This window comes from Cynara cardunculus, assembly GCF_001531365.2.
Source record: "Cynara cardunculus var. scolymus isolate 2C chromosome LG 10, CcrdV1, whole genome shotgun sequence".
In the NCBI taxonomy this organism is placed as follows: Eukaryota; Viridiplantae; Streptophyta; class Magnoliopsida; order Asterales; family Asteraceae; genus Cynara; species Cynara cardunculus.
In genome coordinates this window covers 19,002,413-19,063,565 of record NC_037537.1, presented here as the reverse complement: position 1 = coordinate 19,063,565, position 61,153 = coordinate 19,002,413, and the positions used below count along the sequence as shown (strand labels likewise).

At 34.2% G+C, this 61,153-nt stretch overlaps 7 protein-coding genes across 7 annotated transcripts; 3 read left to right on the top strand and 4 right to left on the bottom strand.

Annotated features, from left to right (window-relative positions):
- Nucleotides 1-862: 862 nt before the first annotated feature.
- Nucleotides 863-8,314, top strand: LOC112519881 (2-oxoisovalerate dehydrogenase subunit alpha 2, mitochondrial-like). The gene is made up of 9 exons (XM_025128193.1): nt 863-1,157; nt 2,590-2,754; nt 2,852-3,034; nt 4,957-5,114; nt 5,771-5,870; nt 5,981-6,092; nt 6,178-6,317; nt 6,689-6,874; nt 7,850-8,314. The coding sequence occupies exons 1-9, from the start codon at nt 876-878 to the stop codon at nt 8,015-8,017; spliced, it is 1,494 nt and encodes a 497-aa protein (XP_024983961.1). The 5' UTR covers nt 863-875; the 3' UTR covers nt 8,018-8,314.
- Nucleotides 8,315-12,646: 4,332 nt separating this feature from the next.
- On the top strand, nt 12,647-16,732 carry LOC112519488 (2-oxoisovalerate dehydrogenase subunit alpha 2, mitochondrial-like). The gene is made up of 9 exons (XM_025127640.1): nt 12,647-12,919; nt 13,841-14,005; nt 14,102-14,284; nt 14,903-15,060; nt 15,301-15,400; nt 15,520-15,631; nt 15,724-15,863; nt 16,043-16,228; nt 16,441-16,732. The coding sequence occupies exons 1-9, from the start codon at nt 12,647-12,649 to the stop codon at nt 16,606-16,608; spliced, it is 1,485 nt and encodes a 494-aa protein (XP_024983408.1). The 3' UTR covers nt 16,609-16,732.
- A 2,074-nt stretch (nt 16,733-18,806) lies between these two features.
- LOC112519892 (STOREKEEPER protein-like) lies at nt 18,807-20,302 on the bottom strand. Its single transcript, XM_025128207.1, has one exon. It carries the CDS (start codon nt 20,235-20,237, stop codon nt 19,047-19,049), a length of 1,191 nt encoding a protein of 396 aa, XP_024983975.1. The 5' UTR covers nt 20,238-20,302; the 3' UTR covers nt 18,807-19,046.
- A 7,880-nt stretch (nt 20,303-28,182) lies between these two features.
- LOC112519912 (MACPF domain-containing protein At4g24290-like) lies at nt 28,183-31,231 on the bottom strand. The gene is made up of 7 exons (XM_025128231.1): nt 30,956-31,231; nt 30,205-30,443; nt 29,888-30,080; nt 29,754-29,801; nt 29,412-29,598; nt 29,136-29,302; nt 28,183-29,057 (listed from the first exon to the last, which is right to left on the bottom strand). The coding sequence occupies exons 1-7, from the start codon at nt 31,229-31,231 to the stop codon at nt 28,380-28,382; spliced, it is 1,788 nt and encodes a 595-aa protein (XP_024983999.1). The 3' UTR covers nt 28,183-28,379.
- Nucleotides 31,232-32,972: 1,741 nt separating this feature from the next.
- On the top strand, nt 32,973-33,545 carry LOC112520262 (nuclear transcription factor Y subunit B-7-like). Its single transcript, XM_025128561.1, has one exon. The coding sequence runs from the start codon at nt 32,973-32,975 to the stop codon at nt 33,543-33,545; it is 573 nt and encodes a 190-aa protein (XP_024984329.1).
- Nucleotides 33,546-40,599: 7,054 nt separating this feature from the next.
- On the bottom strand, nt 40,600-42,558 carry LOC112520077 (ABC transporter G family member 5). Its single transcript, XM_025128379.1, has 2 exons — nt 41,592-42,558; nt 40,600-41,099 (listed from the first exon to the last, which is right to left on the bottom strand). The coding sequence occupies exons 1-2, from the start codon at nt 42,556-42,558 to the stop codon at nt 40,600-40,602; spliced, it is 1,467 nt and encodes a 488-aa protein (XP_024984147.1).
- Nucleotides 42,559-57,580: 15,022 nt separating this feature from the next.
- LOC112518976 lies at nt 57,581-60,792 on the bottom strand. Its single transcript, XM_025126822.1, has 4 exons — nt 60,712-60,792; nt 60,555-60,596; nt 58,285-59,228; nt 57,581-57,822 (listed from the first exon to the last, which is right to left on the bottom strand). The coding sequence occupies exons 3-4, from the start codon at nt 59,224-59,226 to the stop codon at nt 57,817-57,819; spliced, it is 948 nt and encodes a 315-aa protein (XP_024982590.1). The 5' UTR covers nt 59,227-59,228; nt 60,555-60,596; nt 60,712-60,792; the 3' UTR covers nt 57,581-57,816.
- Between the last annotated feature and the right edge of the window lie 361 nt (nt 60,793-61,153).

Below are 61,153 nucleotides of genomic sequence, written 5' to 3'. Positions count from 1 at the left end.
TTATTAGGGATTTATTTTAATTATATTATAAATTGTTGTAATTGACTAATTTTTTAAGATGTCCTTGATAGTTATTTTACATTTTTCATCTAGCTTATCAATTAGTTTTATTCAAACATGATTTCTTTATCAATTATCATCTAACTTATCAGTTAGTTTACAAAAAACACAACCTAAGTTTATTAAAATGAAATATTTTTTTCCTAAAACTGGCTTATGGTTAAATAAATAAAGCTTTTTCAATAAGCTTAAAAAATAAGTTAGCTTACTATTGTGAAAAGAAAAGGTTCATTGTTGCTTCAATGGAAGAGAATTCAGATATCTGGTCTTTTTCGGGACCAACCCTTGATCTAAAAAGTTAAGACCAATCTGAACCTAAAGAACTAGATCGATCTTATTGGTCCCAACCCTTTTCGATGCAACCCTGACTCTTTCTAATCGTCTCTAGCCTTTAGGCGTAAAAGGATACCTTTAACAATGTGTTCTCGAGAACCTTTTACAGAAGAAGGGCGAGAGAGTAGAGGAAAAGAAAAAGGTATCGTGTTCTTAGAAAATAAAATTAAGAGATAACTGAAAGGAAAAGGGAAAAAAATGTCGGTTTTCCTTCAAATGTGGGAGGAAAAACAATTATAAAATTATACATCTATCCATTAATTACAAACTGTTATAAAATAAATTAAAATATATATTTAAAAATGTTATCGTAAAAATCATCTTTCTTTCTTCAATTTATCTTCCTCCTCGAGTTCACAAATAAATAAAAAACTATTTCCTTTGGTAATGGGCAGACCACAATCACAATAAATACGCTTTTTCTTCTACCATCCCATGATTCCTTCAACAAAATCCTCTCTTTTTGCTCGTCCACCTCTCCCATGGCTTCCTCCTGCTTTTCAAAATCCAAAACTATCATCATGCGTAATCTCAAATCCAAAAACTTTTTCATGCTAGGCTTCATCAATCACACTTATTCCATTACTAATTTGCAGTTTCCTCGCCATCTTCTTCATACGATCTCATCTCCACCATTACCGGTTTCCAACTATGCAAGTTCTTCACCATATAATTACTCCATTGCTTTCTCCCGTTGTTTCGCGTCGGTCTATGGTGGAAGACGATTAAATACTGCTACCAGTGTTAGGAACAGCGTCGATCAGGTCGGTAATCCGTAATATCTTCATCATTGCAAATTTCTTTACAGTTTGCAGTGTAGTTTATTTTGGTCTTGTGACGTGTTGTGCGAATTTACTTTATTCTGATGTAATTTGGTGCGTATTTTGTGATGATCTGTAAGTTCTTTTAGCGACTGCAAATTTTTTATTCCCAATTTCAAATTTTGATTTGGCATGTGTTACTACTATCAAGTTAGTTGTAAGGACTATAATGGCTAATAGATAGCTTTGACTTGATTAGTTGATTACTTTATACAGTTCCATAAGATTTTTCTTGTTCATGTTCCGTTTTGGTTCTTTATTACATGTCTTTGATCAACGTCATCCGGATTAGCTAAAATAAGAAGGTTGGTTAAGTAATAAATTATAAGTGGTCTCACAATTTAGTATTGGATCAAGATTAAAATGGAGAATGTTAGCTTTCTGAGTATTTTAAAACTAAAAGCTGCCCACTTTTCAAAGACAAGATGTCAGGTTGACTTTTACAGCAATGACACAATTTTTGACTTGGCAATCAATATGATAATTTTGAAGATTAAAACTTTGTTATTCGACAGTTCTTTTTGATATGATTAACAAGCCATCATTATTTTCTTCTAGATGTAACAATATATATACATCATGCTTGAATCCTACAATTGACTATTTTCACTGTCAAAGTCAAACTTCACCTCGTCAGGACCACATGGATTCATCCCTACTTTGATGTTGCCGAACCAACTTTAGGCAGTAAAACTGCTGTTCAGCTAACATATCCCTATTTAGTATGCTCATGGCATTTATTTATGAACCGTTGTTTTTCAAGGTGACTATTTATGAAAGAAGAGAAACCGTAGCGGTAAGGTTGATCATGGAATCAATCATTTTCACATTGGATGAGAGGTTGTTGTCATTAGGACTACTATTTGAGATAAATATTTGTTTATGAATAACTTTTGGTTATTTTAATGCCCATGTTAGCAGTTGAGCATAACTTTATAACTCTTTTTCTCCCAACAGAAAGCTTTTTGAATTGGAAATTTTGTTCAAAATAAGGAATTGATTGTAAGTTTACAAGATTTTTTATTGCCATTTTTTCTTGCAACTTAGTTCTAAGCATTTATTACTTCCCTCTATGTGCCATTCTGCTTCCATGCTTTGCTTTTCTTTCTCTAAAATTAAAGAAAAAATACGTACTGGTATTTATTGGGATCCCGACATATGCTTAACTTTGGTCTTTAATCACTTGCGGAATTGCATGGTCATTTCCTTTATCATGTACACATACCAAGAACAAAAATTTGCACTTGACACGTACGAATTTTTAGTGAAGGGTAAGCACTACTGTTGTCTGCCTGGAGTAGACTGGGATGTTGGGCACTAGTCTTGTGTTTTGATGTACTTGTTAGTCCTTACTAATGATTCTATCTTGATTCAGTTATCTACTGAAGCTCCTTTGCAGCAAGACCTAGATTTTCCAGGTGGACGAGTTAAGTTTACCCCAAAACCGGTATTCACATCCAGTTCTACGGAGGAAAGGACCCCTTGTTACCGAGTGCTTAATGACAATGGCCAGCCAATCCTTGATGGAGATTCAGTTAAGGTAAAGTAAAAAAATGTCTTATTTGATTAATGAAAGACTGTTTCTTTCTGTTGCCTAAAGTAACCAATAAATGATCTCATGGTTTTTTAACATACAGATCAGCAAAGAACTTGCTGTCAAGATGTATACCAACATGGTAACACTTCAAGTTATGGATACTATCTTCTATGAGGCACAGAGACAAGGAAGAATATCCTTCTATCTTACCACAATAGGGGAGGAGGCAATCAACATTGCATCAGCAGCAGCTCTAAACTACAATGATTTTGTCTTCCCTCAGGTTACTTTACTTTCTCAAGCACATGAACTCTTTTCAAAATTTTAAGATGTGTATGAATGTGTTCAGTCATGCCAGAAAATATATCTGGTCTGTTATTCTCAGGCGAAATGGCATCCTCTATATCCTTTGTGTTCATCCATTTGAAGGCTTCCAAACAACACGGCAACCAATTTAAACTCCTAGGGTCTTACCCAAAGCCTATGTACAACACGGCAACCAATTTAAACTCCTAGGGTCTTACCCAAAGCCTATGGTGTATACATGAACTAACAATATATGAATCAGTATAGAGCCTTTCAGTCTCAATTCAGAAATATATTTTCAGTATCTGTGTTTTGCTTGATACATTGTCGCTCTGATGCAATCCAAGCCTGAACCACTTCCTGAAATCATCTATTTCTTTTTATTGTTTATCCTTTCATACAAAGAGTTCTATAAAGAAGATTATTCAGACCAGTTACTAGTCTTCAGTTATTTATTTTTGTTTGTCAGAAGCAGAGGCACACATTATCAAAGTGAGAAACACAATTGTGCATTCCAGTTAATACTCGACAAAATGAAAATGAAGAACCATCTTTTTTCTTTCTGTAGCTACTAAAGGTGCTTGCCTCTTTTATTTCACTAAAAACAGAGACATTTGATATGAGTTTCAGCTTGTAAGTCACTAGTAATGTGTTCTCTTACTCCTAGATTTCACTTCAGTAAATAGTTGATATAGATTTTAATCTTTCATTCTATCATCACCTTTTATACGCTGCTCGAAACCTCACTCTTGTGACAATTTACATCCTTAGACACCCACTCATGTGCTCCTTCAATGTTTCAAGTCTTTATGTACCAAAGAACCATCTAGATTGATGTTAAATACTAAGCATATAAACCCATTTTAGGCATGGTGTAATGACGGGAATGGTACATAACAGAAATTGCATAACCTTTTTCTTCTATGCTTGTTCTGAGTGAATCGGCAGTAGATATCATCTGAATCTCATAAAGAAAAATAAATCTCAGTCTGCCAAATATACATGGATCTCATGTGTTATGATTGTCTCTTCATTATTTCATCAATATGTCCTTTTCAAATTCTTGGCTTAAGAGAATATTTGGTAGTCAAATTTTAAATCTTGATGTGCATAGCTGAAAACTGATTGTTGACTGTGTAGTTATCAAATCATGTTATTTGGAGAGAAGGGATGAAAAAATCTATGTAGAAGCTTACAGCTACTTCAATTTCAGCAGCTGATCATTTACATTCCATCTGTCCCATATGAGTCTACTTCACAATTTTTCCTTTTCTTGAAAAGAGTCCTATTTCAAATTTTAACATCAATATAATTTGATTATCTAGATTACCCTTCTCTTATTAGAGATCACTGAAGTGCCATTATGTTAACTGTATTTAATCATGTTGGCCATAAGAATTGTATTTAAATTCTTTTTAGATTATAAAGTGATGACTTTTTTTAGGATGTTTTAGTTTGTTTATCATTCACCCTTGAGCAATCATAAATTAGCATACATAATAGTCTGCCTCAAGTCTTATGCACAGAAGAAAGAAACAATGTACTACCATTGATATCAATACCTCCGAGATATTCTTTTATTGGAAGGGGAATTTAGAGAGCGACAACATTTGTTGACTCTGAAATGTTGTCAGCTAAGTTTAAAATTGTCAAGACTTGTATTTTACACACCTGTCTCTTGATTCTCTAGAAAGCTGCTTATTTTATATGTTTACTTGTTTCCTTCTTCCTGGATGAGCCTTTCTCATTACTTGATTCATAATAGTAATAGTTTATGTGTGTATTAATTATTTACATCCATGTCAATGAACAGTTAGTTACCTACAAAAGTCTATAGCTCTTAGCTTCTAATAAACTCAAAGTTGGAGCTGATGTGCAAAATCTGATCCTCATATGCAGTATAGGGAGCCTGGAGTACTTCTCTGGAGAGGATTTACTTTACAAGATTTTGCCGATCAGTGTTTTGGAAACAAAAATGATAACGGAAAAGGACGGCAGATGCCTATCCATTATGGGTCTAGAAAGCACAATTACTTTACAGTGGCATCAACTGTAGGGTAAGATATGAATTTTACTTTCCATATGCCAATTTTCACTTATAATTTACTCCCTTTATCACATAAAGGAGTTAAACCTTGCTTGTTTGTTGTGTTCACTTATAGCTTCTCGAAGCCTCAACTTCTCTTAGATAACATCATAACCAGAAAAGGCTTGAACAATTTATAGAAAGGGATTATGGGGTAATGATCTCTCATCCCTATAATCCATAGATTATCGATCACCGTCCATGAGACAGAAATAGAGCGAAAGAACCATTTTGTCTCCACTGTACCTAGAATAGAAATGGACAAAGAGTGCTGTATCCATTCTATATCTGAACAAGATTTTATAGCTAGATAAGATTGTTGGATTTTGATGTTCTTTTTGTTAACCATGGGTGTCTGAGCCAGCTTGCTTACACCTCGACTAATCCCATGGGGGCCCAGTAGAACAGCCAGGAAAATCTCTGGTGGCCTTGCAGGCACTCAAACTGGTGACCTTTAGGGCAGAGCCCCGATGAGATTTTGCTGTTTGATGGGGATGAGATGGTATGCACATGAAGATGGTTGATCACAATAGCCTGTTTCATTGATAAATATGTCTTTGCCATCTGCTAAATTTTGTTTGATGTTTTGCTATATACATAAAGCTTATGAGTGTTCATGTACCCCAGAACACAGATTCCACACGCAGTTGGTGCTGCCTATTCCTTAAAGATGGAAAAACAAGATGCATGCACAGTCACGTATTTTGGTGATGGAGGCAGCAGTACGGTAAATATGACCTCATAATGCTGTAGCATTTTGGAATTGCATCATCATTTATCATATAATCATTGTAGTTATCTTTTTCTTATTCATTCTTACACACCAATTCATCACAGGGAGATTTCCATGCTGCTTTGAACTTTGCTGCGGTTATGGAGGTCCCAGTAATTTTTTTCTGTCGAAACAATGGATGGGCCATTAGTACCCCAATCAATGATCAGCTTCGAAGTATTTATGCCTCTCTTCCATGTGCTTTTCCACTTCTCCATTTCTACTTAAATTATTGACTTTTGGGGCATTTGTTCAATTTTAGGTGACGGTATTGTTGTAAGAGGGAAGGCGTATGGAGTTCCTAGCATCCGAGTAGATGGTAATGATGCTCTAGCTATCTATTCTGCTGTTCATAAAGCACGCAAAATGGCTATTGAAGAACAAACACCTGTTTTAATTGAGGTTTGTTGTTACAGTTTTGCTGTTACTTATTTTGGTATCATAGTTTGCCCATAATTTAACTTTTGAGATGAAACCTATTACTCATTAGGTTTGAATACTAAATTGATATCAAATTCTCAACAAATTAACACAAACATTTTCACAAGTAGCATTTGCTACCGAGTCCATTGTGGTTATCATACTTGAATTCAAATAACTGATCTCAATTCAAAGGTTCGTTACTGGTCTCCATTCCCATTTTGTGTACCCAACTTTATTTCGTCACACATTAGGTAAATCGGATCTTACAATCACACAACCTCTTTCTTATTCAAATGTTACTTAGAAAATTAGATTGTTTGTTGTCTGATGGTATACATACCCAATGACAGGCCCTCACATACAGAGCAGGACACCACTCGACATCAGATGACTCAACCAAGTACCGTCCAGTTGACGAAATAGAAAGGTGGCGAGGTGATCAAAACCCTCTAAAGAGATTTAGGAAATGGATTGAAACCAAAGGCTGGTGGAGTGATGAGGCCGAATCAGAACATCGTAACGGCATAAGGAAACAGGTAAAAAGCTTTGATCTTCTCTCTTTAAGCACCAACCTTTATGCAGAATTCTTTATTTTCATTTGGTACAACACCTTTTATATTCTTAGTAATTCCATCCTTGAAGTTACACACCCTTCACATTAGAATGTTCATCATGCTCCCAACATTCAAAGATATATACACTTTGACTTTTAAGGTCAAACCAATTACTTTTCAGATTCAAAATCAGTATGGACTACTTCAAGGGCCCGCCTCATTTGGAATCCAGAGGATTTGAAATGGTGTCTTTGTTTTGTAGTTGGAATGGAATTGAATTCAATTCTTTATTAAAAAAAATTATAAAAATAATTAAGTTACATTTTTATTAATTGATTATTACAAAACAAGTGTTTTTATCTTTTTCTAAAGATCATATGAAAACCTACAAAATACCAACTCCGTCATGGGGTAAATCCCATGTTTGTGGGGTTTTCATTGAAATCTCAAACTTTCTTTTAAACCAAACATGAGATTGAAATAGAATCCAATTTCAAATCCCACCAAATCTCGCAATCCAAACGGGCCCTAAAATCTTAACACTGGCATGGTTTCAAGTTGAGAAATTTGTTGAAAATTTAATATGGTTATAACTTTTTTCTCAAAGCAGGAATAATTTTAGTATGCAATTTGTGAGTGAAGTTTTGTTTTTCTTACCTCAATTGTCAAAGTGTTCCTCTACACATTCTACCTTTGTATTGAATATACCGGGTTTGCTTAGATTGTTTTAAGATTGGTCTAATCTTTCCACCTTATGACCCCATAACACTCAATTTTAGAGAACCGAATCCAATATTTTTTGTATTCAAATCTTACACGCTTTTGTAGTTTATCATCTCAAGAAAATTGGTTGTGGTCTTATATTTCTCTATACTCAAAAGTCGAATATGGACTTCTCTTTGAGGAATAGGCCTTGATTTGCATTCATATAACTTGTGTAACTGATAATGTTGCTAGTTATCGCAAGCGATTCAAGCTGCAGAGCGGGTGGAAAAACCTCCAATTTCAGACATATTCAACGACGTATATGATATTCCCTCTAAAAACCTTACCGAGCAGGAGGCTTTTCTAAGAAGAACCATCCAAAAACATGCACAGGATTATCCCTCCAATGTTCCCATGTAAAGCGATCAAGTCATGTATCATCCCACTAATTATAATAGCATCAGGATTCTAGATCGAAACCATTTTACATATCCATGGCTTCCAATTAGATTCGTTAGCAAGTTGAATCTCACACAATGATTACTACTTGTTAAGATTCATGCATACAACCCGTATAGCCCGATAGGTGAACCTAAATGGGGTTTATGGTCTCCACGAGCACTAGGTGTAGCACACGAGGGCAGGATGTCGTGCTTTCGTCTGTTTCGTCAAGGAAAACAATCTTTATAGTTTTTAATAATCATTGGTGTTCAGTCCAGTTTGTCTACAAGTAGACTAATTGTTTGAGGCTTTGAATTTAACAGATGGTAAATTTCTAATATCCCTGTGAGGACTCACTAGCAACCAAACTCAAGTACTTACATGTTTAGCTACTCCTAAGAGTTAACAAGTTTAGAGCATGTTTGTTAGCAGTTTAACGATTTAACGAGGTTATTGGTATTCACAGTTTATTCAACCAGCTATACATAACCAATTGATGATGGTTTAATGATATAGAAAATTGGTTTATTCAAAAGTTTTTAGGGCAAACTCTATGCAAAAAGCCAAGTTTTTTCAAACGTTTATCTCTCAATTAAAAACACGTTTATTCAATCTATAAAAAACTCACTCAAACAAAAATCTTCACAAACTATTAATCTATATAGACAACTTTTATTTATATAACAAACAGTATTATAAATTTGATATTGAAACAATCTCATATTGGATCTATTTGACTCTTTCCTTTTATGGAAAAAAACCATCTTAAATAACGTGTTTAAAAAAAGGGAATGTAAGTAATATACATCACCTTATATGATTTATATCTAAGCGAAGAGAAGACTTTATATAAATTTATGCTAAATTATGTAAATGCATTTTTTAACATTGTTTTTTGTTATTAATTTATTGAAATAAGTATAGTTAATGAAATGATTAATTAATTAAAAACCAGTCGCCATCGCCGGCTGCCTCCTCTTTGGTCATGTAAAGATCCGAAACCGTTTTTTAATATATATTTTTGTTTGCTTAACTTTTTAATATTTGTTATACGAGGTTCGAGAATATAGAATATCGATGTGATGTTGTGAATAATTTTTTTAAATTAGTTTTTAAATTAATAATTATTTTTTACAAATATAAATAGAACGAGTGTTTTAAATGATGAATTTTAAGGTCTATCTGTTACATCACAAGAATTAATCGTGTTTTAATAATTTGTTGTAATAAAAAATCAATAACAATTTGAAATATATATATATCTTGCTAACAAAATTAATCACATTGCAAAACATAATTGGTTTCATTATATTAACATTTATAAGTTATGATTTTATTGTATTGATGATAAGTTTTATAAAAAGTGAATTCTACCATGAGTAATGAACCTACTTAGTAGCTGTTTGCCAATTGCTAAATGGTTTGGTACAGAATGATTAAGTGGTCAGAATGATTTAGAGGCTCTCATGATATACTGCAAAATGAAATATAGTTGTTTGGTAATTGTGTACAATGAAATTAGGGCTCTTAATGGTTAAGGAAGATCCATGATACAAAATCATTCAGATGGTTTTAAAACCATTAAGAGACATATTTTTTTTTGCCAAACAAGATTAATCTCTTATTGATTTAGATGTTGCCTCTTAATAAAAATATTAAGAGATAAACAAACAACCCTTTATGATGACAATATTCTATTAAATATAACTACTTTTTGACAAGATATTTAAGACATGCTTTTATATGATAAACCTTTTTAGAGTAAATTACATTCCTGGTATTTGTAGTTTGACGTTTTTCCCTACTGTGGTCTCTCAAATGCGTTTATTTCACTGCATGTCCTTGTGGTATGCAAAAACGCAAGCTTCAAGTCCCTCATGCTAATGCCGCCTACTTAGTCGCCAATAATGATCTCACACGCCTAAAAACATAAGGGTAAAATCATCCACTCAACCTTTCAGCCTCTCTCGCTCGTAGATATCCTCCCTCCAACCATTATTTCACCCTTCCTCTCTCTCTCTCTCTCTCTCTCTCTCTCTTTGTGTGTGTTACGACTTTTTCTCCCAACAAAGGTCATATATCCCGATCACAACTCAAGATCACCCATGAAATGATGCAGCTGTTGATCAGATGCAATAATTTGAACTTCATGGACATCATCAAACCCAGGAAAACGCCTTTATTATTATTCAAGAAAGTTAACAAAATTTTCATCTTTTTTACAATTTTAGGGATTTTCCCTAATTGTTCTTCGTGTCTTTTTAAATACGCAAGGAGTTGTGGTTTCATTGATTGGTTTGACCCAACATTATGTGATCGCTCGAAGATGATTATACATGGATTGTTAAAGTCGAAGAACAAGCTTGAAGAAGAAAATCACATATTAGAGTTGTTGTTGTATTTCACTTGGTTGTCAATTGGGATTTTTTTTTTCTTTTCTTAGGTGATCTAATTGGATGTAATAGGTCAGGTTTGGGTTGCCACTATTTGTAGACATTTGTTGTTTTGTACTGTTGTGTTTTGTGAAATATGGTAAATCTTACCTAATTTTGGTTTAATGTAATGAAAAAGCTTTCATTTATATGTAACATGGTTTAATGTAATGCAAAAGCTTTCATCTTAATGTAGTACAGAACTTGATGCGTTTTTCAGAATCCATGTTGTTGTTATGAGGTGCAAATAAGGTGAAGGGTTTTCTTGGAGTTCCTACGTCTACTTAATTCAGGTGAAGGGTTTTCTTGGAGTTCCTCTATCACAACATTAGTACCCACTGGACTCGACAAATATTTAGCACATCCTGGACGTTTCCTAAGGCTTTTAGACCAAAGTTTAAGTCAGAACCAGGGATTTTAAAGTGATAATAAGTGGGTATTGGGTGTCTATAGCCAATTTCATTCATCGTTGCATTCAACTCGTGTACAGAAAACTCGTATGTGTCTACGAGGTCCACATAATGAAATTTACCATCTTGATAACACCTGCCAAGAGCCTTAGTGAAAAACCCTCCATGATGAATCTTCAAGCCAACCAACATAGGGTACAATCCTGTTAAAAAAATATTATTAAATACCACAAACAGATTGAAACTGAAATGAGGAAAAACCTACTTTTAAGTGCATTACATACCATATATTTCAATGTAATCAGTTGTATCCGCCTTGCTTCGAACTTGTGATGATGTACAAACCATATTGTGGCAATAAATGAGGAAGATGAACCTTCCTTCACTAATGGAATGAAGAATCGATGAAGAATAAAAATTCTTGGAAGGTTTCTTGAATGAGAAGATGAAGCGAACCTCCGATTTTTAAGGTTTAAGGACGATAAATGAGTTTAGGGTAATCGTGTGTGTCTTAACGCAAATGAGAGGGAAAAAGTTGAATGGACGGTTTTACCCTTCTCCTTTTGGGCACATGGGATCATTAATGGTTAATAAATAAAAGACATTAGCATGAGGGACTTGGAGCGTGTGTTTTTGCATACCGCAAAGACAGACAATATAATAAACACGTTTTAGGGACCTTAGTCAAACAAACGTCAAACCATAGGGACCAAACCATACAATGATGAAGAAATAACCAACCTGACTTGGGGTGAGCAGCGGAACCGAGTCCCCGGCTACAGAATCGGAACCGCCGGTTCCGGAACCGGAACCGATATGAGTGGTTCCGGTTCCAATTCTTAAAATACGGAACCGATTGAGAATGGTTCCGGTTCTCAATTTTCCGGAACCGTTATCCGCCGGGTACCCGGTATTTTTCAATAAAAAAATAATTATTATTTTTTAATACCAAATTTATATTATGTTTACATCTTAAAAGCATGTCGTCATCTTCATTCTTCATCTAAATTCTTCATGTAAAATGATTCGTATTTTTTCAAATTGTGTGTTCACTTGGATTCATAGTATGTAATCATTAAACTTTGAACAATTAGCATTATAGTATGTAATCGTTAAACTTAGAACATTTTCTATTAGTCTATTATGGTTTGTAATCGTTAATCAATATTTGTAACCATTATTCTGTATAATTTGTATTCTTGCTTATTTATTAGTGTTTTGACAATATTTTATTTTTCTAAATAACAAAATTTTAATATTTTAGGAAGCGGGTACCCGGAACCGGAACCGGTTCCCGACGGTTCCGGTTCAAAAAATTTAAGAATCGCTCTAATTGGTTCCGATTTCGGTTCCAATATCTCAAGAACCGTCTGTTTCGGTTCCGATTCCGATTCCTGTCAAAAAATGTGGATACCCACCTATGTTCACCCCTAGACCTGACCACCATCATGTGATGTAAGACCCAATGAACATATGCAATGAATTAAAGGCTTTTCATTTAAGGTGAAGAGTTAGAGGTAGGGATGACACTATAAATATCAGTCTAAAAAGACGAAAATGCCCCTCATGTGAGAGGCACGTTTAACGGATCTTAAGTTAACGGAGTCAAAATATGGACCTGATTCGTAACAAAAACAAAATTTGCCGTCTTAAACAAATATGATGTATTGATGACGCACGGTTAACGGGACAAAATTTGTCCGTTAACCATGCCGCTCTCCGATCTCAGCTCTCACTTCTTGTTCTTGCTCTTCCACATTGATCCCATGGCTTCCTCCTCCTTGACAAAATCCAAAACTTCCATCATCCACCATCTTAAATCTACCAAATTCCCCTTGTTATACTTCACAAATCACACTTCTTCCATTCGTAATTCGCACAATCTTCTTCATACAATCTCATCTCCACCACTCCCGGTTCCGAGATGTGCAACTTCTTCACGAATCAATCCCTTCATTGTTTTCTCCCGTTGTTTTGAATCTGTCTGCGTTGGGAGACGATTGCATTCTGCCGCCAGTGCTAGCAACGATGTTCGTCAGGTTGGTTATTTCTTCATCATTGTAATCTGCAATCAACTTCTATAGCAATTTCTTTTGTCTTGTCTTAATTGGTGCAACTTTTGATTCGATATGTATTGGCCAAAAAAATTGAATAAAACCTCAAAATCGGTGCAATCTAATTTAGTTGCAACTTGTAAGGATCATAATGGGATATAGATTTTTATAATTAGGCTCTGATTTGGTTCTTTATTACATGCTGTCTGTGATCAAATTCATCTGGATTAGCTTCAATGAAGACAGTACAAGTTTGACTTTTGAGGTCAAACTAGTATGCGATCAAGATTGAGATATAGGATTGCTTGTATTTTGGGTATTTCAAACTGAACTACATCGTTTAAAAAGGAAGATGATGCAGGTTGAACTATATGGAAAATGGGACGATTTTGTACGGTATTTATTTTGATTTTGAAGATTAAAACCTTGTTATTTGAAAGCCCCCTTTTTTCCTGGAATTGATGTGTTTGACCATCAAAGTCAAACTTCATCTTCTTAGAAGCAGAGGCATTCATCCCTTCGTTGAAGTAACTGAATCAGTCAATCAACTTTAGGCAATTAAAATGCTGTTTCTGCTAATAAAGCCCTGGTTCATTTGCTGATGATATCTGTTGATGAAGTTGGCCCCATCATTGTCAAGGTGGTATGGAATCAGACCTTTTATGGTTTTAATTTAACATGTGTAGTTTAGTAATTTCTCAATCTTGTATCATCTCCCTTCTATTTGTAATGTATTTGTGTTTCACTCAGTCCTGCACGTCCCTCCTGCCTAATACCGTGCCAAACATGGGACTGCAAATCTTGTACTGTCCCGACTCATCCTGTCGCACGTACCAAACTCACCCATAGGGTACTAATCTTTGTTTTGACATGCTTATTAATCCTTATGAATCTATGTTGATGTAGTTTCCTGCTGAAGCTCCTTCGCAGCAGGTCCTAGATTTTCCAGGTGGAAAAGTTAAGTTTACCCCAAAACTGGCATTCACATCTGGTTCTACTGAGGAAAGGGTCCCTTGTTATCGAGTGCTTGATGACAGCGGTCAACCAATTATCGATAGTGATTCACTTAAGGTAAACCAAAAGTAGATTTAATTAATTAACGAGCCTCTTTCTTACTCTTTCCTGAAGAAACTGTGAAAATGATCTTGTGGGCTTTTGAATATACAGATTAGTAAAGAACTTGCTGTCAAGATGTATTCTGACATGGTAACATTGGAAGTTATGGACACTATCTTCTATGAGGCACAAAGACAAGGAAGAATATCCTTCTATGCAACCACAATGGGTGAGGAGGCAATCAACATTGCATCAGCTGCAGCTCTTCACAATGATGATTTTGTCTTCCCTCAGGTTCTTTCCTAAAAATGTAAACTGTTATTTTCATAATTATAAAGATATGTATGCGCGTTGTTCAACATGCCTGACAAATTTTGTGGTATGCTGATATCATGTGGCATCTTAAATGAATTCTTGACAGGTTTTTTGCTAAATCCATGACCTTCTGACAGGTTTTTGTTAAATCCATGGCTGTCTAATAGGTTTAAGAATGTCAATGCTTAACAAAAGAATGTCACTAACATGCACAAGAATACCCAAAAACCTGTTAGAATGTCATGGTCTTGACAGAGGTTATTTAGAAGAATAAAGGAAGCGAACTACTACCACCATTGATATGCATCTACTTCTGATTCTGAGAAACTAATTTATTGAGCAAAGTTAAATTAGAAAGAGAAATGATGGTCTTTTTACGCATCGATCATTTGATCTTTGACAAAGTTCTTTTTTTTTGTTTGGTTTTCTTATTTCTTTTTTCTGCCCGGATAAGCTTTCGTATTACTTGATTCATAATGGTAACAATTAAGTGTGTGTATATACTGTTTTCATCTACCTCGATGAAATCATCAATACCTGGTAGCTTCTCTTAAATTTGAAGTTGGAGCTGATATCCAAAATCTTGATCTAATGCAGTACAGGGAGCCTGGAGTTCTATTATGGAGAGGATTTCCCCTACAAGAATTTGCACATCAGTGTTTTGGAAACAAATATGATAATGGGAAAGGAAGGCAGATGCCCATCCATTATGGTTCTAGAAAGCACAATTACTTTACAGTTGCATCAACAGTTGCGTAAGATATCAACTTTAATTCCCTCTGATTAATAATTTTGTTTGGAGGGTAACATGTATGCAGACTTTACCTCTATCATCAGAGACTCATAGTTTTGTTGAATACGTAACATAAACTTGTGTGTTACATGAGTAGCAGGCATTCAAGAAGGGACCATTCTTATTCCTGTGACCAATTGTTTTTGTTAGATAATACCAAATTGGTCGATGCTTTATGTATTCCAATTTCCATGTACTCCAGAACACAAATCCCGCATGCAGTTGGGGCTGCGTACTCTCTGAAGATGGAAAAGCAAGATTCATGTGTGATCACATATTTTGGCGATGGAGGCAGTAGTACGGTAAATACACAATATTCAATCCTCATAGTGCTGGATTTTGAAAAAAAGATCATTTTCATCGTCTATTCATTCTAGTTGGCATCTGCTTATTCTAATTTGATTACACCAATCGATCACAGGCAGATTTCCATGCTGCTGTGAACTTTGCTGCTGTTTTGGAAGTCCCAGTAATCTTTTTCTGTCGAAACAATGGATGGGCCATTAGTACCCCTATCAATGAACAGCTTCGAAGTATTTATGCCTCTCCTCCATGTGCTTTTCCACCTCTCCAGACTCCATTTCTACTTAAATTATTGAGTTTTGGGGGATTTGTTCAATTTTAGGTGACGGTATTGTTGTAAGAGGGAAGGCGTATGGAGTTCCTAGCATCCGCATAGATGGTAATGATGCTCTAGCTATCTATTCTGCTGTTCACAAAGCACGCAAAATGGCTATTGAAGAACAAACACCTGTTTTAATTGAGGTTTGTTGTTTCAGTTTCAAATGGGCAAAAGGGTCTTCATGGAAATAGATGCTCTACTTTTTAGAGTAGATCCACTCCCCATATCCCACCTCCAGTTGGGACAGGGACATACTGGGCTTGTTGGGTTTGGTTTGGTGATTCTTTGTTGGCTAATGGTAAAATGGTGTATTGATTGACAGGCCCTCACATACAGAACAGGACACCACTCGACATCAGATGATTCTACCAAATATCGTTCAATTGATGAAATAGAACAATGGCGAGGGGGTCAAAACCCTGTAAAGAGGTTTAGGAAATGGATGGAAAGTAAAGGCTGGTGGAGTGATGAGGCTGAATCTGAACATCATTGCAGCACAAGGAAACAAGTAAAAACTTGAACTTATGGTTCACTACTACCTACTGGAGGTTCATTCGAGAACTATAAGAACCAAATATTCATGATGAATATCATGAATATTCATAATGAATAGTTGGTTCTCAACATGTTTTATCATTTTATGGTTCCTGAATGAACTTTCACCCATCTACCTTTATGTGGAGTTGTTCATATTCATTACCTGATTATACTTCTTGGTAGCTATCGCAAGCGATTCAAGCTGCAGAGCAGGTAGAAAAACCTACGATTGCAGACATGTTCAACGATGTATATGATGTCCTCCCTAAAAACCTTATGGAGCAGGAGGCTTTTATTAGAAAAACCATCAAGAAACACACACAAGATTATCCGTCTGATGTTCCACTGTAAACCAATCTTCATCATTTCTCCATTACTAATTTTATGATTGAAGGGATTATATTTTGAACCATTGTGTTTGCGTAGCCATCGTTGTATTTTAACAATCGTGTTGATAAAGCTTGCAGATACATACAAAATACTTTTCTTTGAGGTCGGAAAACTACGTTGTGCAATTAATCATTTAACATCATATGATGATTTCATTTCAACTTATGTTTGCATACATATATAGAAGAGGTCGTAAAAGAGATAAAAGAAGATGTTGCCATGGTAATCTGAGGGGTAAAGTTTGCATCTGATTTTCAAACCAATGGGTATTATAGTTAGAAACTTCGACTGTTCAGAAATTGGAATCAAGAGAAACAACGGGTCCTAACTAGTCCTAGATCGGCCCTTGCTTTTTTTTGTTGTTGTTGAAAACTGCATCTAAAAGAACATCAGAACATTGCATTAGAAACTTAAGAACTTGCCGCGTGAAAAAATGTATAACGAATTCCAACTGAAACACTAAATATTGGCAAGCACCTTCTAGGAACTCAGCATGCTCCTTTGCCTCCATTTTCTGGGAAACCGTCTAAGCCTCAATTTGTGGGGCGTATTAGAGTTCCACATGACGTAAGCTAGACATGGACCATCAAACCTGTATGTATATATATATATAAACCTGTATAGACCCCTCTCATAAAGAGATTCCTTGAAGAGATTCACAAGGGTTCCACATATCCTGATAGAAGACTTTACAAGCAAATGGTATTTGGCATGGATCTGTTTCACAACAGCAGGCTGCTTGAAGCCATTGCTTTAATCGGAGATGGCCATACATGCGAATATGCTATGGTTTACCATTTTGCATAACCTCAAGGATCAAGTTTGACCAAACTGAATTAGACTACAAAAAGGATTGTCAAGATGAGCTTTGTATTAGAACATGCAACACACAATGTCAGGTATGATCTATGTTGTTATAGCGGTGAAAATACAAAACTGCGGTCAAGACCAATATTTGAAATGGTGGTTGTAGCGTTGGTACAGCGGTCCAAAAATAGCGGTTCATATAATATTACTTAGAACTATTATATATATATATATATATATATATATATGTATCCAGACATAAATTTATCATATGCATTAATTAAAAATATAGTTTCAACATCAAAATATCAACTTAAACAAGTTTCACAAAACAAAATAGGAAAAATGTTCATAAACGAGCTAATCACAAGCAATAGATTCAGCATCCAAGTCATCATAGTTCTAAAGAGGTCCAAACTAAAATATCGGAATATGGGTCCACAATTTCACCTCAAATATCGGTCAATTGCGCCGCTAATATCGGAAACGCAATTTTCACTGCAATTTTATCTTAGTCCGCAATCCTTATGCACCAATAGCGCCACAATTAACAGCATAGGGTCTGATGGGTAAAATGAACATTGTGTCGACGCAAATAAAAGTAAAGGGGTCAGGCGGTGAGCTATCTGCTCAATGCGGAACAAATTGCAAATCCCATCCAAGAAACTCACACCTCTCTCCAACTAGAACCCCCTAGCAAACCCATGGTGCCCATCCATGCCAAACAACAAATATGATCTACTAGCACCAAGTGGTTGACCATGGATTAAACCAATGAAAAAACAAAACTGGACCTGCTGATATGGTCAATCTTCTCTAGCACTTCAATATCAAGATGTCTAGACATGCCCATCAAGCTCTAAACCTCATTTTCATCTACATAATTCTTATCTACTTAATGGAACTAAGAGATAGATGCCTGACTCAAGAAAGCCAGCATTATGTTTCAACAAATAATAGTTCAATTGTGCCAGTTGTCTAGCCAGGAACAGAAGGTTAGGTTAGGTTTCTTTCGGTTTTTCACTTTTGCCTATGTTCTATCAATTCTACAAATACAGAAATCAATTGCCCTTTCCCCATAAAAAAGAATGACTGCCAACTTATCAACAAATAGTTACAGAACCCAGAAGTAAACCACCAAAAAGATTATAAGCAATGCAAATTTGCAGTCGCTGATATGATATTCGAAACAGAGAGCAAGTATAAAACACTAAAACAGGCACAGGCTAACAGTCATCTTTTGATGCTTTTATATGCACATAACAAACTCTATCAATCATCACTATTGCATATTGGTAAACTGAAACAAGATCAACCAAAAACTCATCAAAGTAAGGAATGAAATGAGACCATCAACAAAAACATGAAACATGTTATTTTTTAATTTCAAATGACTAATATCAAGTTCATAACTTAAAGAAAAAAGATTAACAACCATATGTTTCTAAGACAACACTACAAGTTCTTATTTAGAAACCATATTTGATTCATATTTTCCTAAAAGAAAGCACAAAAAGAAAAACACAAACAGACTACTTTTGCCCAGCATGAGGCATCATCATCATTCATTCAACAAAGAACCACAGATTACCTCAATTTCCTGATGAATTGATAGCCTCGTAAACTAATGCTGATTGCTCCTTAAGCAACTCCATTCGCATCACGTAAAGCTGAAGTTCCTGCTTCTTCAGCTTCTTCCACTTCTCCTCCAATTCTTCTCTTTTAGAAGCCTCAACCAACTCCAATCCAGCCTTCACAATCTCCTCCTGCAAAATAGGACAATCGTTGTTTCTACCATACTGAACAAACCGAGAAACATCCATGTTCTTCTCAACCTCCATTGTTGAAACTTCCTTCTCCATTTCCACCCCATTTGCTTTCAGCAAAGCAACACCAGAACTAGTACTAGCAGCATTACCCTTAGCAGGATTGTGATTCTGAGTCTTTTTGCTCTCTGTTCCACTGGTGTGACTATTACTACCCCATATCAATTTCGATAATTCATAACCCTTCTGTTCATGACTTTTGGAAAAACTTCTATCTTTACCATTCTTCTCTCTACTAGCATTATTCACATACTTTTTCTTCAACCTCCTAACTTTGTCAACCAATTGTGCTCTACTAACATCAACATGCAAGGACTTCTTGATAAATTCATGAAATGCACCCATATCAGCAACAGGATTCTCACCATTTTTCTCAGTTTTATAATCAATCATACCTTTCAGGATAACAATCTCATCATCCTCGCTCCACAACCTCTGAAACAGCTGTTTCTTTGAGTCTTCATCCGCTGCCGTACTCTTCTTAGCTTTCTTGGAATCTTTTTCTATAGCCGGCGCCGTAGCAGGCGGGGGTCGCTTGCCGGTCTTCGCCGGAGATGGCGTTGAGCTAGTTCTGGATCCGGACTTTTTGGCTGATTTGGATTCTGGATTCGTCCCTTCTTCTCGTTCCATAGGTTTGGAAGAGATAGGTTTGATGGTAGGGTCAGCCACAACCGGCTTCTTGGGTGGTGAATCGGAATCGGTATCAGAATCCGACCCCTCCGTGCCCGATGAAGATAGATCTGGAGCTTGGGGTTTCTTAGCGGATTGAGGAGCTGCAATTACGGGTTTCTTGGGCTCCTGTTTTTGTTTCTCTTGTGAATCTGAATCGGACACTTCTTCTGATTCTGAACAAGACGTCTGTTCATCTTCTGAACCAGAGGCTTCTTCCTCCTCCTCTTCCTCCTCGGAAGAAGATGAATGATTAGGTTTCAACTCAGGCTGGCGATTCTGCGCCATTGTTTTGAGAGGATGAAGGTTTCTAAATCAGGGTTTGTAAAGCGACAGGAGGAAGAAAAGGAAAAGGGTGCCAGCTGCTCTTACGATCTCTCCAGGGTAGTCCCCCTACGTAGTCTTTATAATTTTATGTTAATTGCCCCTCAATTATTTTCTAATGACATTTATACCCCCTGCATAGGGTATGAAATATTGAAATTGTATATAACTAGTCCTCAATTATTTCTTAATGACATCTAGACCCCCTACATTTGGGTACAAACTTTTTTATTGGAGTAAGTTGTAAATTTCTTCACATACGAATGTAATTGATGAGTAGATATTAGATATTAAATAAATGACTTCCTTAGATGACTGTAGCAACTCTATCTCTGACGATACCTGAAGAAACCCTTTGCACTTTCATCGTAGCAGCCAACCATCACCACCGCCAATCCCCTCCCTCTCTTATATATACACAAACAAGGCTTCATCTCTGACGCTCCTGTCAAGAACAGAAACTAAAAACAAAAATGGGAACGTAGTGGTTGTGTTTTGTTGGAACATTGGACGATTGTGGAACGAGAGCAAAGGTTGAAGAGAAGAGTGAAATGAGATATATAGAGATCGGGCTGCATTTAATTTACCATGTTGTGAGGTAAGCACTTGTTGTCGTTATTTCTGCTTATCTTATCGGGTAATATCCTCGACCATCAAATAGATCGGGTAAAACGATAATCTTTCCAAGTAAGAGGCGTAGTAAAGACTGATAATCTAATTTGATGAATGAGGGAGGAGAAAACTCTTATCTGATTAGTGATGTAAGTGACACATGGTAAGCACTTACCTGATAAATGGTTGACAAACGATCCCTTAATTGATTTGAATTTTGAGATTTTTATAGTTTGTGTTGGTTTCCTTAGATTTTAAATGATTAATGGCTATATCTGTCTCCTTAGAGTGAGTTTTCGGCCCGGAATAAAGAAGGAAAAGAAACTGCATGCGGGGTTCACCAAAAAAAATGGGGGAGAGAGTATAGTTCGTTGTAGGGAAGCAGGGTTTACCCAAAAAAACAATCGAGTTGTAGGATCTATGTTGTGTGTATATACATTATACATACACACACGCATATATATATATATATATATGTGTGTGTGTGTGTGTGTGTGTGTGTGAGAGAGAGAGAGTGAGTGAGAGTGAGAATATATAACAAGATGAAGGATCTTAAGAAAATAAGAGTTAAAATGAGAAGCGTAAGAAAGGATATGGATCATGAATCACTTTTAAATCTCACACTCATCACATGAATTGCACTTCTCATGGGGAATGATGCAAAGGTGGAGATCCCTTCTCACCCTTCTTACCGAAACTTTTATTCTCGCTGGAATCCAACCCTGTAAAAACAAAATACCTAAATATTTTTTTAAACTTTTAATAGAATCTAGTGAACGATACTACAACAAAATTGGGTTTATAAGAAGCCAAAAAAAAATTAAGCGTCTTAATAGACTGCTTTATAGTACTTAATTTATATGATCAAAAAATAAATCGTCTTATCTAAAAGCATTGTAATAAAGTTTATATGATGCTTTTGGATGTTTTAGCAACTATTTTAGGACATTTTTAGTTCAAAAGGTTCTATTAACAATTTTATAGGACATTATTTGAACAAGTGTCCTATAAAAGGATGAGTTTATAGGACATTTTCTCAAAATGTACAACAAAATTGTTAATCCAACGATTTGTATTAAAAAGTATCCTAAAAAACTTGTTATGACGTCCAAAAACGTCCTATCAATTTTTTACAACGCCTAAAACTTTATATTTTGGGCATAAAAATTAAGTCCTACAAAATCGTCTATTAGGACGCTTATAAATTGATGACGTCCTATAAATCTAATTTTGTTGTAGTGCAAAGATATAAACCGTTAAATGTATCGATGACATTAACGAAGTTGTAATGTCAGGGATTGGTTATTAACTTAAGATTTCACAATTTTATGACGAGACAAGTTCAAGATGACCGGTTTTCACAAGATTTTATTTGAATTTCGTTCTCAAAATGGTATGAATTCACAAACTTACATGTTTAAGTGGTTTTTTTCAACTTATGTTTAATTAACCAACTTCTACGAGCCTAATCTAGGATTATTTTTCGTTTTTGTAGTCGTAAAGTAATGATCGAAATTAAAAGAGATTATAATCAACGATGGACGGAAATTCTTTTTTGTCCAGAAAAGGAAAACCCGGACAACTTAAATTTCGATCCCCCACACCCCTCCAAAAAGAGAAAAATGCAATGCAATTAATCTGAAGCATCTCAAAAATGAAGACGTTGATGTTTATTTTGTAACATGTTAGGTTTAACGTCAATTTACAGATAAATAATAATATACAATGAGGTCACTAAATATTGTATTAGGTTCAAATGGGTCCCTCAATTATAAAAAATAGTCAAAGATGTCCCTCAACTCTCAAAATCAATGATCATTCAAGTTAAATCCGACAAAAAGAAAATTGTTGGAAATTGGTAAATGTACCATTATACTCTTCGATTTAATTTCTAAATGTCCTAATGGATTGTTTTATAAGACTTAATTTATAGGACCGGGAAAAAAGTAAAGTGTTCTATCTAAAGATGTTGTAATAAGTTTATATAACGTTTTTTGGCACTTAAACTTATTACAATCCCTTTAGACAAAACCATTTATTTTTTTTGTTCTATAAATTAAGTCTTATAAATAAGTCTATTAAGATGTTTATAAAACTTTGACGTCCTATAAACCCAATTTTATTGTAGTAAAAGTAGTATTCATATGTCATCCACTGTAGGTTTAATTTTTTTTAATGTTTTGACTTCTAAACATTTTACAATTCGATGTAGTTTAGTCATTTTAGGGTTTTTTTTTACCAGATTTGAAGTAAAATGACGCTGATTTAAAAATTAGATATCCTTTTTAACGTTTTTATAGATAAACAATTTATTTGAAATTTCTTGCAAACCTTCTTGCATTTTTTTTTTGTTAACCATGAATGTCCGTGCTCAGATTACGGAATGCTATCTAACTCGAGGCTTAATTAAACGATCTCCAATAAGGATACCAAATCTTAAATCAAATACCAAATTTCACCTCAAATCACTCAAACGGAGACACTAAATCTTACAACAAACTTGGTGTAACGAACCAGTTACACACTAAATTTGGTGTAATTAATAGTATTACACCAAATTTAGTGTGTTACTTATTCATTTTATATTAAATTTTATACCAATTGTAGAAGATAAAAAGATATATCATACATTTTGGTGTAAGATTTGGTGTCAGTCGTTAAAGAAGATTTATTAGAGCATCGTTAAAGGTAGGTTCTTAAAAGTAAAAAGTGTAAATATCTTGTAAGAACAACATATTCGTTAAGTTTATGTACAAAAACTTTGGTTCTTACCTCGAACTCGATGTAGAATGATATTTAGTTAAGTTGGTGGGGGTTGTTATTTGCACCCCCCATAGATTTAAGATGCAAGTTCCAATATTAAAAATCAAAGAAATGTGTGTGCAAATTCCAATATTAGAAGTCAAAAATATATGTAAACAACCTTGAAAATGATGACACCCTTGATTTCTTTTTCTTTTTGATCTATGACATGTATGACTAGAAATGGTTAAATTAAAAAGGTTAAAAAATTTAATTTTAACAACATAATAAATTGATGCAATAAAAAATAAATATTAAATATCAAATGCGGAGAGGACAGCCTGCCGAAGAGGGCAGAAAGCTACAGCGGCAGGAGGCTATCGGACGACGGCAATTGAAGGAAGAGGGAGGGGCAGCGGCTGTCGGAGAGGGCAGAAAGCTACAGCAGCAGGAGGCTATGGGACGACGGCGATTAAAGGAAGAGGAGGGNGGGCAACGGCTGTTGGAGAGGGCAGAAAGCTATAGCGGCAGGAGGCTATGGGACAACGATGATTGAAGGAAGAGGGAGAGGCAGGATTGCGACCGAGGTAGGAGACGTGAAGCGGACTTCATTTTGATTTGTTTTAATTATAATGATGATTTGTCAAAATAATTTCCACATAATATTTGTTTAAACAATTTTCTTCCAAGTCATATTAAATTACCTGTTACCTATTCAACAGGTCAACCATGTCCTTGAATAAATAAAAAGTTTGATAGAGACTCTTAAATGAAGATTTTAAAAATTGGTTCCCCAAAATAAGAATAAGGTGAAAGTTAGTTCCATTTTGATACAATTTTTCCTAATAAAAATGTAGACATACTTAAATATATTGTTTATATAATATAATAAAAATAATAAGAAGAATAAGAATAATCACTTAACAATTTGAAATTAGTCGCATTTTATTTCTTTTCTTATTTGTTATGTTATTTTCAGTATATTTATAAATCTAAGGGGCTGTTTGGCAGTTGCTGAATGATTTAGTGCAAAATAGTTAAGAAGTCAGAATAGTTAAGAGGATCAGAATGGTTAAGTGCTGAATAAAATAATGTTGTTTGGTAACTGTTCTCTGAATGACAACAAATTACCATTTTAACCCTCTGCCTATTTGCAACTGATTCTGCTTTGCTTTCGATTAGTTTCTGCTAGACAACAAGTATCTATATAAATTGGACATCTATTTTGGYTGATGATATCTTGCTAGYAAGAAAGAATGGCATCCAAYCTTTACCAYWTATCATTATCACTTGATCAAGAAGTTCATCAAYGAAGCATCATAGACAGAAACAAGCCACTGTTTCCTAAAATCATGTATCCACATAGACAGAAACCAACATGATTAATTATACTACAATTAGGAAATAGTACCCAGATTAACCTGCTTATGTTTAAAAACAGTACCATGGGCTCAAAGCCACTGTTTCAAGAAACCTCATCGTGTGATTGCAAGGTTTAAACATAAAATTGAAGGAGGCGGTAGAGGAAGCAGATGTAGGGAAACGAGGAGATCGATTTTAGGAAAATACCTTAAGCAGACGACGATCGTCAAAGGAGATGGAGGGAACGACGACCGTCGGAGGAGATGAAGGGGAACGGCGACCGTGGAAGCAGATGAAGGGGAAGTAGGCGACTGTGGGATTATCGCTGTAGGGGCGGCGACCGGAGACAGGCGAACGACGATGGAGGGAAGAGCGGCTGGAAGAGAGGGTAATTTTGGAACAATAGGGAGATGCAAAGATGGTGGAGGCGACAACCGGCGACGGAGGAGACATAGACGGTGGAGGCGACCGGCGATGGAGACGGTGGAGGTGACCGGAGACGGTGGAGAAGACAACTGGCGTGTCTGTGGAATGCGACGTGAAGGCGACGTGAACTCGGTGAAGGCGACGGCTGGAAGGAGAGGAGATGGGGGAAGGGTAATCTTGGAAAAATAAGCCTCTGAACCATTAGGCAACCCATTAGATGCAAAATGGTTAAGAGGTAATTGTCACTATTAAGAGGTTCTATTTTTTTTGCCAAACAGCCTCTGCCTCTTACCGATTAAGAGGTTGTCTCTTAGTGTCACCATTAAGAGGCAAACAAACAGCCTCTAACTTAAATAAACAAATAGATAAGTAAAATATTGAAAAAAGTGATATGTATTTTACTATTTCTATAAAAAGGGAAGTGTTGTATTTTCATTTACATGTAACCATTTCAACATTCTCTCGTTACGATTTCGAACTTGTTAATGGCTAGTTGGAAAGACGAATTTCAATTTTATCGAGATTACAACGCTGAGGTACTTTCACTTACTATTTTGCAATCTTTTTACTTGTTAGTTTGTAAAATATAGTTTTTTATGCATGTGTATGTTTAGGAATATGATATCACAAACCAAACAACTTACAGTGATGTATTTTCATTAATGAGGTATTTTTATTTTACTATTTTGTGACATATTTTCACTTACTATTTTTAAATATAGTTTGTAATATAGGAATATGATATTTACACAAACCAAGCAATTCAAGATGAAAATTTGCATTTTTATAGGAATTCCAATAATGAGGTATTTGTACTTAATACTTCGTCATATAATTTTCATATACTACTTTTGAAATATAGTTTATTTTTTCTATATCTGTATGTTTAGAAGTATAATATTTACACAAACCAAACAATTCAAAATGATGATATTCACGCATTAACATTTTCCACCGACAAGGTGTTCAAATCTCGTCAAGATTTAATCGATTGGGTGCAAAAGTTGGGACGTTCCCTTGGTTACATTATTGTCACGAAAAGATCCAAGACAAAACAAAGTGGAGACATGTCTAAAGTTATATTAATATGTGATCGTGGTGGTAAATATAGAGGTAATGGTAGTTCTAGTAGACATATTAGAACTAGAAAAATGAACTGCCCATTCGAGTTAGCAGGAAAATATTCGTCGAAGAATGACTGTTGGACGTTAACAATGATATGTGAAAAACATAATCATGAACTTGCAGAAGATATGGAGGGTCATCCATATGCAATGCGATTGACTGAAAACGAAGTCCGCTTGGTGGAAGATTTGTCAAGGAAGAAGGTCAAAGCATGTGATACTCTATCAACATTGAAGAAGAAAAATCCAGATAACGTGTCTACACTCAGAACAATATACAATGCACATCAAAAGTTTTGGGAACCGGACATGAAGGTAGAACTCAAATGCAAGTTGTCATGTCATTTCTGCAGCAAGAAGGCTATATGCATAAGGCGCGTGCAAATAACTTTAATCAGTTGGAAGATTTATTTTTCATTCATCCAATATCATTGACATTGTGACGTGCATTTCCACATGTGTTGTTGATGGATGCCACGTATAAAAAGAACAGATATAAGATGCCCCTTCTTGAGATTGTTGGTGTAACATCAACTAATATGACTTTTTGCATAACATTTGTTTTTATGAATAAAGAAAAAGAATCCAACTATACATGGGCATTGAATTGTCTCAAAAAGACAATGGACGGATGTGCATCCCCATGTGTTATCGTGACCGATCGAGAGTTGGTTTTGATGAAAGCATGTAATAATATATTCCCCGATGCTAAACAACTACTTTGTAGATGACATATTTATCAAAGTATTTTGAGAAAGTGCAAACCATCAATAACGTCGCATCAATCTTGGAATTTCTTTTACAAAGCATGGACGTTATTAGTTGAATCTCAAACAGAGGAAACATACAAGTTCAATTTAGCACAAATTGAAAATATATTGCTCGAGTATCCAGATATTACTTCTCTCTCTCTCCTTCTTTATCTCTCTCTCTCTCTCTCTCTCTCTCTCTCTCTCTCTATANTATATATATATATATATATATATATATATATATATACGAGTAAAATTAATATTACTCGACTATCCAGGTATTACTTTTTCACACGATTTTTCATAAAATAAAACTCATGATTTTTTATATTTAGAGTTAGTGTTTATTTTTTTTGTTATTCTATTTAATCCAAATGACTTATTATTCAAATTTATACGTATTTGATTAAAATAAATTTGTCTATGCGTATATGTATTTTGATTGAAATAAATTTGTTTAAATTTCAGACGTTATTGATTATTTGAACGAAATATGGTTGAAACCATATACGCAAATGTTCGTATCCGTTTCGACAGACCGATTTCTTAACCTTGAAAATCACACAACTAACATAGTTGAAAGTCAACATTCTAAGTTGAAACTTGAAACTATACTTGGATTCGAACCAAACAACTTTACGGGCATTTCTGCATGATATTCATCAACTCATTCACTCATAACATACGTCAATCAAAGCAAGCTTCCAGCAGAACAAAAATGTCATCAAACATCGATATAACAAATCACACTCCCACCAGCTACATGGTTTTGTTTCATTGTATATGTTGGAATTAATCTTCAAAGAATTTAAACGGTCGAAAGATCTTGGCTTAGTTTCAGAATGATGATGTAATAATTAAGTTATGATAAATAGCAGATAAGAACCCATAAAAATACAAAAATAGGTTATTATAATCGGATCATCATTTACAACAGAATAGACGTATTTATGCATCATTCACGTACGCCTGCTTCAAAATATACAAAAAAAACTTAGAATAAATTCTAAGTTTCACCGATCAAATTAATAAAAAAACAAGGTTTAAAACCATGACCTCCTGAACGATAACGACTCGTTGTAATGATATTACAACGAGATCTCGTCATCAGCCGAAAACACAGCCAAAAGCGAAAACTTGACACGCATTGATATCTTACTCTTATCGACCATGAGCCTAGCGCCCGATACAACCCAATAACCCGGCAAATCCTGAGGCCCTCTCGTTAATTCCGTTGTATCCACAAACTTCAACAGCTTCTTTCCATGAGCCGACACCGGCGGCCCACGTGGCAACGCCGAGTTCACGTTGATGTCTTTTGGCTGCGGTGGCGGTGTTTGAACGCTCGAAAACCGAGTGGACATCAGGGTCGAAACGATCCCTGATTTTTGACTCAGAACCGGTGAGCCATCCCATTCGGGTTGTCTCACCACTGTGGCCCCCACCACTTTTGCAAAACGAAGACGTAAGAACAGGACTCGTTTTAGACCGGTGTCGCTCACTTCGAACTCGGCACCGGTGACAACCGCGAGTTCGTCTTCCGACTCCACCGGGGCCGTGCATATGTGTGAGAAGCTTTTCCATTGGACCTTCTCGTGGTACCTTCGGTCACCATAGCTTGTAGCTGAGTTCGTGTATGATCCGAGCGTGACGTTGAAGCTTTTCGGCATGGATGAGAGGTGCTGCAAATGGATCGCTAAGCAATCGTTTCGCTTTCCTTCTAAATAAAGGCGAAGGCCCGTCACCGGCTTGTCTCCGACATCCACCTGCCAGTTTTATCATCGGAAAAGCTAATCAGTACGCGATAACCACAAAACGACAAACAATTATACACAAAACATTACCTGATTGGTGTTAACGTAGAGCTTCGGGCCCAAAAATCTGAACTGTAACGATGCATTGTTTTGCTGTTTCCCCTCGGGACCGACTGCAAGCACGCCGAACTCTGGTGCCCATTGCTTCGGAAGTTGAAACTCTAAAAACTGCTGAAGCTCTTCGATTGGTGGTTTATCTGCATGACACAAAAGGGTATTTTAGACATTTGACTAACGAATCGTCAAGCATTATAACTTCAATGGCACGGACCAAATAAGCGTAAATACATAGATGTTTGTACTCACATCGTATATAAAGATTGATGGCGTGAGTCAGGAATCCGTTGCCATCAATTCCGCTCAATAACGATGTGATTGGAACAAACGACATGGAGATCACTTCGGGTTCAAGTTGAACCGTTTGACACCATGTGCGATGGTCGAGGTTTTTGCCGTAGCTTCCTCCTCTCCTTCTCCAGAAAAGAGTTACATCCTGCAATAGAGCAATTGAAAGAAACACAAAACAGAATGTCAGTCCAATAGCCAAATGCGTATACAAAATGCACTGTTAGAACATTTCTGAGCCGATTTTGTTGTAGTGATAAGCCCGTAGCTTGTTAACAAGGGGAACTATGGCTAAACTCTAACCTCGACTGCCGGATCCAGTGCGATCAAGCCATAGTCATTCCTTTCAAGCTGAAACGAATAATTCCATTTTGAAAACCGAGCAAGTTAAATATATCGAATTGAAAAAAAAAATAGGCAATAACAATGTTACAAACCGGCTCCAAATCACGGGTTTTTCTTGGGGCATCGTTGCGCTGTCCACTGAATCGCTTTTCCGCTACATCCTTGAGCTTTCTTTGCACCTCGTCGGACGGAAGAGTTGACGAATGTTGTTGCTTCATATACACGACGTCTTTTCCTCCCATTTTCACACCAACAATCACATGAGTACCAAACTTTTCGATAAACCTAACGAAATGAAAACAAATATCAAGATTTTTGAAAACAAATTGAAATCTCTGTGATCGGTCTATTTGATGGTGTAATCATTCAAATGGTCGAACCACGACGGATGAGCCCGAGTTTTGCTTACTTGGCCAATGCTGCAGGTTCCCATGTAGATGGAACCGCGTTTTTTACTTGATCACTTAACGTCATTTGGGATTTCTCAAGGGTGATGCTGTAAAGCGTTATGAATACGCCATCTATCGCGAGGGCTTTCGTGTTGGCTGCATCTTTTTGCCAAGATCCTGTGAACTCGAATGCAGCATTGAATTGGCCTGTCGGGATTCGTCCGGAGAGCGCTACATCCTGGTTAAATTGTTCCGCCATCTACAAAAACAAGAAAACCATATGTCAATACAACAAAATCGGCTTTATAAGACACCAAAAATGTCTAAATGTCGTCATAGACTGTTTTATAGTACCAAAAGTTCATTAAAACATATTGACGTCCAATAATCTGATGTTGTTGGTATATTACTCTTAAAAGGCACAGCAATCGGGCAGTTTTGAGGTTAAACAGTTATGGTGATTCTGTTATGTTTCACAGAAGAACACCCACAAACTCAAAATCAAGAAATCTTGATGGGTCTATGGTCATAAACATGAAGATCATCACAATCAAGAACAGACAGGTTGACTTTGCTGGTCAAACCGATTACTCTGCAAATCAATAGTTGGTATATATCAAGAACACACGAAACAATTCAAACCTTCATTTTTTAAGAATCTTCCAAAAACAAGGTGTAATCATGTCAAGGATTCTACGAACTTTCCCAAATCAGCAAATAGATTAAGATTATACTCATATATAATCACGAAGAAGATTGATGTTCAGATACCTGCTGAAAAGATAGAACGTCTGAGCTGAATCGCATCCTTTCACCTTTATCACAGTTAATCGATTTTGATACATTTTGAATCAAAATCCCACCAGGAATCACGATATCCCTAACCTGTTCATCATCTATTCCGATCAATCTCGACTCCGGCGACTTCCCTTTACAGTACTTCAACCTCAAATCCTCCGCCACATCGTATCCCAACCCGACCGCCGCGATCGCCGCCTCCGCCGCTGCCTTCAGGCGCAACCCCACCTCTTTACTACTACTTCCCATCAAAATTACTTCAAAAAACCCGCAAAAGTTAGCTGAATCCGTAGAACTTTTGCCCTCAATTTCTTCGGTCTGAATCAAGAAACAGTCAACTGTGTTTCTAGATGTTTAATTGACTCAGAATTAAAATAAGGTTTGTAGTGGGAGATGATGAAATGGGTCGTCAGATTTCACATGTTTTTTATTGGAATTATTGTCGCGTAAATTGTTGGTACAATCCGCGGAAATAAAGTCAGAAAGGAAGAGCGGGAAATGATAGAGAAAGGTGGTGGTTCTGGACGCCGGCGGAAAGACAATTTGATGGTAGTTGAAGATTCCTTTAAACAACACACAGCAATCGCATTTAAACCCATATTTATTGTTCATTTGAGTTAATTACCAATTTAATCTGTAATTATAATTAATAAAACATAATTACAATAATCTGACATGGGATTTATGCATCATGCCATTGCCCTCATTTTAAGCTCTTTATGCCAACTGCATCATGTTCATCTTTCATCTACATTAAAAAACATTTATATTTTAATGTATATATATATATATATATATATATTATATTTTAAAGTATTTGACAAAAACTCTTAAAAACTATTTTTTATGTATGAATTACTGTATATTGATGCATATTACTTAAAATTCAAGATTACAAGTAAATTATGCATAAGTACAACTTATTAAAGCTCTATGTTTGAATTCGTGTAAATAACTGCGTATAAACATAATTAAATAGAGGATAAACATCTCATTTTAAAATATAAAAAATATAAAATATAATTAGGATATTTATTGAGTTCTAATAAAATAATTAACTATTATCTTTATAAGAAAATTATATTATTAAACCAAATATAAATTACTTCGTTATTGAACGTAAATTAAATTATAATAAAAAATTTGAATTAAAAAAATTACACAAAAAGTAAGAATTTTAAATAGTTACTTTGATACTAATATCGATATATTTTTGTCAATTTTTTATAATATTTTCAATTTTATATTTTATTAAAAAAATAAAAACATCATCGCTTTTTCAAAATTACATAAGACCATACTATAACATTGACTGAGATAAAAAATAAAATGATATATTAAAATCAAGATATATCTCGATACATTACGCAAGTACCCTTCTAGTGTATATATATATATGGTTTATTTAACAATTTTCATTCTTACAGTTTCGAAATTACAAGATAACTATTGCAGTTTGCAAAAACATTTGGATTTGGTCCTTTGTTTTCGACGGTTAAATAAGAGACATTTCCATCATTTTATTGATTTTCTTTTTATTATTTATCCAATCAAAATTGATCTTACGATTTTGGTCCATATAGTTTTTGATTGGATAAAAAACAAAACAAAAAACAAAAATGCCCCTCATTTAAAAGACAACCATTGGAGAGAGCGACCAAATCCGTGTGTTCTTTTATAACCATGATCGTCATCTTATAATTTTAAAACTGTAAGGACGAAAAACGTTATTTTCGACAAAACTTGTAGTTTACTTTATATATAGATATACTACTCTAGATTATAGGTATTATAGTTAGATCTTCGAATTACAGTTAAATTACTAAACTACCCAAAAGGAACGAGTCCAATGGACTAAAATCTAAGGTTGGTCAACCTCTTTACCTGCCTAGTTTTAAGCTTTTCATGCCATTTAATCTCTTGCCCTTGTAAACAAAACCAGCAAAAGAAACCTAATTAATCCCCTCTAAATTTCCAAAACGAAATTCAAATGGAAGATGTAAAAAATGGTAAAAGAAGCCCAGAAAACCCTTCTTCCAAAAACAACAATAAAGAACAAGACCGTTTCCTCCCGATAGCGAACGTCGGCCGCATCATGAAAAAAGTGGTCCCGGGGAACGGAAAAATCTCAAAAGACGCAAAAGAAACGGTCCAAGAATGTGTCTCGGAGTTCATTAGTTTTGTGACGGGTGAAGCCTCGGATAAATGCCAACGAGAAAAGAGAAAAACAATAAATGGCGACGATATAATTTGGGCGATAACGACGTTAGGATTTGAGGAATACGTAGAGCCACTCAAACTGTATCTGGTGAAGTATCGGCAACTTGAAGGCGACAAAGTTAGCAACAATGTACCTAAACAACAATGCATCGAAAGACAACAACAACATAGTTTGCCAACTTATAAGAATGTTTATTCGTCAGCCGCTGCAGCGAGTATTATGTCGCAACCGCCTTTTGCAACGATTTTCGAGCAGACGTTTGCGTTGCCGTTTTCGTCAAATTCGATTCAATCACAATTACACCGTCAACAAGAAAGCATTGATTCGGTTGGCCAATGGTAACTTGATCTTCTTCTTCATTGTTATTCATTTGTAATTGAGTTTTTTTTAATAGAAAAATAGGATAATAGAGAGAATTTTCTGAAAACAATGTGGTTTATTCTTTCAAATATAGCCCATGGGATTGTTCAAGTTTGTATAGTTTCAAGAATTTAATACTAAGTTATAGAATGTACAATTTGCTAGTTTTATATCATATTCCTTATTGTTTATATGAGTGTCGAAGGGTGTGAACGTTTATCGGTAACTGAAAATACGTGCGTCTCTGATCTCTGCAAACGGGCGTGGAAATAAGGTATGATCTTTGAGGTTTTGATTCAACGAGATGACTTATAGAAAGCATGTTATTTTCTAGTAAAAAATGTTGATGAAAGTGGATTTTCGATATGGGTTCTCAAGATTCTAAAATTTCATGGAATTTGGTTAGATTAGGGATTTTTCATATAAAAGAGAAGAACTTTTTAGAGCAAACCTTAGCGTTCGAACTCAATTCATGCATCTATTCAAAATCATATTAGAATGTTTAACGATCTTAAGTCTTGGACCATGGTCTTGAATATTTAGTGACGCTAAAAAGCTTGTAAATGGTTCGCCAGATACAATCAACCTCGACATTTGAAGCTGCTCAACCACTTCATTTTTAATATCAAAGAACCCAAATTTGGTTAAAGCAAGCTCAAATTTGGGTGAAGCAAGATGGGATTCCATTGAGGCAAGTCTCGCAAACATCTCAGTATGGCTGAATCAACCTGAGGAGTCAGTGTTATGTCGTAAATTCTTAGAGTCATTCCTAGTGCTCGAGACTCTAGACCATCCTCGAATATAGTATGATCATTTACCCACGATCTGTTGCATAATATTTAGATCATCGAAATGGGTTTCTGTTGATCTGGTCTACTGCTTAATCTCTACCATATTCTCCTACACACAAGAAAAATGAGTGTATATATATATGCATCTCAATGATTTACAAAATGATAAAGACATGCAAAAGAATTTGTTAAATGTAACTTACATATGAAGTGCGAGAATAGTCATTAACTCAACCCATTTTTTTCTCTATAATGCAACTTCCGAAGAAGTCTCTATCTCTTTGATAGGAGGATCATTTGACAATCCTATATTTCATAAATGGTAGAGTGCTCACAGTACCATTTAATTCATATATATTTGTTTCCCCTATTATCATAATTTTTTCTTGACATAGCCTACAACATATATTCAAATTTATTAATTGGAAACCAAATATGATACGGTACATGACATCAAGATAATAGAATAACATAAAATAGTCAAAGTCAGAACAGGGGTGAGCCTAACCTCCATGGAGTTCAGGAGTTCAAAGTGTTGATGACATGTTGTATATGAAATTTTATATGGATGCCTACTTCAAGCAAGGACTAAGATGACATTCACAGTTGATCAAAACGACCTAGAGGTCCCTAGGTTGATAGCAATAAGAAGTCAGGGCCGACCCTGGCTATAGGCCGTGAAGGCAACCGCCATGGGCAGCAGATCTCTAAAGAGCATCATTGTCTCCGTCCATTTTTCACTGGAGTATGCTCAATTTAGGAGGAAAAATAATATGTTTTCATTTTTCATGCCCTAGATGCTCTCTCGCTCTCGCTGTCAATCTGCATCATGCCATCCTCTCAATATCATATACAATAAGCCCTCTTGCTGATTTTGGTTTTCCATCTACCCTTTCTCTTATTCTCGGTTTCGATTTTCCATCTACCCCTCTCTTATTTCATGATTATGATTTACCATATGCCCTCCAGATTGAAATAGGCGATTATGCTCCAGTCTAGGTAAATAGATTAGGAACAAGTTTTATTATTTTTAGTTTTTTATACCTCCGATTTATTAGAATTTATGATTCTTCTGTAAATTATTTATGGTTGTCGTAAATTTTACCAAAATTTGTTTGGTTTGAGGTGTTGTGGATTCCAGATACAAAAAAGTTACCGCCTTTATTCATAAAAGTTTAATTTTTATAATATTTTGGATTAAAAAATTAAACCTATTTATAAAGGTTAAAACTTTATTGCTTTTTATCCATCTAACTTTGATAAATTTTTTCAACATCAACAGACTAGTAACAATGTATGTGTGTTTGTGTTTTGCAGAGAAAAAGTGTGTTAACAACAGCAAAGTGTGTGTGTTTGTGCATTTTTCCGGTGATGATTAAGAACCATTTATGTGAATAAATTAAAAAGAAAATCACAGATTCTTCCAATCGACTTCCATCTCTTTCTTATATACAACCCATAACGACGGGGAACAAGTTTTATGGCTTCCCTCCTCGGACGGCTGCATGCCTACACCACCACAAACACTTGGGGACTAGATTTGTCGTCGGTGATGGGCGGTTGAGGTGGGGAGGGAAGGGGTAGGTGGGGAAAATCGAAACCGAGAGGGATGGCGTTGGCTGTTGGCTTGATGGAGATCGTTAGATGGAGATGGGTGGTAGTAACCGGTGCCCCGCTCCCGATCAAAAAGAGCGTGCAGGATCTCGTGGATATGAATAGGGGGAGATGGAGGACGAAGCGGGAGGGGCATTGGTCGGCGATGGAGATCGCCGATGATGAGAAGGAACGTGGGTGATGAAGCCGATCACTTCAGAGGTTATGTATGAATATGTATATATAAGTATAATAATATATAATGATAATAATGTGTTTTTATTCTTTAAAAGAAAAGTTCAAACAAAAGGATTTGATTTTAAGAACACAAATTGAACGATGAATCGAATGATGAGGGTGAATTGATCACACATGAAAAGAAGATAATGATAGCGATAGTGATACAGTGATGATGATAGTTGTTATTTAACATTGGGCTACATGATTCGAACTACAAAGGAGATTGAGGTTGACATGATATATTTCAACGTCAAACATGTATTAAAATATTAAATAAAACATACAAAATTACAAAAACTAGGGGCATAAAAAAACCAACAAAACGCAATGTTGTTTCTCGTGACATGTTTGGTTTTCGGATTAATTTTGATCCACGTCTATATATTTAACTTTGAGTAAATTATAAATTTTGTCCCTGTGATTTACACAAAATCACAGTTTACCTCCCTAAATCAAATAATTATAGGAAATGTTCATATGCTTTACATCTTCACAGGTCTTTAGTGCATAAACCCAATACTGTTAGATTAATTTCAAGGTTATTCTAGTCATTTTATTACTTTTTAATGTTCTATTAAAAACTTACTTTTTATTTAATAAATCGTAGAGATCAGGAATGTAATACAGAAATCACCATTACACCACCCCACCCATCACTTGTCTCGCTCCCGTACGTTGCTCCATCTCCAGCCTTCCTCTCTCCCTCTTGTGATGCAGAGTGTGATTTTGTGTAAACCACATGGACGGAAATTCTAATTTATTCTTTAATCTTTAAATTTTAGGTTTTCAAATAGACTATCATATCACTACAAAACAAAGGAGTATCACAGATGTATTCATAAAATTGCAATTTAACAATAAAATTGTTTAATCATAAAAGATTTTGTCGTTAATAAAATTAGGGTTGTAAAGAGTTAAGTCATTACCAAACAAAGACTTGACTGACGAAAAATCCATCAGTAATCCGCGAAAAAATCTATCATCGGTGAATTACCGGCATATCTCATCGTCGTAGAAAGTGTGGCCGATGTGTGATTATCGGTGGATTTTCAATCACCAACAGAAAAAATATGTCGGTAATCTGTCGATGATGGTTAATCCGTCTGTAATTAATAGCTGAAAAATCCATCGGTGAGGTGTTTTGTTTTGTAGCAAGTTGAGCTCGAGCTTGAATCGTGTTAATCTAAGCTCAAATTCAATTTAATAGCTCAACGAGTTTTCTTGATAAAAGTTTGTGCTTGATTCAAGAGATTGAATAATTTGAAAATATTCTACAAGATTTTGCTTGAAAAGGCAAGATTGATTTGAAAGCTTAAATAACTTGAAATTCTTTTTGCTAAAACGAGCTCGATCTGAACTCGGCCCATAAATATACACAGACTTATCATAAACTATATGCATATTATGCGTACAATTTGAGAAGCCCCATGAAAATATAAAGTGAGTTCTTACAATTCGAAACTCGACTTGTTTTATGTTTCAAACTCATATTTGTATTCAAACTTTATGAATTCGACTAAGTTCAGTAATTGAAGTTGAGCACGAATAATCTGATAAGAGCTCGACTCGTTTACACTGCAAGAACAAAATAGAAAAATATATACATTGATAATTAAAATTACAAATTTTTAAGTAACTAGTGACTACTAAAACTTATAAAAAGTATGAAAAAATGTCTCAACAGGCCCTTCAACTTCTGCAAATTTTCCATTTAAACCACTCAAGTCGGTTAATTACATCAAATATATCAAAAAGATCCAACATAGAAAACACCACTTCTTTATACTTATTTAGGGTTCGTTTATCAAACACTTACTCTGTAAGTGCTTACCGGTAAAATTTAACACTATTAATTACTTATCGGGTAAGATTTTAGTCCATCAAAACGACATCGTATGCAACAATTCACCCTGTAAGCGCTTACCGTGGTAAGAGTTGTCGCCCTCACTTACCGGGTAAGACTCATGGTCTTTGTCTCGCTCTTACCGGGTAAGATTCTTAGTTCTTATCATATTCATCCGGTGAGGTAATGTGACTTGATAAGCGCTTACCCGGATAAGTGTTTGGTAAACGGCTCCTTATTGGTTAAAATATAAAAAGAACGAACTTCTACTACTTAATTAACTAAAAGTTATAGCGATTAAAAGAATAGAAACAAAAACTTTAAATTAAAGCAAGAGAACAAGATAACAAAACGAAAAGGGGCGAGGGGGAAGTGAGCATACAGGAAGTCGACAATAGGAGAAGGGAGGGACAGAGGTAGAACACAAACGGATTGGATCAGCAGTAGTGGAGGGGCCCAACAGAATTTTATACTTAAAACTTTAATGAACTGCAGATGTTTCACTCTATCAGGGGGAAAAACCTAGAGGCCAAGCCCCCTATGGCCATACGCCCCTGGGGAGGGATGGTTGGACGAAGGACATCGGTGGTCCTGCTGGGTTTTTGATGTTGATGGTGATATATGATAGGTAGAGGTGCGTATAATCAATCAGTATCATACAAATATCGATTTTATTTCCAATTCAAATTTTCATTCATTTCGATAATCTATAAACTTAAATCGAAGAAGATAATGATCATTGACATACAACCTTTTGTAGCGTAGTTTTTGTCATCGGGAGATGCTACAAAAATGAAAAACCAAAAAATACTACATAAGTTGTTAAATTATTTGATTTAATATATATGATTAAATAAATGGTTAGATAATATTTTTTAAATTAAAAAAATTTGAATAAAAATAAATAATCAAATCAGTAGTTGTCTTTCCAAAGATATATAGAAGTATTTGAGACCCGTGACCCTGACCTCGGTATCATCCATCCTTTATTTACAATTTTGGACGCATATGTATAATTATGTAATAGATAATTAAGTAAACTACAAATTTGGTCCCTGAGGTTTGATGGTTATAACATTTTTGGTCTCTATGATTTCATAGCTCCAAGTTTGACGTTTTGGTATATAGAAATAACCGGATTTGATCCTTCCTGTAGCGACCGTTAGAAAAATCTGTTAAGTAAGGGGTATTTAGGTTTTTTTTTGATTTTTTTTTTGTTTTTTTTGCATTAAAATCTAAAAGCCCTTTAATTGGACTCACTAAAAGTGTGCCATGTGTCCATCAACTTCCCTCAAAGTTCTCTGTCAACCGCTTAACATCTATCGATGGTGAACCACCTCTGGTCATCTTCTCCGGTCGGAACTTCATTACAGTCACACACTAAAAGTCAAAATCCAACCAAAAACTCATATCTAAACCTCAAAATCAAACCAAAAACACAAATTAAGGGCTCAAAATCCAACCAAAAACTCAAATCCAAACCTCAAAGTTAGCTAACTCAAAAATCCTAATCCGAATCAAAATTAAAAAAATACCCCCAATCTAAAATCATATAACACAAAAACCATATGAAAGAGAGAGAGAGAGAAGACTACGATTTTGTTCAAAAGAGGTGTAACTTGGGAGTGGGGGGATTGAAGGCTACATATATGGTTGTCTTTGTGCAAATAGAGAGATGAAGAGAAAGGATGCACATTGGTGGAGGGATAGAGGACCGGAGATCGACCGAGGGAGGGGTACACACCGACATGGGGATTGGGGGTGTAGTCGAATGGATTCATCGTTGAGGGTTCATCGTTCTTTGTCTTTCTCCAAATACACACCACAAGTTCGATGGAGTGGCTGATGGAACCTGTTGGAGATGATGATCTGCAGTGAGGAGTGCAGGGGGGCGCTGGGGCCGTTGGGTGGTGCATTTGTGCTCCAACCATATTCTTCCACATAAGGAGACTAGTGGTTGGGGTGAGGGGACGAAGTAGGCGACCAATGTCGGGGTGAAGGACGAAGAAGGCATTGGGGTTGACCGGGAGTCACCGCAGTGTAAAAAGACCAAAATACCCCCTCCTTTAACGGATTCTTTTAACGGTCGTTAGAAGCAGAGACCAAATATGGTCGTTTTTGCATACCCTAATAACGAAACAAATTTGTAATTTCAAAAACTGTAGGGATAAAAACATTATAACCACGAAAGCATAGAGACCAAGTTTGTAGTTTACTTTAAATAATTTAATTATAATCATTATGTTTGGTTTTAACTTGTAAAAAATTTGTTCTAATTGTAAAAACCAATTTACAAAAAACACTCCATATTTAGAAATCTTTTAACATTAAATGTAATAAATACAAATTTAACATTAAAAATGAAATAATAACATCATTGTAACTTAAAAGATTAAATATTATTATGTTTATCTGAAATAAATCAGAATGATTAAAAGCAGTATATGAAATATTCGGTTTTTGAATAGCGTAACTTAGCAACAATAACGATATAAACGAACCCAAACTTTGCAATTAATTTTGGATAAATAAGATTAATTAAAAAAATGAAATTAAGAAGGGCAACTTTTTAAGTCCCCTTTTGGGAGCATCTAACCCTTAAAATCACATATGAAATAAACCTATAAACCAAAATAAAACACACCATAATCACAAAGTTCTTCCACTTACCCTCTTTTCTATACCCTCCTTGTTCCCTTAACAAATCTTCACCGGTCACCAAACACTTCCCAAACAATTCCTCCAAACACCGCCCTTCACCACCGCCGGAGAACTCATTCATCAACAACCCTTCAAACGGATACTTAAACAATGAGATATAATGCATGAAAATCCAATACTTTGGCATACCTTTTTCCGACACAAAGTAACCGGAAAACAAGAAAAAAGATCCCATCACGCCGGATATTACCGAGTTTCCGATGATGAAATTTGGTACCAGTGCGCTAAAGCACACCACCACTGAGTTTGCTGTGTAGAGGATTAACCAGATCAACAGGAGGAACCTCGAGAATGCCAAGAAACTATGGTTTAATCCCACCAACCAGTACAAAGGGGTGGCGAATAGAACTGCCAAGATTAGCAAAAATGGTAAGTATACGAGCCCATTTGCGATTGCGTATGAGGAAACTCGATAGCTTCCACATGAAGTTTCTTTCATGAGTATTTCCCTTTCTTGCAAGAAAACTGGTAGAGCTTCGACGGTGGTTGATAGCAGAAATGTTAAAATGAATGCAAACAAACCAACCCTTTCTTCGGCTCCCATCAAGTCCATGTCTAGATTGTAAAAGATAGAGCCTAGAATCAAACCAGATACAAGCATCTGGAGTGTTCGACAAGCGAAAAGCTCTTTTGTTCGAGAAATGTTCTTCCAGAATCGATGAGTCAAGATTACTGTTTCGTATAATCTTGAATTTGCAAACCCATCTTGTATCGTTCGTTCTTGATCATCTTGTTCTTGCGTTTGCTGTTTTTCTCGATCTTGATCTTGCTTCTCGTCATGATCATGGTCGAGGTCAATTACTTTTGATTGTTGAAAGAGTTGTTGCAAAGTGAACTTACCTTGAGTGATTCTGTTAGTTGGAGCAGTAGGTTCTTGTTCAAGATTTGAAGTCTTTTGGTTCTTTTGTTCTTGTATCGTATCGATGGAATCAATTGCAAACTCAACGATGTTAACATGGAGAGGTGGCTCGAGCCCAATGAGCCGTAGAGAGAGGTTGAGCTCATCGACTGTTCCCTGGTGCAAAACGGTGCCATTCGCCAGGAGTAGTATGGAGTTGAAGAGCTTGATGATTCTGAATCCTGGCTGGTGGATGCTAAGGACCACGGTTTTGCCTCTGGTCTCCGCCATGGTCTTGACCATATCTATGATCTGGAACGCGCTGTTACTATCCAACCCAGAAGTGGGTTCATCCAAAATCACCACTTCTGGGTCATGAACCACCGCCACGCCGATAGAAACGCGCCGTCGCTCTCCGCCTGAAATCCCACGAACCCGATCATCCCCAACACGTGCATTAGCCACATGGGTCAACCCAAGTTCCTGGATCAACGATCTGACCCGAGAACTCAACTCTGGTTTAGGAAGTTTCAGCCGGAGTTTAGCAGTAAAAACTAGGGTTTCTTCGACGGTGAGAAGAGGGAACAAGGTATCCTTTTGCGTAACATACCCCGAAATCTTCTTGAATCTTGACTTGTCCACCGGTTTCCGGTTGACACAAATCCTTGACGTCTGAGGAGTGATTTTTCCGGCGAGGATCTCAAGAAGGGAGGACTTTCCGGCACCGCTAGGACCAACGATGGCAAGAACTTCCCATGGTTTTGCATGGCAACTTACATCCCGAAGAACCCGACGAGCTCTGGGGTTGGTATCTGGTGCAGGATCAGAAAAGGATTTTTGATGTTGATGGGGTTGTAGTTCGATAAATTGCTGATCTTTGTTGAAGATCTTGAAAGGAGGTTGTGGTTTTTGAGTGTAGATTGTGTAATTGATGCCTGTTGCTTCAATGTCACAACCCTTTCTATTCATCTGGAGTGAAGTCTGGTGTTTTTCAAATGTTATTTGCTTCTGGTTTTATGAGTACAAGTAAGCTTTTCTTGGAGCTTTTCACATCAGAGGACTTCTTTGTCCGTACTTCTGTTTGCATATATATATATATATATATATATATATATATATATATATTGTATGTATATGTATATATGGATGTTAATTGAGGTGAAGTGGAAATGACAACTAAGGACCCGAAGGTTACTTGCATGGTTCACATGCAACTCATTTGGAAGACCACTATGTGTCTCAGACCATGCAAAAACAAAATCCTTTCACGTGAAATCCTCTCTTGGGTTTCTTGTTTGTAACCTTCTCATCATCACATTTTTCAATGGGAAATTATGTCAATTTTTAATTATTCGATACATATAATACAACTTTTAATGCATAATATACAAATCATTATTATATATAGAAAGCACCGACCCAATGAAGCTTGTTGGAGGATGACCAACCATCGTCCTTCCACTTCCATTAGCACACCTCAAGAAATCATGTGTAGGTGATCTTGAATAAGTTTAGTTTTTCTATTGAAACAAATATAATTAGATCGAAGAAAGAAGTTAACGTCTATGTATGTAACTTCACATCAATCTTTATAGCTATACAATGACATGCATGTGTAACACATATGGATGCATTTATAAAGTTAGTTTCATATAAGAATAATATCAAATAAGAAAATAAAAAAACAATCGAGTTAGATGTGATTTTACACTATGTGATTAGGTCGCGGCCCACGTTGCCCCCATATCCTTGTGTTGACCGTTAGTGTAAAATTACATGTGATTTTGCACGTTATTTAGCCGTTATCATGTTCTCTTATTTGCTTATTGTTCTCATTTGAACCTCCATCTACATTTATAGTTATATATAGATATAGAGAATCAGATTCATATGAGAACAATGTTCAAATAAAAGAACATAAAAAGGGTCGTATCACATGTGATATAGAAAGTCAGGTTCATATGAGAACAATGATCATTTACCCTTGTGTTGATCATGTTCCGTAATCAAATATGATTTCAGTGCATAATCACATGTGATCGCTCACTATGTTCTCATTTGATCTTCTATGTATGTATTAGGTGGAAGTTCAAATGAGAATGTTTTCATTTTACGAAAACACAAGAACACTCTTATCATGTAATAATTATACGTAAGCGGACCTGGTGTTGTGGGGTCAGACCCGTTCTCGACATTTATAGGCTCCGGACGAGATGTAAAAAAGGGCCCTTGATAGTTATGAAAAAAAAACAATAATATTACATTTTTTTATCATTAGAAATAACATTTAATTCAAGAAATACTAATCATTCATATAAAACTATAATACTGAATAATAATAATTATTTTTAAGTTACTAGTATCTACCATATCTCTTTTACATAACATCGTCAATCCGTTCCATAATAAAAAAAACATCATATCATATACCTTTAATATATAAATTGATATTATTTGGAGTCACAATCTTGGTTATTCAGAGTAATAGTACATGTAAATCAATATAAATCAGTTGATTTTTTTATCTCAGATCAAGGCTAATGTTTTTCATTACTGTTTCAAGCTTTTAGGGTTAAAACAATTTATTTCGAGACCATCAATTCTGGAATCAAAAACCCATGTTGGTTATTTGAGATCTTATTATTGTTCTAGAGATAGTAAAATGCTTAACACTCGTACATTCAATATTAGGTAACAAGAAGTCAATAATGAATGAAAAACCAAGAGTAATTTTGAAACCTTAAATATAGATATAAGTTGGACCGTCTCATATGGTTAACAATTATGTTTCCAAATGTATGAGTTTCTTAATTAATAACAAGAAATCAACTTTATTCTAATGTAAAAAATAGAATTCATACGAATAGAATAATTAAAAAAAATCAGTAAAAAATGAACGATGAAAAATATATCAAAAATTTTATAGACAAGTAGTTTTAAACTTTCTATTGCAAAAGCACTAAGCCTATAAAATAAACAAAAAATTAACTTTTTCATATATTTCTTTTCCAATGTAATTAATTATACATGTTCAGGATCGGCCCTGTGTGTGGTCGACTTAGCCTGCAAACGACAAGGTCGTGTGTATATACATATGTGTGTGTATATACATATGTGTGTGTATATACACATATGTGTGTGGGGGCGTACTTACATTTGATATAAGAAAAATTATAAATAAATAAAATAGATTAAATAAGATAAAAAAAAAAGGAAAGGAAAGGGAATTTGTCTGTATTATGCAAAGAATTTCGAAGGCATGAGTGATTGAGTAAACCCGTGAGTTGGGGTCACATGCTCCCTTTAAGTTTGTGGCTGTAAATTCCCCAACCTTATTTTTTTTTTAAATATATTATATATTTTTAATCAAACGATATTATATATATACATATATATGCATTTTTTAGATTATAATATTTATTAAAGATTAATATGGTATAAAGCAATGATCTTGAAATTTAAAGGTCTACTTGGTTTAATTTATATTAGAAAGGGAACTCGTATAATATAGTGAGATACATTTCGATTTTAATATTTTTTTTTGTCTCAGTCGATGTTATAATACGGTTTTATGTGTTTTTTAAGAAAACGATAATGTTTTTATTTTTAAATAAAATATAAATATGAATATATCATAAAAAATTGAAAAAAAAATATTGATATTAATACTAAACTAACTATTTAAAAATTCTTTCTTTTTTATATTTCTTAATTCATTTTTTATTTTTGGTTTAATAATATAATTTTTATAAAGAAAATAATTAAATATTTTGTTAGAACTCAATGATTATTCTAATTATATTTTAGATTTTTAATATTTAAAAAAAAGATGTCTATCATCTATTTAATTTGGTTATATTTATCTGTAGCTAGTTACATCAATTCAAACATGAAACTTAATAAATTGTACTTAAGCACAATTTACTTGTAATCTTGAATTTTAAGTAATAAGCATCAATAAACAGTACTTCATGCATAAAAAATGATTTTTAAGCATTTTTTTTTTGTCAAATGCTATATAATATAGTATAGATAGTTGAAAATGTCAAATTTTCATTTAATAAATATTATAATTGTCAATTTTTATGGATTCAAACTTGTAATTCTTGTAATTCATAAATAGTTATATTTGACATTTAAAATCAGTATAAGTAACAAAATGACTATATCGGCTGTCGATATATGATTGGATGTTGTTAGATCATGGAAAACAGTAATAACATGTTATCATTAAACTACGTGTCGCATTAAAAGACATACTTATTTTGAAACCGAAGGAACATTACGGTAGAATTGGTCTTATAGAACGTTGAATAGGATAATTAATTTAACTCTAAGTTCGTTAAGATTAAATATTATGTTTTATTTAAGGACGTTATAATATATTGTTGGGATAAATTACACGACCTAATAAAACCTATTGACAGATTAAGACAACTTAATAGAATGCATAAAGTAAAATTGTTCTATTAAGCTTTTTATAGTACGTTAGAAAACAGTGTTTTATTAGCCTTTTATATATTATAACATTAAAAAAATTAATACAATATTTTTATATATTTTGTGTTTTTTTATATTATCCACCTTTGTTAACAACTTTGTAGTTTATAAGCTATGAACAAAAATCTTATTATATACTCTATTATGGCGTCTATGCGTCAATAATGACACAATTTGTTAGATTGGTTTTAAAAAAAATGGAACATGTTAAAAGAATTGAAATCTGGAAGGAATTAGAATGAAATGTTATCAAATTTAATGAATTGGAATCTGTTTGTTTGGTTTGCAACAGAATTGGAATTGAATGATAAAAAAAAAAGACAAAAATACCTTTTCTTCCATATTTTTTTTATAAAAAAATTTAAATAAAAATTGAATTTAATGAGGAAAAAAATGTTTACCATTTATTGAATCATATATAAATATAAAATGTGAAAAAAAAAATCCAACCAACCAAAAATCAAACCATTCATACAAGTTGATACATCAAATACCCATATATAAATATTGTTACCAACAAGTGTTTACACATAAGTAGAAGTTGTCGAACCATAGTATCCAAACAATAGGTAACACAAAAATATTGTCCAAGCAATATCGACTGATCATTGGTCTAACATAACAAAAAAATGTTGTTTTTACCATCAATTGATCATTGGTCTAACGTAACCAAAAGATGTTGTTTTTAATCACCAACTGATCATTGGTCCAACATGAAACGGACCCAGTTTTCACGTCTTTCCTCCTTCAAGTTCCAGAAAGTGATCACAGATTCAGAGTCCTTAGTTATCTTTCGCAATGCACAAAACATTTCAGTTTCTAAAAACGTCCCGAACTTCTCAATCTCATCAGCAATCATGGAAGTTCTTTTTAGCATTTCAACTTCAACTTCCATCAACGATGCCGATGCTTTCATAAATTTGTTACCAAACATAAATGTTGCATTGTTGATTACTTCATGCAAAGAATCATTCATGTGTTTCCTTTTCTTGCTACTACTTGTTTACTCTTGATTTTGCACATTTGTGTGTGAATGAGAGGTATCATCTTGATTATCATAAAGGGTTGTCATGGAATTGATTGATATGGTCTTACATGTTTGATTCCTCCATCTCCATTGCATCTCTTGCTTTACTCCCATTAGCTCTATCTTTGCCAAACACAATGCACAAATCCTCAAAATGGAAAAATGTGTTGTTTTTCCATTTCTCGGCCTCTTCGTAAACCTATATTATATCATAAGTTGTAACATTTAATTATAAAGCAACCTATATCATAATTACACCAAACACAATGAATTTGTACTTGCAGATAGGCCTCCAGACTGGTGGTTCAGCAATCATACAATATTTTTCACTATCAAAACCAAATCCGCTAGTATTACTACCATGCACCATGTCATAAACAAATTGTCAATCTTTTTTGATTGTTTTTATCCTTGACTCAACATGGGGTTTACCTAATATACCAGAATTGGGAAGTGATTCTTTTAGCGTCTGTTCCAAGTATTGTACGTAGATATCCAATTTGAAGCCATTGTCAACTTTGTACACTCCATTGTTTACCATATTTACCAGACTTTCAACCAGTTTAGTATCTTCTAGCGCAGACTAGACTCGATAGTTTCTTCTATGACTCGTCATAACTATGGTGAATATAAACATAAACATAAACTATGCATGTGTACAGTGTATGTACATATTGGTGATTAGAGAAACCCAGATTACTTAAATCAAAAACTACCAATAATCAATTTTAAGGTTATATATATCGTAATCATTTACAACTTTTATAATAATTGTAGTTTTAGGGGTCGTTTACCAAATGTTTACTGGGTAAGTGTTTACTGGCAAAAGTCATCATGCTCACTTACCTTATCGAGTAACATTCTCAACTATCAAAATGGATTGTGGTAAATATATTTTACCCGATAAACACTTATCAAGTAAGAGTTTTATCCATCACTTACCATGTATGATACAAAGAGGATCTGATAGTTAACGGGGTTTTTTTGCAGAACTATTGAAGGGAATAAAATGAGCTAGAAAGAAGCTCATAATTCTACACCGGAAATAGTTTAGATTTGCTCATAGTTTTAGGTTTTATCTTTAGTTGGTTTAGGATTAGAATTAAATTTGCATTTAATTTCAATAGTTATCTCGTAGGTAGTTCAATGTATAAATAGGTTTTAATGTTCTCATTGATATTCAGCTTTCTGATTAATAAATTAAATCTTTTAGAGTTCTATCTCTAGTTTTATAAAAGTTTCTCTTATTTGTCGAGTGTCTCGTTGTAGGACTCGTTATCATTTATGAGTTTAAACGTTTATCACCCCTTCCGCAAACTTCCCGCTATGTCATTTGGTATCAGAGCAAGATTTGTCTGTCCCTTTCACTAACATGGCAGATCAACAACCGGCTACCAAAACAGATTTAGCAGAGATGAAAGTGACCTTAACCAAAAATTGCTAATCTAATAGCAGCTATCAATAGACTCCATCCTAACTTCAACAACAGCAATCGCCGGAGTAGGGATAGACATGAGGAACTGGTCAAGGTTTCGTGCGACAACAACTACAACTGTAATATGGATTCAGTTTCTCTCCTGGTCAAACAATCACCCACTCCAGAAAAAGCCACCCAGTCTTGTCGGACAAGGTCGAAGGTCGAAGTCCCCTCGTCTTAAAAGAAATCTATAATGAGCCACAAAAGTCGATAACAGATTTCGAACCATCAATCAAAGAAACCGAAAGTGAACCGATGAAGGACATTCCCTAGTTGACGAAACCATTGTTACAAGAAGCCAAGAAAGTTGAGCCCGAAGATGATGTTTCTGTTATTCCAGCACCCAAGGCTCTGAATCAAATCGAGAAAATTTCCGACCCTTTCTAGTTTATCAAAGTCTCATTTATATAGAGGCAACGACAACAACACCCTCTGGGACTTGAACATTGGTCAACTTTTATGAATTCTAAAGACCGAGGTAGGATCGAAATGTTTTAAAGAAAAAACTATTACACGAAAGTGGTTTGGCGTTATATCAAAACCCCAGGGAGTCTAATAAAGTTGTTTTTCAAGTAAACTCAAAATCGAGTTTTTTTTTCAAGTGAGCATGAATGTGGTTTTCTGCAAATCATTGGAAGGGAAAAAGACAAACTCGAAAGAAGCTCATAATTTTGCACCATAAACTAAAAAACAGTCTCTTAAGCAACTTGGATCACGTGTCAATCTACGCACATGTCCTGACGGCTTCAACACAGATTGTTTTTATCTGTTTATTTAATTATTTTATTTCTTAATTAATTTAGTGTTATTGTTTGGTAGTTTTAATTATTATTTATTTATTTATTTATTTTCCTAAATAGTTTAATTTTGTTAATAGTTGTAGGCTTTTATGTTTAGTTGGTTTAGGATTAGAATAGAAGTAGATATAAAAAATAAAAATAAAAATAAAAATAAAAAATAAAAAATAAAAAGAAAATGTAAAAATATGATAAACTTGTGGGTGTGGTTGAAGGTCCGTGACGCTACTTGGCGGTAGGTGTCTATGTGCCCTCCCTATATTTATATTTATATTTATATTTATATTTATAATTTATATTTATATTTATATTTATAATTTATATTTATATTTATATTTATATTTATTAACCAGCTTTAATTGTCAACCATTTAATTATTATTCATTTTTTAAAAATTAAATAAATAACACGTTGTTATTGATAAATAATTAAAATGTTTATTAATAATTAATATAAATCAAATCAAGATAAATTCAATATTTCCCATTGAAAGTTAGTGGATTTAAAATCTATTAAAGAAATTAGAATTTGAATTAAATTAAATTTGACAAGGCATTAAAATGAAATTTCTCAACAATTTGATTTGGAAATAAATTAAATTTAACAATTTTTTAGGATACTTTTTAAATAAATTGTCATATTAGTTATTTTATAAGACACTTTTGAGAAGTATTTTATAAACATATCTTTTTATTGGATACTTATGCTTATAGTGCATTTTTTTTAAATAATGTTGTATAAAATAATTAATACGACATTTTTATATTAAAAACGTAATTTATTTTTTTGTTAAAATGCCTTAAAACGTAATATAAATCTATTGTTAAGCTTTTAGATATGTGAATATCTAGACTTGCAAAGTAGGTTTAAGTCATTATGTGAAATTAAAAGTGTTATTGTTTGGATACAATTTAAAATAAACGGTGGTCATTTTTCTAGAATCAATAAAATTGTTTATTTTATGTCTGAAAACAAATACAATCAATTATTCTTCTTTCTCTTTTTTTATATTTTGGACAGATATCACCCGAAGCTATGTGTACTATACTGTCCAAGTTGTAACAGTTTCCCATCTAACTCCAACTCCAAGTACAAATATGCGATAATTAAAACAAACATATGTTAACCAATAATATTCACATCCTTATTAACATAAAAGGATTATTCCTTATTTTCTGCCCGAATGATTGGTGAATTATTTGTATATAATATGCTACAAATTCGGTCTCCGTGGTTTGTCAAAAGTAACATTTTCTATCTCTGTAGTTTCAAGATTACAATATGTTCATCATGGTTCACAAAAAAGTCCAAATTTGGTCCCTTCTACTGATGGGTGTAAAAAATCCATTAAACAAAGGGCATTTTTGTTATTTTATCGAACTTTTTGTCTTTTATACAATCAAAATCGATTTTATTGTTTTTAGTTCATGTGGATTTTGATTGGGTAAAAGACAAAAAATCGATAAAAAAACGAAAATGTCCCTCATTTAATAGAATTTTTAACGGCTATTAAAGTTTGCAAACCATAATGGCTATCTTGTAATTTTGAAGTTGTAGGGACAAAAAGTGTGATTTTTAACAAACCATAGGGACCAAATTTGTAGTTTACTCTTTATTTATACTATATTATAAAAATTTTACAAAAAAACTCTTAAAAACTATTATTTCTTACATAAAATATTCTTTATCGATATATATTACTTAAAATTCAAAAGTACAAGTAAAATAAATACAATTTATTAAAACTATATTTTGAATGTGTATAACTAAATGCAAATAAATATAATCAAATACATGATAAATATCTACTTTTAAATATAGAAAATCTAAAAACAATTAATATTAACTTTTAAAAGAATATTTAATTATTATCATTATGAAAAAAAATATTATCCAATCTAAATTAAATTATAATTAAGAAATCGAATTAAATAAATTACACACAAAACTATAATTTTAAAATACTTAATTTGATTCTAATATCGATATTTTTTTTCCAGTTTTTATAAGATCTTCAAATGTATAGTTTATTCAAACATAAAAACATTATCGTTTTTTTAAAACCATATAAAGCCGTGTTACAATTTTGACAGAGATAAAAAATAAAAAATAAAACCATTAAAATCAAAATGCATCTCGCTGCATTACGTGAGTACCATTTTAATAATAAAAAATATAAGTACTCGTTATGACCCGAATAGATATATGACTCGTAAAATATACATATAAAAATAGAATAGATAAACTTTTAAAAGCCTTAAAATTTAAAACAAATTAAGACAAACTTTAGTAGTAAAGACATTTAAAGCTTAATTGGGCTGAATCTGTAACATACCAACATTTTATTGGAATAATAGATGTGATAAGTCAATAAATGGATAGATGAGTGAAAATTTTCAAGTGGGGGTCTGTTTCGTCAAAACCTGAAACTTATTTGTGAGAAGGGGATTGAACGTCATTAATATAACTTGAGGGTCCTGTTTTGTAAAATTTCTGAATTTTCAGAAATTTGGTAGTGAAAATCTTCAAAAATATTTTTTTTCCCCTTTCAAAATAAGAATTAAAAGTGAAAATCTAAGAAAAGAAATTGTTTCGATCTCTTATAGCTTCTTCTCTACTTTAGAGATCATAATTAAGTAGAGTAAATTACATGATTGGTCCCTATGGTTTATGTATTTTAATACCTAGATCCCAATTTTAAAATATCTATGAATTACATCTCTGCCAAAAAGGACTAAGGGGTTGTTTACCAAATGCTTATTCGAGTAAGCGCTTGCTTACCAAGTAACATTATCTTATCGAATGAATACGGTACGGACCACAAATGTTATCTGGTAAGAACGAGACAAGAATCAAAAGTCTTACCCAATAAGTGAGGCGTGACGACTCTTACTATGGTAAACGCTTACCGGGTAAATTGTTGCATACGATATCGTTTTGATTGACTAAAGCCTTACCTAGTAAGTAAATAATAATGTTAAATTTTATCGGTAAACATTTTGTAAATGACCCCTAACATTTTGTAAGTAACTAAAGTCTTATATATTGTGATAATCATAAGAATTTTTATCTTAAGGTATTGTTTCATATGTTTTTTTTTCTTTCCATTTAAGGCTAACATTTAATATATTAATGAACATATATTTGTTCCACGATGTGTTTGCTTCATATGTGTGCGGTTCACAATGTAAAACTGTTTTATGTGTAAATTTTGTTTCACAAACATATTAAAAATGATCACATTGTGAAACAAATGCATATGAAACAAATACGTTGTGAAAGAAAATATGTTAATTGATATTGTAAATTCTAGTTTTAGATGGAAAAATCATATGCGATAACACATAGTGCACTAATTCTCAACATTATCACAATTTAATGGGTTCTCAAAAAAAAGGTCTTGTAACATGTGTGTGTATACATATATATAGGCAAATGATCGTGTGAGAAAGAGATTTAAAGTGAGAAGCGTAAGAAAAGAACTAGATTATTGATCACATTTAATCTCATACTCACCCATGAATCATGTTTGATACGAGGATTGATCTGGTGCATCTCATCATAATGTGTATCCAAAGACGGAAACCCCTTTTTACACTTCTCACATGAACCCAACCCTATATATAAGGGCTTAATCAAATGAGAAGCCTAGAATCTGTGAGATTCCTAAGAGGATAAGATTCAATATAAACCACTAATCTAAGATAAGTATGTTATTATTAAAAAAAATATAACATGAATATTAGTCAAGTCATAAATGCATTTAATTAATTAATTCTCCCCATAAATAAAAAAACCAATAACTTCCATAAATTAAAAAAAATTGATGACTCTTCAAATAAGACGTTAATTATTCACAAAGTGTTTTCAAGTTTTTACACAATGCTTTTATGGATTTAGTTTTTTTTTCTTTTTCTTTTTGGTTTTTGTTTTTGGTATTGTTGTGTCATATTGTGTTCACAAGGTGATTATAACGTGTAAAAAATAGATGATCACAACGTATAAAAAAAGCCCATAATGCTCAATCAAAATATTATATTTAATAGTAGTTCACATCGTGATATTATAGATCTTTGGTTTTGGGTTCACTAGAGATGCTTGACGGATATTCAACCTTAATTATTGATTTCGTACACAATATAAACGCAAGTCTTCAATGATATGTTGTTTTTTTGGTTTTGGTGTTTTAGTATTCATATTGTGTCAACAATGACCAATAGGGGTGCTCAAAAACCCCGATGAACCCGACCAACCCAACCCGAATTTAAAAAAAAAAACCAACCCGAGGTAACCCGATGCATGATCGATAAAAAAATTAGCCAACCCGACCTTATTGGGTTGGAATCGGGTCAAACCCAAAAAAACCCGACCAACCCGACAACCCGATGAACCCGACCTTAACTTTAGCTTTGAATTGTAGATGACRATCATGACATGACCAACCTCAACGTCAAGAAAGCGAAAGCATCGGGGTTGGAAACGTCTAAAACTATTGTTGTTGATTGATGTATTATCATTTGATTTAAACATTTTTATCGTAATATCTAAATATTTGATGAACTTGCATATTATCTTGAAATTTGAATGGTCGGTCGTATTTCAAAGGAAAGTTTCATTTATTTTTATGTGATTTTACATTGTTTAAACACAACCCGATCAACCCGAACAGGTTGGGTTGAGTTGGAAATTTTCAAACCGCCAACATTGGGTTGAGTTGTTAAAACGGCTCCAAATCGATCAACCCGGACCGTAACACCCCTAATGACCAATGGGTTACTTGATGATACTTATTAGGTTTGCCTAGTGTTCGCAATATGTTTAATTACTGTAACACCCCCATACTCCACATTTGCATAAAAYACATATTTCATTACATAGAAATATGAATTACATCAAAAGGCCCCACTAGTACAAGGATTACTATATATACAAAATTTACATATAAAATTTCCAAAACAAATCCTGTACTATTACATGTAATATAACATGTATCTTCAAAAGCAGATAACAGGTTAGGAAAATAATCACATTTTCCCTTTCCCTTTTATATCCCCGGACCCAGCTACTCCTGCATTGCATAATTTAAAACAGAAAATGAGGGTTAGACCAAACGGGTCTAGTGAGTAAATCCCTTCTTTGCAAGTGCAGGGTGATAAACACCAAAATGTGATAATGAAATTTTTGCTTAGAAATATACTGCAATACAAATAAATGATGCAGTTCACAACATCCCACAATAAGATGTATATCCAAGAACCTCAATAAAATGTCTCTGAATAGAGATCCAACATTTCCAGTATCAAAACTTTTGAATTAAAAGACCATTCCTTTAACAGGAAAGACTTAAGGCCAAAAACTTGTCGATATGACAAACCATTTTCCCCTTCTCAATAACATCTAAATTATTACTTCTAAATAGGAATAATATCTTTAATTCATCAGGTCACAAAGAAATGATGATTCAAAGTTATTAAATCCAATTTAATAATAATAATAAGAGTTATAATAATAATATCCACATATGACAATGCCACCTTTATTCCAAGTACACCTCTCCTTGATATGACACCCTTGTTCCTCCATCAAAACAAGGCTACTTATCAGAACAGACATAAGTCAAACACGTCTGAAAGTACCTATTCCCAGTTCCAAACCAGAACAGACAAAAGTCACCACGTCTGGGGAACTACTATTTAAAACAGTGTTTCATACCAAAACAGACTTACGTCACCACGCTTGGTAGAAACAATTTATAAAAATCCACTTCCATACCAAAACAGACTTATGTCACCACGCTTGGTAGGAGGGTTTCCAAAAAATATAGTTTCATACCAAAACAGACTTACGTCACCACGCTTGGTAGAAACATTTCCCAAAATCTCGTTCCAATACCAAAACAGACTTACATCACCACGCTTGGTAGGAACATATCTTTATTTAAAAGGATATAAAATACCCAATTTATAATCCACCAATAGTCCTAATAATAGACATTTTACACCATATAAAAAGTCTAAATATAAAACTTATGAAAATTCCAATTAAAAGTCATCCGGACAACAAGTCCGGTCAACAATCATCCGGTTTACAAGTCCGGTCAACAACCGTCCGGTTTACAACACTTGGACTAAAGTCCACTTTGTCTGGACATCTAATCCGGTCAACACACCAAATATTCTTTGAACGGTTTAACACTTAGAACAATATTCATATTGAGCGGATATCAAATCCGGACAACAATCCGTTTAAGACTCGCCCGGTTTAGGACTAAACCGCTCACCACATAGTCGGATTTTTACTTGGTATAAAATCATAAATAATACTCATTTATAAACCGCTCAACACTCAACCGGTTTACCAATCTCCGGACAACAAACCGCTCATGGCTTGTCCGGTTTGAACTAGTYCGATCACTAAACCGTTTAAAGCTTGTCCGGTTTAGAACAATCCGGACAATAAACCTTTCAAAGCTTGTCCGGTTTAAGACAATCCGGACACTAAACCGCCTAAGGCTTGTCCAGTTTAAATGCTTATCCGGTCACCTTTTGTCCGGATAAACACTTAGACATAAAAATCATGGTTTCTTTTCAAATAAGAACAATACAAAACATGCAATTATAACCAGTAAAATCTTTATACAAAAAGGTTAGAAACCACTCACCTTATCAAGCTTTTGAACCCAAAATGCTAGAAATCGATCATTTTTGAAACTTGATACTTGAAAACCAGCTTGAAATCACCTTCTTTTGCTAAACCGGACAACATTTTTAAAACCTCTCAAATCCTCTCAAAATAGCAGGGAAATAAAAATAAGAAGGCTAAGCCTCTCATTTATGCTACCCAAATAGGGTAAGGCGGCTAAAACCGCCTTCCCTCCTCCCTTCCACCTCAAGCTTAACCACATGCACCCACATTCACATACATACATACACTATGCATGCATACCTTTTCCATGCACATATTTTGCAAATATATATATATATATATATATATATATATTTATCCAATTAATTGCACAAATCCACATACCAGCATGTATCAAATTATCATGCTATCACATAATCATTTAAATCAGATAATCACGTACCATTTACCTTAGGTAATAACCAGGGTCTGGTTATCACAATTACTTGTTAGATTTAGTTCTATTTTTTTAAAATTATGTTGTTAATGAAAGAACAAATAAAAAAGGAGAGAATAGAGAGAAAATTTGTAAAATATCCTTAATAACCTTTACTTAAATTTTCAATTCAAAATTACTAATTTCTTAATTTACCCATTAATTTAATATAATATATAGAATATCACGGATCTCATGAATTACATCATTGTCAAAAAGTCCATTATATATAATATAAAATACTCAAAAAATCAAATGAGAAAAAAAATTAATAGAAAAATGAAAAAACTACTAAAAAGACTAAATACCCCTCTAATTTAACTCACTTAACATAACTTCTTGGAAGGAGTTAGAAATAGGGACCAATGTATCATAAATTGCAAACGATACTGATTTAATTTATAGATATTTTAAATAGAGACCTAGAGTATTAAAACAAGAATGAATCATGTAATTTGCTCTATTAATTATATTATTAAAATATTATTTTTCATAATATTAATTAATTGTTTAATACAATTTATAAATGGTATTTCTTTCTTCGAAACATTTAATTTCAAATATTCACATGGTGGGAATAATTAAAAAAACCATTTTCTCTTTCCTAAATAATCATTTTTTTAAACGATCATCAAATTTAGAGAATTTCACAATCTCTTTTTTTACTTTTTCTATTATGGAGAAAGTTTTTAAGAATCTATTGAATCAAAAATTCCCAAAATCTTTGATTTGGAGATGTTCTTAATTGAAAAAAAAATTACGTTATGATTTTATTCATGTCGGTCAATCACATGGATACACAATAACAAAAACGAGCTTAAAAGAAACCAAATATGTGTTCATAATTCGTACCGAAAACTGGAACAGCGATTAACCAAGAAACAGAAATCGAGTGCATTTTTTTGGATGAAGATTTCGGCATCATCGTTTCCTAGTTTTATAGAGTGCTCTCTTGCTTTTTAAGTTCTATGCTTGTAACTCATTATCCTCTAAACGTTTGTCGATACTTTCAGGTTTCCTATTGCATCATAAAGTAATCTTAAATAGAAACTCAATGTGTATTCACATGATTGATGAGGTCGAGGGTTTCGGATGGCAGACTTTTATTCTGACAATACCAATTACCAAACACCACATTACCAACTATATATAACTCTTATGATGTTGCACACATCCATATCATGAACCATAAACCTGAGCCAAAAGGCTACTAGATATTCTTCAATAAAACAACACCTTGATTAATTCATACACAAACAATTCAAACCTTCATAACACCAACACTCCCTCCATGCTCATAACTTCTCTAATTCTGCAAAAATATTAGGAGTTCAATTCAAAACGAAGCACCATAGGTATAATGAGTGAGATATCTTTGATCTCTTAATCGTTCTTCTTATTTCACACCTTCAAATAGATATCATTTTGTTTTAGGATGTGTTTGATATGCAGACTGTATCGAACATGAGTGGCGGAACTGATTGTAGAAGGTTCTAATTTTGACATGGATAGTTTATTAATTTATCTATCTTGTCTCATTTTCATGGTTTTTTAGTTCACCTATTTTCGTGGGAAGAAAAAACTGCATTTTTGTCCCACTTAGTCTTGTCATGTTATGTCTTGTCTATATACCAAAAAGGCACCCGTTACAGAGCTATCCCTAGGTCTCTATGTTTCTAAAATTCTACCCTGATGCATTTATGTAAGCCACATTTGAAAGGAAAAAGAACTGGTCATGTGGCACAAGGCAATTATGAATTGAAAGTGCACATACCTCATCATCATCATCATCGTCCTCACCGTCTTCTTTGTTCTTTTTAAGGCGGGTCGTACCACTTTCCTTCTCGAGTGGTAGCTTCATCGCTCCAAAGGGTGTATCCACGTCAATGTTCCCTTTCATGGAATAACCTGTGCCTTTTCCTCTGATCATGTCCCATAGAGCAGAACCGCAGTCCTTAGGCCTGAAGGTGATCGGAAGATCAAGGTATGTAATACCATTTTTGGCAATATTCTGAGTTTTAGCAAGTTCTGCACCTCCAATGCTCACGTCACACAGCCAAACCTCGTAGTCCAGTGCATTCAGCCCCATATCAAAGTCATTCTTGTTTTCCAACTTCAAATGAAGAGTTGCAACAGTTTCTTCAAACGAGAATTTCTCAAACTTTATTTTGTCGATATCAACATCAGGCTTGTAAGGTACCGGGATCTCCCCGGTTTTCTCAAGAGGAAAAGTTAGCCTTCCGAAAACAGGCACATCCACAATTAAATCAACTTTGACCTTGTAAGGTATGATGCTTCCAGGCTGAATATCTTCATATGTGTTTCTGATGTCATCATATATTAAGCAAAGTGGTATTTGGACAGTTTCTGAACCATGTGCATGGATGGTGCCAGCATCAGGAATCAATCCAGAAATTAGTTTTCTTCCATCGCTCTCGATTAAGTAGTTTATGTCAATAAGAGGGATAGGAACGGGGTTTGGGTTTGTTACAAGCACATCAACGATAATATCAGCCTGCTTAAGATTAATTTTTGGAACATGAATTGCAGAAACATCTGCAGTAGGCTTTCCAAATCCAATTGTTTCTTCAATCTTCTCACCGATATCTTGGATGAAACCCTTCACCTTCCCTAGAAATCCACTCTGCTCACCTTCTTCATGTTCTTTCTCCTTAGCACCTCGTTCCACTATCTCTGGCTTATCATATGATGACATACCTTGAAAATAGCAAAGTATATTGGTGTTACATCACTCATTTTGCACAAACATTTATCTACATAGTTAGTTTTACAGAACATTAAGAGAAGCCGAATGGAAAGGGGGATTTGAGCAAAACTGATTGAAGCTGTTGGAGTCTCACATCCATTGGGCACGGTCCTTTTAACCTTTATATATGTTTGAACCTCTATCCTCTATATAGTAAGGGCTTAGGGAGTAATTTGAAGGGGCTCCACATACCTCACAGAAGCCAATCAAAAGGAGAGTATGATCAAAAGAAGAAGAGGGGAAGAAGAATCACAAAGTTGAGAAGGGTGATCTAATGAGAGAATATAAGGTTTTTTGAGTTCAAGTTCTAGGAAAAAATCACATCCTAAATTGTATTTCATCAAATTGGTTTTCAAACAAAAGATTGTTTGCAAGTTCTGATCTTGCATTGTCATTCACAGAAAACCATTATTCAGCAACTTCCTCATCATTGATGCCATGTTTTTGCTTCAAGACTTAAGATCCTGAAAGTAACACCAAGTCATCCTAGTTTAAAACTACATATAAAACTTTGGAGGGTGGGAATTATATAGATTTAATATCTTCAAGCCATGACTCATCGAACACCTTAATTGGATTAACATGCTCACGCAATAAATTACGCAACATCCTACCTGGATTAATATCTTCAAGCTACAACACAACTTTCTATTGGTTGAGATATCAAGATCTACAACAGTTATACACCATGACACTAACAAGGCTAGGTAAGACCAAAATTCCAACGAGTATAATACAGCACTTAAAACCTGTAGATCAAGTTGCTTACAACCTTTTGTGTTTTTGTTTATAGAAATTGATCCAGATGTTTGACATTAAGTGCATCAAAAGACCCGTCTACTTTGTGAAATTAACTAAAAAATCAGTAAACAAGTTGACAATGGCCCTTCGACAAAAAAGCCATTTTCATCCTTTTAGCCCTTAGCCGATCGGTTAGGTACCGACCATATCTTTAAACAATAATAACAAAGATAAAGTTCCATCACCAAAATTTACTCCTTTCAAGTTATATCTAATAAATCTAAGCTCGTTAACCATTTCTCCTCTACTGAACTGTTATACAGAGTGAAGATCTGATCAAATCACATTAAGACGTATTTCATTTTAGTCTTAGTGAATTGACTTCACCATATCCCATGGGATTTAGATTCAACTCATCAAAACACAAGTAATCAAGTTAAACAAAACATGATCAAGTTAGTTTTAAGTAATTTTCTTCTAAACATTGCAGATAATTGCTCAAAATAACTAACAGATCGTATTTGAAAATATAGTACCTGTAAATCGTCTGTGAATCGTCAACAATATTGAATTTGAATCTGCAAGGATAGATGAGAAGGGTTGAGACTAAATAAAAACTAAAATCCAGATCGCAGCAATCATAGATCTAAATATGTACGATCAATGAAAAAACAAGAGAGAGAGAGAGAGCACCTGTTGGCTGTTGCCGTCCGAAGATCTCAACTGTGTGTGTGAGTGTGAGTGTGTGTGTTTTTTATCATCCCGCCATAAATACGGTGGTCCACCGTCCATCTATTCACAATCCACACGCATTATCCACGGTGCTTTTATTTTTATTTTTATTTTTATTAGCTAAAAAAGATACACGTGTAAAGCATCGGGTGTCCAGACCATCAAGGTTGTCTGTCCATACAAGTATCGTGACCAAACAATTTTTGGTTTGTTGTTCGGCTTCAAATCCTAATTTCGTTTTTTTTATTTTTTTATTTAGATACAATAAATTAAACTTATACATAAATTTTCATTTTTCGTGAGACCAGGGCGGACCTGATGTGGTGGCATGGGTGGCACGTGCCACCGTATTATTTCGCGGCCGAAGGGTAAAAAATTTAGGTTTGTTAACGGTGCTACCGTA

Excerpts from the sequence above, each read along its gene's own strand:
- LOC112518976 (XM_025126822.1), bottom strand. The coding sequence starts at position 59,226 with ATGTCATCATATGATAAGCCAGAGATAGTGGAACGAGGTGCTAAGGAG.
- LOC112519892 (XM_025128207.1), bottom strand. The coding sequence starts at position 20,237 with ATGGCGCAGAATCGCCAGCCTGAGTTGAAACCTAATCATTCATCTTCT.
- LOC112520262 (XM_025128561.1), top strand. The coding sequence starts at position 32,973 with ATGGAAGATGTAAAAAATGGTAAAAGAAGCCCAGAAAACCCTTCTTCC.
- LOC112520077 (XM_025128379.1), bottom strand. The coding sequence starts at position 42,558 with ATGAATAGAAAGGGTTGTGACATTGAAGCAACAGGCATCAATTACACA. Across the intron at positions 41,100-41,591 it reads AACTAACAGAATCACTCAAG|TTCTATTCGCCACCCCTTTG; the intron begins GTAAGTTCACTT and ends TAATCTTGGCAG.
- LOC112519488 (XM_025127640.1), top strand. The coding sequence starts at position 12,647 with ATGGCTTCCTCCTCCTTGACAAAATCCAAAACTTCCATCATCCACCAT. Across the intron at positions 15,864-16,042 it reads AAACACCTGTTTTAATTGAG|GCCCTCACATACAGAACAGG; the intron begins GTTTGTTGTTTC and ends ATTGATTGACAG. Across the intron at positions 16,229-16,440 it reads ATTGCAGCACAAGGAAACAA|CTATCGCAAGCGATTCAAGC; the intron begins GTAAAAACTTGA and ends ACTTCTTGGTAG.
- LOC112519912 (XM_025128231.1), bottom strand. The coding sequence starts at position 31,231 with ATGGGAAGTAGTAGTAAAGAGGTGGGGTTGCGCCTGAAGGCAGCGGCG. Across the intron at positions 30,081-30,204 it reads GAACCTGCAGCATTGGCCAA|GTTTATCGAAAAGTTTGGTA; the intron begins GTAAGCAAAACT and ends TCATTTCGTTAG. Across the intron at positions 29,802-29,887 it reads AAACCCGTGATTTGGAGCCG|CTTGAAAGGAATGACTATGG; the intron begins GTTTGTAACATT and ends TATTCGTTTCAG.
- LOC112519881 (XM_025128193.1), top strand. The coding sequence starts at position 876 with ATGGCTTCCTCCTGCTTTTCAAAATCCAAAACTATCATCATGCGTAAT. Across the intron at positions 2,755-2,851 it reads TTGATGGAGATTCAGTTAAG|ATCAGCAAAGAACTTGCTGT; the intron begins GTAAAGTAAAAA and ends TTTAACATACAG. Across the intron at positions 5,871-5,980 it reads GTGATGGAGGCAGCAGTACG|GGAGATTTCCATGCTGCTTT; the intron begins GTAAATATGACC and ends AATTCATCACAG.